Here is a 72089-nt window from a genome sequence, read left to right as displayed (position 1 = left end):
AATATTAATAAATATGAAACAAACCAGCAAATTTATACATCATAAATATTTAACGTGCCAATGTTTACAATACATACAAAACAACAACACATAGAATGCACACAAAAAATCAATATAAACGAGGATGAATATTTGTCTCACATCGCTTATAATGTTCACATTCCTTTGATTGTAATATGAAAGGATGCTGTGTGAAAAATAAAAAAATATTTATTTAAAAAAGTACTAATTCTACATCATAAACATGTTGTTAAATCAGTCTCTGTATACAGACAGTAGTGTGTAAAAGTGCTAGAACAAGATAATATTTTGTCACTCTTTCCATTTTACAGATATAATTCTACCATGCGGAAACTGATTGTAAATTTCAACAATCAGTCTTTTCTTATTGGAGTTGCTGGAAGACATTTCAACCAAATTATACAATTGTGTTTTCAAGTAAAAGAAATCTCACTATTAAGAAGTTGGGTATTGTAAAACAATTATAATTTTTATGAGTAATATTATTACAGAAACATTTCTCTTTAACTAACGCAAGCATTAATTCACCCAAATTCCTAAAAGATCTTGAAACTGATTATGAAATACTTTAAATTTATCCAGAAGGAGACTCTTATAGATTTATTCAATCATAATTTTCTACTCTCATCTCATCAAAGTATTTACATACAAAAAGGAAAATACATTCAAATAAGGAGAAAGTTGAAATTCAATCTACTTTTTCTCCATGGCTGTACGGTAACACTTACCATGAGGGGATCTTCATTACAATAAGGAGGCTCCCCATGAATCATCTCAATAACTGTAATACCAAAAGACAATATGTCGACTTCACGTTCATATTTTTTCTTTTTAACCATTTCGGGAGCCATCCAGTACGGAGTGCCGGCCGTTGATGTTCGTTTACTTTGTTGTGATGTTATAACGGCACATAATCCAAAGTCAGCTACATGATGGAAAGAACCAAGAACAAAATTTTCATTTGAATGAAAACGAAGACAGAAATGGTTTAGAAAGAATTTCAAGTTAGTCTGACAAAATGAATTTAAAGTATATCTTACAGTATTGTAGTCAGTATGTTAGGATCAACTTAGGTAGTAAAATGTTAAAATTGTTAAAACTACTTTTTTCAGCCAGTTCTATAATATCCTTTTTTGAGAGCACGACAACATTCAGATGGAAAAATAGAAATAATTAATCATCCAAATGCACAAGTAAATTTTGTCAACGTACAAAATATTGCTACAAATTTGTTCTTTTTATACATGTTTGGCGCTTATTATCAGAACAAAAATTCTTAATGAAATGTGTTTCGAAGACGGTTGTATTAAAAAAATGTAATATCATAATAAATTATTTTATAATTTCCAAATATCTTAGATCAATAGTTATAAAGACAATATAAAAGTAAAATTATTTTCTTTTTTCAATTCTATTTACTTACACACCTTCAAGTAATATATGGCAATTTCTTTCAGTAAATCAGGCTATAAAATTGCTTGGTACGTGACTGTGTCATTGCTAGTAAGCATACGTAAAACCTAACTTATATGTCAAATTATATACAAATTTATTAAAAGAATAATACATAGCTATGATATGTAGTTGATATCGTACTGAATGTATTGTACATAGATATTGTACTGAACATGAGAACTGGAAACACTAATTCTTATTCGTAAATATTTTATATTTCTGAGTAAACATTATTTCCATGTAACGTATAAACATCTTCATAATATATGTGTTTCTGTTCACGTAGGAATGAAAGTAATGACTTCAATAACAAAAATCATTGCACAAGCACTGAATGCTAGCACAATATTGAAAACCAACTGGTTTCAAAATTCTAATAAAAGCAAGCTAAGTGCAGATGGTGTGCTTTTATTTTACATTATTCTCAGTTTGTCCATTGTGATTCAATACCAGTGGCGTGTCGAAAACATCATTTCAATTCTATCTTTTGTCTCCTACATGTCAGAGCCAAAAAAGATTTTATTCAATATGTTAGCTTATTAGTTTGGCTGGATGGTGAGAGACAAAAGTTTCTATGAAAATATCTATACAAATGGTATAAAACTTTATTTAATATTACAATCTAAATGCTGTAAATTACTAAAATATTGTACAAGCTCAAAATTATTGTAAAACAAGATAGCTGCAGGTGTATTTCCTTTTACATGTTTCTAATTTCTACATTTTGGCTACAAATTAGATGTGTATAAAAGATAATCCTGAAGGGTTTTAGACAACCCTGATTTTCAGTAACATTGGACAAATTATTAGGAATCTGGAAAAATAAAACATCTGCAGTTAACTTGTTTTTCCAATAACCAAACCTGACTTTATATGTCTTAAAATTTACCTAGTTTTATGCTCCAGTCCATCCCAACTAATATATTCTGACTTTTTATATCCCTGTGTATTACACTGTTAACGTGAAGATATTCTATTCTCTGAAGAACCTACATGAGATGTAAATTTATTTCAAAGATAAACATTTTTAAATATCACTATAATTTTAATTCAGTGTGCTTGTTGTTTTCAATGCTTTAAATATATATAATTTATAAATAGCAGAAGTACCAAGCTTAGATTGGGTTGATATATTAGTTGTTTTACCATCTGCTGCCAAGATGAAAAAAGTTATTACTGACACTGGAGCACCTAACATTAAACTGGCTACGAGAAAAGCATGGCCTTTTCAGGTTGAGACCAACCACCTTGAGTAATTGCCCCTGTGCAATTTTAAACTCAAATCATTTCCGAATTAAGGTATTTTCTGTTACATCACCGACAATAAAAACCTTCTTTAACCAGTGGAAATTCTAAATTGAAAAAAATCAACAAATAGTTTCCAGTTTTGTTATATAGATGTTTCATTTCATGTATTTTCAGTACACAGAATGACAGCGATATTAAAACATACTTCTGTAGCTAAGTGACATGACATGAAAGCCATTGTTACAAAGGACTGTTAGTAAATCCCATTGGCTTTACAATACATTCAGTGTCGTTTATAAATGAAAGTATCCAGCTGTACTCAGGTTATTATATTGTTATATTCCAAGTGACAGACGTTAACTAACCATGTGTCATGGTACATGGTCACTCCTCGTTAGAAACGCATTGGTCATGCATGACTCTCATTGCTTGTGGCATGGAATGGGAACGAACTCATAATGAAATGGCATGATCCTCAAAAAGGGCTCAGTCCATCCACCTCTACTGTACACTTATGTTATGGTGAAAATTAAGAAACTATTTTAGCATAAAAGTATAATTTTTGCCTTGACTTCTCTATATATTAAAATTTGTTATATAGGGAACAACTTCTTTTCGATGCAGATCTCTTGATAGTTTCCTTCTTGAAAAAGATCCACATATGCACCTGCTCACATGTGTTTGTCTGTGATTTGTATTTGTCATGCAACAAACTGCTCGTGTTTTATGTGGTTTTTGTTACTTTGTCTCTTTAAATAGATCCACATATACACCTGCTCACATGTGTTTGTCTGTCTGTGATTTGTATTTGTAATGCAACAAACTGCTCGTGTTCTATGTGGTTTTTTGTTACTTTGTCTCTTTTAATAGATGCACATATACGAGAACAAGTAATACTCTGGTGCATACCCTCAGGGGCATCTTGGTATAGGTGCAAAATATTTGGTTTTTGGGTTCTTTCTTCTTCAAACTATGACTTTAACATACACGCACAGACATATGCTTTTATTATTATTATATATAAGCAATGTTATTAATATAATAATGCTTGATAACAGACATGGGAAACTAACTGCAATAACTATTGAACAGAGTTTTAGATAAATTGTAATCATTAAACATCTGTTACTGTACAAAATTACCAAAACCTCTGTTCTTAACAGTCAATATAACACACTTCTTTACAAACTACTGATATATCATGTTCGGACAGACGGGTTTTAGTCAGAACATTATCCAAAGATCCGGCTGCCAAATATTCCATTATTACCTAAACAAACAAAATTTAAAATTTCACTTACATTTTATTCTTTAGTAAAATCTCTCATAAAAATGAGACAAAATATTTTTCCTGACTTAAGATTCTGTCAGTAATCATATTTCTAAAACAAATACCAATACCAAAATAATTTTTCACGAGGTAAAAATTAAAGTAACTCTTGAAGAGTTAGATTTTTTATCTAGAATATTGTCTCCCAATCATGTATTATTTAGAAACAATTTTTTTAAAAAGCAAACCTCTAAGAATAATATGTGAAACTATTCTCAAACCAATACTGTTGCTATAAATTGACTTACTATGTTTAATAAAGATTAGTACCTTAACGTGCACTCTATGGAATGTAAACTTGAAAATACAAGAGAATTCACTAATATGTAACACTAAGAATAGTTACCCAGAGTTCATCTCCTATGTGGTAGCTGTCCAAGTAGCTGATTACGTTTGGGTGTTTCATTTCGCGTAGGACTAACAGTTCTGTAATTAAATCTTCTTTATATGGTTGCTGCGATAAATAAATCTTCTTAACAGCAACTGTCAACCCTGTTTCTCTATCTGTGGCTTTGTATACAGCTGCTAAGCCACTGAAATAATAAAAGAAATATCAATAGAATATGTAATCTACTGGTATGTAAAGACATACCTAAATTCTAGTGATAAAATTATTGTGCTTTGAGAAAAACAAACACAATGGATAAACATATGTTTCTAATCTTTGTAAAATTGTAAAAATGAATGCTTATTTTATTATACAGAAATTAGAATATCATGCATAGTTAAATGTTTGTTATTATATGAAGAATACTATAAAGTATGGATAAAACATAAATAGTAGTTTATACTGACACGAGTAAGCACCACTCCGTCAAGTAACATTGATAACTTTTGAAAATGTGTTCTGCTGTAACAATCCAGATGTACTCGTAGTGTGATGAGTTTTGAATCTTTTCAACTAAGCCTACACACATGAATTAATCCATTAAAGTAAACTATTATTTTAATTAAAATAATATTAACGTCACTACTGATTATTTTGCCCTATAAATCTTGTAAATTTCTGTTTGTTTGTTTCTTTTTGGATTTCGCGAAAAGCTACACGATGGTTATCTGCACCTGCCGTCCATAATTTAGTAGTGTAAAACTAGAGTGAAAGCAGCTTGTCATTATAGGTCATCGCCAACTCTTGGGCTACTCTTTTACGAATAAATACTTCAATTGATTCACACATCATTACACCCCTACAGCTGAAAGGGCGAGCATGTTTGGTGCGACGGAATTTCGAACCCGCGACCTCTCAGAAGACGAGTCGAGCGCCTTAACTACCTGACTATGCTAAGCCTATTTGTAACTGAACAAACGTACTTTAAAAGTTCGCAGGGCAATGATGTATTTCTGTTATTGTATTCTTCATAATTTGCCAAATACTCCTTTTAAATCAAAATGCACACTTTAACACTTTCTGAACTATGCAAAGAGAAATACACCAATTGAATCAAAAGCTCAATTTCAGTTAGTGAGGGAGAAATATTACAAACAGAGAACGGTTTTCAAAGGATAAAGAGAGGGGAATGAACACTACATGTGAACGTCATCTAAGCAATTAAACATTGAGAATTAGCACATACAGGACATAGAAGGTGAGAAATGGAAAGAATCATAGTTACACTCCCTAGTCACTGTAGTTTCTGGGAGAAAAGAATGATTCAGATAAATGAGAAGATATGTAAGATGATAAAAAGTATGTGAAATAGTCCTGGCTAAAAAGTCAGCCCACCAATGTCCACAGGCTAAGATGAAAAGGAAATAAATCTATAAGAAATGGTCAAACAAAGTTCAGGTGAAAAGTGTAAAGCAGTAAGGCAATGAAGGACCCCATTAACATTTTCAGTCCAGAAGATCAACATGTCACAATGAAGGACCCCAATATTGATAAAAATGAAAAGTGTTGAACAAGACATCTCATAATTGCTAATCGAAGAAACAGAAAATGCTTAATCAATAGTCGAGTAAGAGACTGAACAACGCGAGGAACATTGAACCGCTAAGATGACCGTCCACTGATCAAGAGATGAATGGCAGAAAACTTTCCATTTATGGTGATAAACGTACATGGATGAAATAAACTAAATATCACAACAAGCCTGATTTGCTCCCAAACACCAGATAAAACCAAACATGAAGAATGAGGAAAAGAGTAGTGATATGATCAATATTACCAACAAAGGAAAGGAAACAGAGGTAGTTACATAATTAACATAAACACACATGAATAGGCCAGTAAGGAGCAATAAGAAGAACTTGACATTAAATGGTACGGACGGAAGAAAATCGTCCAATGAAAAAGTTGAATGGGAGAATCAACATACGGATATTTATTGACCAAGTCCTGACTAAAAGTGCTGATAGTCAGGGCAAGAAGATGAGGAACCAAAGACCAAAACAGAAGTAGTTTGTGGTCGAAGGATGTAGTAAAGCAATAGACATAAGGAGTAACCCACTGAAGACAAATCCACTGGAAGATAAGATGATTGAGAGATCTATTAATTGTGAAGTGCTCACATACGAGCCTGATTAAAGGAACTTGTAGCAGCGAATCTCAAAACATCTTGCTTCACATTTCAGTAGCAAGTATATAACAGTTACTTAGACCTTGTTTGAAAATTCAAACTTAGTTTCCCATTGTATAGAGGAATTTGAAAGAGAGAGTAAAAAAAAATTCATGTGAAATTTACAAAATTATCAGCTTAATATCACATCCTCAATCAGTTAGAACGTTTTTAGAAAAGCTAGTGAATGTACAATTAAAATTAAACAAAATACCAACATGCGTTGAGTGGTATTACTAAATAATTAGTGCTATTATCAAAACATAACTTTTTATCTCTATGATTTTACTATTAACTACAAATTTAACTTTAAATCCCTAAATCGTTCTTTTGCAACTTTTCACAAAATGTTAATTATTTATTTTTTTGGACTCAATTTTCCGAACAACTGACATAAAGAATTTGAAACCAAAACTCAAGTACTAATAAGAGTTCCTACCATATTCAAGCCACCACACTTTTCTATAAGTTTAAATGCAGAAAGAGCTCCTGGTGTACATATTACATTTAAACTTACCATTGTCCAATTTTTTTTATAATAGTATATTTATCGGTGGGATCGCTCACAGAAGTCATACCTTTTATTTCCTCCATAACTTCTTCTTCTGTCATTCTATTGTTCTTTGAGAAAATATAAAACAAGAATTACTACACCACACAAATACGCGTTTGCCAACAAATATTATTTATAATATAATGATTGTTGTGTAGAACATTCGACTTTACACGATTTAAGTTGTGAAGGAAGTTAAATCTCTTATTTAAACCAAGAATCAATCCCACATGTTCTTATTATAAATAACACCTCTTGGATTGTTTTTGCTGTTGGTGAAACGTTTGTTTGTTTGTTTGTTTTAATTTCGCACTGTGATGGCCGTCCCTAATTTAGCACTGCAAGACTAGAGGGAAGGTAAATTGTCATCACCACTCACCGCCAACTCTTGGGCTACTCTTATACCAAATAATAGAGGGATTGACCGTCACATTATAACGTACCCACGGCTGATAGGGCGAGTATGTTTGGCGCGACGAGGATGCGAACCCGCGCTCCTCAGAATACGAGTCGTACGCCTTAACACGCTTGGCCATGCAGGGCACAAACACATTATGTTTGGAAAAAGTTTGTGACAGCCGACCTTTACACTTCAGATAAATATAAAGGAGCACTTTTTTAAATCAATGTTTTGCTTTGCGGATTCATTAGAAGTAATATAGACATTTATTTGTTGTTAGAAAGTTCGTTGAATTATAAAATTGTTCGTAATGTGCTATTTCTCGAGTCTGTCGTAACGAGTATCTGAGAATGTATAAAATATTGTTATTATTACTGTTGAAATATTAAAATTGATTTAAAAAGGAGTAGGAAGTTACGTGTGGAAGTTGTTGATGGAGATACGAGAAATTGTTGAAGGTAAAACCACGAAGAAGCTGATTAACAATATATATGCTATTGTCGCCACAACGTGTCTTCACGTACCTCAAACTGAATAGCAAATCATTAACGAAAACATTCTAAGTCCAACGTCTCGTGAAAATGTAAGGAATTAACGCGTATAATAATGTTTACAAACAACAATATTTTGTTTCTTAATTTCGCGCAAAGCTACACGAGGGCTATCTCCTCTAGCCATCATGACTCACCGCCAACTCTTGGGCTACTCTTTTACCAATGAATAGTGGTATTGACCGTCACATTATAACGCCCTCACGCCTGAAAGGGTAAGCATGTTTGGCGCGGCAGTCGATTTGAACCCACGACGGGAGTTCGAATCCCCGTCGCACCAAACATGCTCCCCTTTCAGCCGTAGAGGTACTATAATGTTATGGTTAATCCCACTATTCATTTGTAAAAGAGTAGCCCAGAATAGAGACGGCTAATGCAGATAACTTTGCGCGAAATTAAAAGAAAACCAAGAAAACACGTAACTCACAAAGAAAATTTCGAGCCTGTATTTCAAGGTTAATATATATGTATTTATTATAAGTTAGGATGCCTGTATTTCAAGGTTAATATATATGTATTTATTATAAGTTAGGATGTCAAATTAAAAGCGTTGTTTATGAGAAAGTTAGGTAAACACATTCACATAATAAATTTATTTTTTTTCGTATCTGTCTACGTACTCGCCATGAATAACTTCAAAGATACGTTTAGATTCCTTTGACAAAAGGAATATTTTTCTTATGTTAATTAGAAAATATGTTGCCATCTAGTGCTAATTTATAGAACGAATAATTTGTAAATTTCACTGCACAACAAAGTTTTTGCTTCTTGAACACTGTTGGGTGTTCCTTATGGATTTTTGGCTGTTGATCACGAAAATAACATCCAAATTTGCCCATCATGTACCGTTTCATCGAAATATTCAGTTTTGTCAGGACATTGCTACAATGGAAAGACGATATCAGGGCAACTGGAACCGTCAATGCTTGCTGACCACTGTTGGACACTGCAACGAGATGCACCGGACATTGAATACAAACGAAAATCAGGAGTAAAACACTTTTAATTATGTTGAACTTAATGGCGTATTAGAAACAAAAACACAATTAAATACGTTATTGCCGGTAAACAGTTAACTGTCTATTTCTCAGAGTGCCTACGTGATGAAGCAAAACCAAAACTATATTTGTGAATACGCACCAGATACCTGTCATAATCAGTAAAATCTTTTCAAGAAGCAAAACTTTAAAAAAAATTGTTGTGTAGTGTTTCCGATGTGGAACAAATTTTTGTTCTTTTAAACAGAAAATATATAATTCTTAACACTAGTACAAGTTATTTAGCATACATATTAAATTACAAATGTTACTTAATCCTATAATATTTTATAATCACTGTATTTGGTTACTATAACTACATTGTTTTTATCTACTCTAATGGCTCAGCGGTTAGTCTGAAAGCTTATAATCTAAAAAACCGGTTTGCGAGTAAGAACAATATAAGCAGTTTATCATGGAGGAGCCCGGCATGACCAAGCGTATTAAGGCATTCGACTCGTAATCCGAGGGTCGTGGATTCGAATTCCAGTTGCACCAAACATACTCGCCCTTTCAGCCGTGGGTGTGTTGTAATGTGACGGTCAATCCAACTATTCGTTGGTAAATGTGTAGCCCAAGAGTTGGCGATGGATGATGATGACTAGCTGCCTTTCCTCTCGTCTTATACTGCACAATTATAAGAGGCTAGCGTAGATAGCCCTCCTTTAAGTTTGAGCGAAATTCAAACCAAACAAAAATTAGCATGAATAATGATGCTCCATACGGGTGTACGGAGTGCTTGGGGATGGTGACAAAGAAATTGTCATCTAAATTCCATAGTGTTCCCATAAAGAAATATATTAACACTATTTTAGCGCGGAAAACTACCACCTTAAAGTTTGTAAAATTCTGGTTAGTTCTGTAAAGTAAAGGTCTGTTCTGAATAATATGGTTGCGATTCTAATGTTACTGTTAGTTATTATTAAGTGTCGCTTTCTTATTTGCCGTGGTTTGTTGGTGTTTATTGACAAAATGTTCAAAAATTCTAATAAAAAGCATTTTAGGTGTAAAAAATGTGTGGCCGAAAATAAAATTATTGAGTGTGCGACTTAAAGGAATGAAATCAAAACTGGCGGCTAAACCTTAAACTACATTGATAAGAACTTTACAACAATATTCACTCATTAGATAGCTAGGCCTCGTTTTGTGTTCGTCGTTTTGCATAATGGCGGTAAACTAAAACAGCCACGATTTTTTTAATATCCCGAACAAGGTTAGTCTTATTCTTTGTAAGATACTCCGTAGAAGTCAACAATTATAAAATACAGTATATGAAAGTTGGTTCTAGAAGTTCAGTAAATGTTCCGTGGAATTAGACACTATACAAACTTAGGTAAAGCACACTGAACTTTTGAAACATCTATATCAGCATAAGGCCAGTTGGGAGATAGGAAAACTTACCGAACAAATTGGTTATATTTCACTGCTGTCGTTTTAGAATAAATTTCAATGGGTTAAAGTCCGTTTAATTTGATTTAATCACGTGCTTGTTTTAAAGTGTAATTACTGTTATTATTACTAGCTGAGAGTACTCGTTAAAGAAGCAAACTTATATAAAAGACAACGTTAGATAATGTTCCCCTTCTTTTTTTTTTTTATTAGTAAATCCCAAATAGCACCATTAGATACTAAATGATTACCCCGTTTTGTGGAACATAATAACTGGACCATTTAACTGAGTAAGTACTTGTGTCTTTATATTAAAAGCTAGAAATCTATAATTGAAAATATGTCTTATTTCGGACAAAACTTTTACAACAAAATAATTCGTGTGCCGGTGGACGATTTCCAGTTACCATACAAAAAATTATAGTAATAAAACCGGCCAATACTGGTTAATGAATCATAACACATACACATTTAATAGACAATCTTTATAGTTAAAAATATTTTGTTTAACTACAGTCTCATAGATAATACTAAAGCAAACCGTAGGCGTATCCAGACAAGTAAATCAACAATATGGTACACATTTAACCTATTACTTTTACTTAAGCACTACTACACTAATAATGTAATTTTAATTCCTTAACACGATTAACTAACGCTTCTTAAATAATTACATACAGAATGCATCCAATAACCGGGTTGAAAGTGTTTAGATTATTTAAAGGGGTCAACTTAACAGTAAGCGTTCCTTGTTTGCATCTCACCAATAGGCTTACCTGACTAGTAACAATAGGAACCTCATCATTAACTGTTGCTTTCTCTGACCTATTTACCAGGAATCGCAAATATGGAAAATTCAAAATCTCAGTGAAATTTTCGTTCACCTTTGTAGATTGATTTACGAAATGTTTGGTTTTATTTCATTCCTGGGAAAGTGATTGTGTAATAACTTCTACATTGATCTTAATAGACTAGTTACTTAACATTTAAAAGGAATTTTTGAAATGTTTTTTTTTAATTCATTTTACTAAACCTAGGATGAAAAGCAGATTATTCAGATGGAACTATACAGTAAAAATATAAAAACTCAGTAGCATTATTGTTATATTTGACAACACACGATAAATGAGATATTTAAATCCGATATCCATTTTATTATAAATATGTTAAGCCTAATTACTAATGACAGTACTTTGTTTTTTTGTTGTTAAGCGCCTAATGTACAATGGATTATTTCTGCTGTGTCTGCTGCTAGTATTTAACCAAGACCTTTAGCGACAACAGACCTCAAGTTTAGCACCGAAGAGCTAAAGTATTGTGAAGACTTTTTTCCAGAGAAATAAAATAAAACACCATTTACATAGTCCATATTGTGTACTAAATAACACTTTGTCAAAGCTTAAAATACTATACATATATATTATACAAATATTTTCTGTCTTACTGCTATATATATATAAATATTTTTGTCGTTATTACATATGTATACAAATGTTTTTTGTCGTTACTGTATATATATACAAATATTTGTTGCCGTTACTAAATATACAAATATTTTTTGTCGTTACTGTATATATATATAAATATTTGTTGTCGTTACTAAATATACAAATATTTTTTGTCGTTACTGTATATATATACAAATATTTGTTGCCGTTACTATATATACAAATATTTTTTTCGTTAAAGAACCACTACACATTGGGCTGTAGTGCATGCCCACTACAAGTATCAAAACTTCGTTTTTATCGTTATAAGTTCGTATATTTATCGCAGAGTCACTGAGAGAAAGGAGATATTTAAAGATGCCTCATAACTGATCAAATCGGCATATAAACAAATTTATTTTAGTTCATTCTAACCCACTTTTTTAGGTTTAAAAGAAACATATTTTTAATGTGTTAAATACATGGTAGGTAAAATATTCTAGAAACGAATGTTTCTATAAGTAATTAGTATATAAACCTAACTCATCAGTTGTGACAGTTATGTGCAACAGTAAATGTTGGCTTAAGAAAATATTTTTAATCTGAAGTAAAAGCATTAAAGAGGTAACGTTTCATGGCCGGCACGGCCAGATGGTTAGGGCACTAGACTCCTAATCAGAGGGTCGCAGGTCGAATCTCCCTCATACAAACATCGTTGTCTTTTTTTTTTTTTTACCTTGGGGCGTCATAATGTGACGGTTAATCCCATTATTGGTTGGTGTCTCAAGAGGTGGCAGTGGATGTTGATGTGTAGCTAGCTACCGAGTGCAAAGCTACATTACGAGCGAGCTGTGATAGGCCTCTTCTGTCAGTCGGTACTGGAAGTTCGGTACAACTTGTCTGTATAATATGAACGTTTTCGTATGCTCAGTACAGCCTTGCGCTTCATTCTTCAAACGCATGTTGACTGTTTCCTAAATTAAAAGTACTTACACTTTTAAAGATTTCTACCAAATTCTTAGTTCAAATTATACAGCATTTACATAACGATAACATCTTATGGAATATTTAACTAATTAAATTTCACCTAGAAAATCATGAGTTTTTAAGTCATGAAGCTCTTTACTTTCACTGAAACACTGATAAAGATAATTGCCCTCAAGTGGCATAGTGGTATGTCTGCGGACTTACACACTAAAAACTGGGTTTCGATAAGCGTGGTGTGTAGAGCACAGATAGCCCATTGTGTAGCTATAGATAATTAATTATCAATGATAAACTCACGAAGTTAATACAATTATTAGCAATGAATTTTTACAGTAATATTTGTTTATTAAGCATGATATGATTTATTAACATATACTATCTAGTCTGTTAATGTAGTATCTCTACACAAACAAGGTTAATGCAAAGATTACATCTACTGGCTCTTGACTTACATTTATCAGTAATAAATCGCATTTAATGGCTGTCTACTTAACTAATGTTAATACAAAAATAGAAATGTTTCATATGAAACAAAACAACAGAACTTACTGATACATCACTTATCTGTTTTTCTTCGTACAACTGTATTTTATTACAGAGAAGTGCATTAACGGTCACTTTTTCACAAAGAGAATGCTAGAATATTTTTACAGCACAGATCACAACTCAGTACATTTACACACACAACTGAGAATGGTCAACGTTTAAGTGTGTATTTTACTTATTTCACAAACATGTTTTCGAAACCTAAGAGTTAATATTTTATATTTTTCATGTAAAGGTTAGATTCTGAAATTGCACTATGATCTCTGTCCGAAAACGTAATATGATATATTGTTACACTTGTTTAAGTACTATCACGCTCAGTTTAAACAGTGGATGCACTTCTGGAATTGTTTATGTTTTTTTGTGGATGATATGACTGAATCTTTGGGTAAACCAAACCATTGAAAACATTTAGGACACAGCACACCTGAAAATTCTTTCACCAACCAACTGACCCACATTTGGCCTCATCTCTGCCCCTCAGGTGACCAAACGAAGGCCAGCTATCCTTTGTCCTGCTACCTGTAGACAAGCCAATGTCACTTAATTACCTTAAGGATATTTCAGAAGGAGGGTATTGTCTTGAATATATATATCGAAGAAAATAGGCTGTCCATATTTTTCGACATTCAGATTGACCTACATTACTTGGTATAAATTAAAGGGATGAGAAACGAGACAAATGCTTAATAACACAGAAGAAGGCCTCGGATCCACTGCTTGAAGTAGGGTCTCAGTAGACATTTTGTCGATTGCTACACCTGCGTCACAAAAAGAAGACGTTCAGTCATCAAAAAACCTGAAAGAGTCTGATCAATCATGAAGACGGTAAATATTACTTTATTTACACTTGAATTGTATAATCATTTTATAATCTTGCTAGAACTGGAAAGAAATATTCAAAAGTACTACACGTGCAATACTTAGAAATTCCTTTCATTCGCTGTGTATAGAGCATCACTTCATGATAGACAACCTGTGATTTAGAGTACTTGTATTAATGTTGTCATCACACACTTCATGATAGACAACCTGTGATTTAGAGTACTTGTATTAATGTTGTCATCACACACTTCATGATAGACAACCTGTGATTTGTGGTACTTGTATTAATGTTGTCATCACACACTTCATGATAGACAACCTGTGATTTGGGGTACTTGTATTAATGTTGTCATCACACACTTCATGATAGACAACCTGTGATTTGGGGTACTTGAATTAATGTTGTCATCACACACTTCATGATAGACAACCTGTGATTTAGAGTACTTGAATTAATGTTGTCATCACACACTTCATGATAGACTACCTGTGATTTAGTGTATTTGTTGTCATCACAAAATTATAGATAGTATATTTTGTAGTTTTGTTTTTCCTTGCATTGAAACAATTTGGGATAATGGGATTAGAAAAGAACCAGAACATTATGCAGTTGGTTTCTTATACATTAATTTATTGGTCTAACATTCCTTTACAGTACATTACATCCTAAACATAAGACGACAGAACGAAAGACAAATGGCATTAAAACTTTCAACTTTACATCTATTACTCTTATAATCTAACTCAGCTTTAGAGTGCCTTATGAAACCAGACGAAATAGTAAGAGACACGTGATATCAAACACGGTTTTGCTTTCATTAGTCACCTTCAGAGAACATTGCTTCTCAAAAAAATAAGACGATAAAAGACCGAAACGTTAATTATATTGGCTCATACAACTCATATTTTTGAAGAAATGAAAAACTTTAAAATGACTATTCAATTTAAGTTTTGAGAATTAGGACTAGGCTTTGTATAAAGAGAAAAATAATAATAAAATTGAGAGAATACAAGTATTTCTAAAACAGCATTAAACGTTATGTGATATCAAGAGACAGACAACACAATCACTTTTGTGTTAAATTTTTCCGCTTTATTCACAAACACTTGATCTCTATGAAGGTAGAAATGGACTCGAAGTCTTACATAAATGAAATTTCATAAAATTTGAAGCGAAATAAATTATGGGGGATTTGAATGCTAGCACATGCAATAAACAGTAAGTTACAGAACTAAAGAAAAATATTTTTTAAATATGTTGTACAAGGAAAACAGTTGATTTATTTAATGCTAGAAAAGAACTGTAAAGACGGTAAATAGCTTTGATAGTGCATTAACTGAGATATATCGGAATAATGTCATACATTTGTACAGGAACGTCACTAGGAAACAGTAGAGTTATATTAACGTTTAAAAATAAAAATGGAAAACGTATAGTACATTACGTTATCGGTACATAACGCATAATAATACAATTATAAATTTTGATGTTTTAGACAACAACATAACACACATTTTTCCTTGAAATTGTAATTCAATATTTGTATATGGTAAAAGTAGGATGACTTTCAAACTGTTTCAAAATTAAAACAAATCCACACGTTTCTATCTACATTTGTATTATAATTGTAAAATAAAGTGAACTTTGCGAAATCCTTTGAAATCGATAAAAATTAAGTGTAATTATATGAAAATATTATAACGTTGTAAATAATCTTAATAAGTAAACAAGTGAAATTATTATACTAACAAAAGTGAATTTCAAAATAGTCTTAGTATATTTCCAATGCACTACAAACAACAATAACGGAAATACGTCATATAGCATGTCATGAGAAAAAATAACAGAAACACGTCATAACTGCCTATTAATAACATTTTTTTTCAAGTTAGAAAGCTACACATTTAGAGATTGACCAAAATAAGGAAGAATAAAACACTGGAGGTTACAGTAAGCAGTGAAAAAGCCAGTGTATATAATGTGGAAATTCTTTTAAATATCTTATTGACAATAGAAAAAGAAACTCGTATTGTTCTTATTCTTAATAAACTATTCCAATTAAATAATGATACCATAAGCCAGGAGTTATATACAATTTTCTAATTTAAATTTGAATAGATGGGAATGTCATGAATAATGAGGTATTGTGTTTGTTGTTAAGCACAGAGCTACCACCGATATTGAAACCTGACTTTTAGCATCATACACACCGCTAAAATGTCGCCGGTGAGACAGTGGTAAGTTTGTGGACTTAAAACGCTAAAATAAGGGGTTCGATTTCCCGCGGTAGATATAACAGACAGCCTAATGAAGGACATAATCATAGACAATTCTCTAAATAATGAAATTACTTAAAAGTTATTTAACATTGAACTTTCTAATTAGTTACTAATTATGTGTTTATGTTACTGTACTCTACACCTGTTAATTCTGCTATCGTTTTGATAAGGTGCTTTTGTTCCTGTATTATGTTATTCTCATTTGGAAAATATTTAATCAATATGTCATAATTTGTATTTTATTTTTAACTAATATTTTATCATAATCTCTCTCAACAGGGAGTGCTAGTTGTTTACCTTTTTATGCTGAGCACGAGTTTAACACCAGTATGGAGTAGCGGGTATTACTTCAAGGAACCTCTTTACCCATGGCAGCATTCAAGTTTTTATCCAACAGATAGCTCCTTTTCCTTGCACACTGATGATTTACTAAGTTCTGATTACGAGTCCTTCGATTCGGCTTTTGGTGATTTCAGCTCTTATTCCTTCGGGCAGCCAGAAACACTTGACGATATCCATTCCAGTACTTTAAATTTTAAATCTGGTTCTTTCTTTCCAAGTTCCGAAGGACAAGATACCTTTTCTATTCCAAAATCCTACAGTCCTGGAATTTCACTGGCAGATTTTAATCCTCCAAGCCTTTCACTAGACTATACAGGTGCTAGTGGAATAGCCGACAGCTTAGATTCTGATATTAATTCAAGTTATCAAAAGTTTCAAGCAGCTGCAGCAGACCTGAATAAAATAGCAGAGAACATTAAGGAATTAGATACTTTTGTCACAGATCAGGCCCAGTACAGTTCGGCTGGTGAACATACAAGTTATAGTCACGATATAACATCTTTAGGTCAGTTTCCTGAACTTAATGACCAAGAACATGATAGTTATGATGCAGATCTGGCTATAGTAGATACGCATAATACAGACTATGAGTCTGGGCTATCTAGTTTGAGTGCAAATCTGCCAGCTCTAGACAAATTTAAAGATGACCATGATTTAGAACTAACGGGTTTGGATGAGGCATTGACATCTTCAGTACAAACTGATAATGAGCGAAGTACTTTTGGTCAAAATTTGGAACCACTAGCCATAAATCAGCCAACAGGTAGTCAGAAGAAAATTAGTTTAGAACAAAATTTAGCAACTCAACCTATAAATAATGACCAGGACCAAAATCAGGCATATATAGCCCAACTTCAGGCAGGTTATGACAAGAAAATAACTCGTGATTTTGAAAATTTTACACCCTTGACTCAATTTCAAGCGAATAACAAACAACAGCAAACAACTTATGTTCAAAATCCGGCAACTTTAGCTCAGTTTCAAAACATTAATGGTAAAGAACACATTTTGGAAACTTTAACCGATGTTCAGACGAGTAACGGTCACGAAGAAGCTAGTTATGGTCAAAATGTGGGAGCTTTAGCCCAACTTCAAGCAGTCAATAGTCAGGAACTACTTCATGGCAGTCAGAACCTAGCTCACCTGTCCCAGCTTCAAGCAGAAAATGGTCAGGAACAAATTAGTTTCGATCAAAATCGAGCTTCTTTATCTCATCTTCAACTGGAAGATGATCAGGAAGAAGATAGTATTGCTGACGATCTGCCGTCTGTAGAACCAGATCAGACAGGTGGTGGTGTGGCAAGTTTTGAGAACACTCAAGTAGAATATAATCCAGGTGTGGAAACTTATGCTCAAAAACCGATTACTTCAGCCCAAACTCAGACAGAATATGTTCAGAGTCAGTTACAGTCACAAAATACGGAATATGACTTTATTCAGTCTCAGACAAACATAGAATCTAATAAGTATGATTCATCAATAATTCCCCCTTCTAGAATTCAATTTAATAACCAGGAAAATCTCGATAAAGTCACCAGTCACGAATACTCAGCCACTAATATCGTTCCCACTGACATTGAATCTCCAAATAACCAGCAGTTCTCTTTTGCACCTAAACCAGTTGAGCAGATACCGGTTTCACTTCCAAACATAGCCTATTCTCAATCAGTCTTGAATACCGACGAGATCAGTTCTTCTACACAAAATGAATATAAGCCCTTTCCTAAATCAGCTCAAAAAGGTGAAGTTTATTTTACTGGGATAGGTAATAATGCCAATCTTCAACAGCTTTCTAGAGCCACATCTGTTCCCTTAGCAAAGGGTAAAGCTGAAGAAATCTTTCAGCTAGGATATGAAAATAGTAATTCTGCACCAGTACAACAAATCGAAAATGACCTCTCCATACAACCCCCTCCTGCCCCACAGGAAGATACTCCAATCATTGTACCAATAGAAGGCAAGAACACAATAGATTTAGATCAGACAGGTTATTCTCGCAATGAACCAAATACATTTCAGCAAAAAGCCATCAAACCAATTTCTCAACAATCACTTATATACGTTTCTAAATAGAAGAGGAAAGGCGCGAGTTTCTCATACTTTTCGTAACTTTTTGGGTTTATTTTGTATTGTAAAAAATCTCAAACGTCCTAAAATGCATTTAGCTTCCTGACATGTGTACAAAAATTAGTGTTAAAGCGAAAATGTTGGGGTTTTTTTTCTCAGATTTAGTTCATGTGAAGCGATATTTGTTCAAGTTTAATTTTCTATTGTTTCGGACACGATTCACAATTTTTTAAATTTTGTTTTGTATTCACGTTAAAAATTTTCATGAAAGTCATATTTCAAATGTTTTTACGAAAAAGAAATTTGCAGAAGTCTGGGCGTGTCTATTTTAAATGTCTTAATGTAATTGTATATTTCAATGTAAGTAAATGTGTTACCATGATTGTCAAGTTTTGGAATATTTCATTTGCTCCAGATATGAATATAGCAATGCAGTATTTAAACTTTACCTGGTAAACTAACAAGTCTTTTGGAGGAACAATATCACATACTGGAAGTTCAAATAAATTAGGAATTTTGTTTATTCGAACACATTTTTGTGCTGAGAAACTTGAACACATGATGAGCTCTATCAGTTATAAACACATCTATCAAAATACTGATTAAAGTTTCGAACAGCATATACTATTTTCTTTGTGTATTTATATTTACATGGAAGTTTCCAGGTAACAACTGTAAGTTTTTACTATGATACATGCTTACAGAATGATAAAAATTACGGTTTGAAGCCTTTATCAAAGTCTGAGGAAGTAAGGCAATCTACATTTATTTATCTCAAAGTGTCTTCGTTTACAATCACAAAGTTTAATACTAACTTACATATTAATGTTTATTAAGGCTGGCGTACAGTCTAGTTAAACTGGTTTAGATATAACCATTCGGTGAGGCAGGGTGAAACTGCACAATGAATTTTGAAGGTCACAGAAAATTAAATGAAGCCTTACAAAAACTGACCTATATGTGATATTGATTTCCAAAAAAAAAAAAAAAAGACCTTTAAGCAAATTAATGTGGTGTTCACATAAACATAAGCATAATCGACTTCAAGTTTAAAATTATGATAACACTGTATGTCAAAGACCTAAAATAGGATTTAGCACGGAGATTGCATTAAAACAGTCTTTCGTGATAAATAATTTACCAAGTGGTTAACCACTGCACAATTTTTATGGTGTATTTTGTTTGTTTGTTTTAATTACGTGCAAACTACACGAGGGCTAGCTGCGCTAGCCGTCTCTAATTTAGCTCTGTAAGACAAGAGTGAAAGCAGCTAGTTATCACTACCCACTTCCAACTCTTGGGCTACTTTTTTGACAACGAATAGTTGGATTGACCGTTATATTATGATAACACCACTACAGTTTAAAGGGCGAACATCTTTGGTGTGATGAGGATTCGAACTCGCGATCTTCAAGTTACGAGTCGAGTGCCCTAACCACCTGGCTAGATGTATTTTGAGGTGAGATTAATCTAATCCTTGCGCTTTTAAAGGAACTGTTTGATTAGGATACATTATAATGTTGTTAGTTATTTTCTGTCACCAGCGGTTTGTGGCCCAATATTTGTGCTGTCATTCGTAGATTCTTTAAATGCCCCGTGTTGCCAACTTACAATAGATGTCTGTGATATACCTCTCAAAGAAACGGACTTATAAAAAGGCTCACATAGTAAATAAGAAGCTTTTACTGCTTTTTTCGTTTAAAATTCATGAACATTTTTGTTCTCATACATTGTCTTGAAATATAATTATGAAACAACTGCATCTCCTTGGTGATAGGACTCGAGCAGTCACTGGCATATGGCATGATCAATATGTTGCACGCAGGTAAATAATAGAATGCTTTTAAAGTTTTAAAGAGTTTCTTAATAAATTGGTCAATCAATGTAACATAGTTAATTACGTACATGCATAAACAGTTATAAGTTGGTTTACTTCCTTCTGTAGGAATTAAGTTTAAAAGTCAAACATCTTAATATTTTATGACTATAAAATAATTTATTGCAGTAATCTGAAAAATTGTGAACCGCAGATCCGAAACTCTTTAAAACAACTGAGCATCTCTAAGTGTTTGTTTTATCTCAAAGCCACACTGGTCCAGCACTGTGAACGAATCCTTCATTTTAACGTATTAAGTCCTCGAACTTATCGCTCACGTCAATAGTGTAATAAACCAGAACTGACGAATCACTTCCCAATAAATGCTTTTCCGATTCTCTACTGGTTTAATACAATTTCACGCAACACACAGAGCCAACAAGAGTCTCAAAGTCAAATCCATCCCACGCGTGAATGGACCATAGGAACCTGTGCTGATCTCGGTTTAAGTGGATGAAAATGATGATATATTCCTTCTGAACAAGATGGCAGTCCATCTTAGGCTAAACCTCAGCTACCCGCTACCATCCATTATACATCTGGGTAAGCTGAAACAATGACAACAAGACACAAATTTGTGAAGTATGTAACAGGCTATTTTTACTGAATAACTTAGTGTTTATTACACTATTTTAATAAGCTATGGATGTGAGTTTAACTTATCACCACACCTTCATACAATAAATAAAAATTCTGATAATAATTAGCGTCTTTCAAGCTTTGTCAGTATAAAAGTAGAAATAGGTCTACTAACCTCGGTGTGAAACTACGGAACTTAAACACTGAATTTAGAGTTATAGTCCCGCGACAAACACATCGTAGATAGTCCACACTACAATTCAAATAAAGAACCCAGTCTGTGTTGTTGATCTATCTTAATTTACAGACATTATTTCCATTAGGTTAAAATTTTAAACTGACATCATACATTTTGATCCAGTACATCGTACTGTTTTCCTAGAATTTACTCATCAGATTATTATTTTCAAACATCATAAAAGTTTTATTTGAAACAATCAAAAGAGGCATAGGGAAGTTGTATTAGTGAAACACAAATGTTTGATTGACAGTTCAGGTGTGTTATCTACCGCCACTAAACTCATAACAAACTATCAAGCTCTCGTATTTGTTAAGCCTAAAGAAAAGTTTATTTGTTTGGAAACTGGAGCTGAGCACAAAGCTACACAATGGACCATCTGTGCTCTGCCAACCATGAGTATCGAAACTGCTACTAAAGGGGAAATGTACATAGATATATAACTTTCCCAACAGGTTGTGACAGGAGAATAAAGTTAAATAAATATTATATATTTAAATGTAAGTTGTTTTTTCTCAGAAGATCGTGAAAGATGAACACAAATTGTTCCTGAACTTCACAAGTGATGACTATTTTGTTTAACGTCATCATAAGTTCTCCAATTGTCATAATTATGGTAGGGCAAAATGGGTTTCGCATTAATCAATTCAGGAAAAGAAAACAAACTTTGTGTGCGTGTGTGTGGGGATAGAGGGACTTGTATCAAAATGTAGAACACTTCGATAACTTTGGGGCCAGGTGGTTAAGGCGCTCGACTCGTAACCTGAGGATCGCAAGTTCGAGTCTCTGTTACTCCAAACATGATCGCTCTTTCAACCGTGTTGGCATTATTATATAGCTATTAATCCCATTATTCGTTGGTAAAAGAGTAGCCCCAGAGTTGGCTGTGGGTTGTAATGACTAGCTGCCTTCTCTCTAGTCTTACACTGCTAAATTAGGGACAGCTAGCGCAGATAATTTTTGTGTAGCTTTGCGCAATATTCAAAAACAAATAAACGTACAAATTATTCCTTTTATTAAATATAATAGTTATAAATGTATTTATTTTGATGTTATATGTTTTTCATTAAAAGAAATAAAAACGCTTTGTGAAATGTACACAAATAACACACATAAATATCCCGGATGAGAACCGTATTCATCCGTTTCACGGTTACACACGACAAGAGTCAGTTAGAGAAACAAAAATATGTGTGCTAGCAGGCCTCCCGACACCACTTGTTATAATCGACGATCTACCTTTTGACTTCTGTCCCAAGGACATTGCCTACTTTATCCACACTTACAAAACACCAGGTTAAAGTCATCTCTGACTTACCAGGAGAAGGTATACTCCTTCAACCAATATCCCCGGACGACTTCGAATATCTGTTCAACTTTGGAACTCTAAACCCCTGTTACCTATCACCCATCCAAAAGCAGTCCTGGTCTACACACATTCTTCTCAAGGAACGTTCATCAATCTTTTTCTACTGACGAAATTCTACAAGTCCTTGAAGCAATCACCCATTCTAAAATTCGTGTTACCCACTAAATAACTGCCAAAACATCAGGACTGTCAACTCATTTCACCAAAATCGTAACAACTCCCAAACAGATTATACACTGCATCATAACATAACGGCTGGTTTTAGACTACTTTCGTTTTAAAGCAGAAAAACTTCATCGCAAGCCTCGCCCAGTCCCAGTCGTACTTTGATTCCCTCCCCCAACCAACATTCAAGGAACCAATAGAACCTGACAGCGCCGACCACATTTCGTGACAAGTCAACAGCAATATCCACATCAAGAAGAAAGAAAACAACTCAAACCCTGTTGCCACCAGATAATCAAATCTAGCCAATGACTACGATCAATAAATCTCAAGACAGCAATCACTTGCTATGAACTACAATCTGCCCCATCCTACAAGCCAGGCCCATCAACCGCACCTTCTTCGTTACACTTACCTAACGTCTTATACATACAGACACCTCCACTGTTACTTTCACTTCGCTATATGACCAAATAGACGATCCTCACTCACAATTCTTCCTCATTTATTGCGTATCTAAAAATGACCCCTATCAGGCCATTTTCCAACATAAAGAACTATTTAAATAACATCTATAGATTAAGATAATACACTAAGTAATCTACTGTCTCGCCTATCACTCTGTCTACTTGTATCTTGTTTCTCTTCGTTAATCGGCCACTGGTAAAGGAGTCACTCTTTACTAGTAAAAATAGCACCTTTTAGGTCTAGTCAAGGGAGTTTAATTTGTTTAGGATGTAACTAAAAAACTATGTATTGACGTCACTATATATCTTAGTATCACGGCAGTAACACTAACAATATCATTCAACATACGACGTGATGTGGACTAGATTGTTTATTATAGTATTAATAATAGTATAGAATCAGAAGGTTGGGTAGTTCAATATAATCGCTTAAAATAAGAGGGAACTAAAGTATAACATAAACTTCGAATAGTTTAATTCTTATTCTTAACCATGTTCCATTTATAATTTTATTTACACAGAACAGTCTTACACGGTTTGAACACCAATACTGGCTAACAACTATTGTAGAAGCTAATTTTCCATTTAGATTATACTAATTACAAGGGTCTGCAAAGTTAAATCAATTTCGTTGGTAAAGAGTAGCCCAAGAAAAATCTTTTTTGTTTCTAGCACAAAAAGCTTTGTGTGAAATTCAAAACAAACAAACAAACCATATTTCAGCTATGCAGTCTTTTTATTTCTTCTGTCATGAAAGGTGTTTTGTCTTTTGTTTTGTTTTTTGCAAATCGAAAAGAAGAAAATGTACAACACATTTACCAGAATATGGTGGGTCATTTACACAGCTCCATGTTGTTATAGCGACAATAGATAACATTAAAAAAGAATAACAATGTTAAAGTACACCCACAAACACATACTATCCAGAAATTACACGTCACGCGGCCTATTAACCGTTTATATACTAGCGGTGTATTTCTCGTGGAATCTACAATGATCGATAAGTTTCTCATGTTGCGATTGGTTTAGAGAAATACATAGCCAGTAGGTGTCAACATTTTAAGCATAACACAATTCGACTCGATTTCAGTGAAAATAATTCACTTTTGTAAAATGCATATGATGTTTTGTGAAAAATCTGTGGATGATGGAGAAAAATGAACATCATTTTTCGGATTCAGTGTACAGGAATTACTATAGAACATTCAAAACAATAAAACCACCGCAGGCCTATGTTATCAATGTTTTTATTACTGTTAGTGTTATTTATACTGTATGTTATATAAAGGCACACACACCTTTTAGTGCTTTATTATTACTGTTTTAATCATTATTATTGCTATTTTCAATGTTGGTAATTACATTAACTCTAAATAGCTATAAAATAATTTTTAAAATAAAAGCTTTGTGGTATTTTAATGTTAGCAACAGTTGTTCACATATGAAAAAGTTAATTATTAGCACACAAACTTATTTAGAGTTTTGATAAAGAATGCGAAGAGCTCGTTGCCATAGTATAATGATACTAGGTAGAATAAAGGTTTAAGTTGTGCATAAAAATGATACAATTTCAGAATCTTGGAAAACTGTGGTAAGGGCTTCGCTGATTTGTTTCATGTTAATCATTATGAAAAGATTTACAATAAAAAACTGACTAATAAGATGTCACTTAAAATATTATATACATTACTGCGCAGATCAAAATTATTTAAGAGCATGAATTAGTCAATTTTATTAACTCTTTATTTATAGAAAATATGTTTGCTGTATCGCTTTTCATTGTTCTATAAAATCTGTATTTATCTGAAATATGTTTGCCATATATATCTTATCAAATGCAATTCATTTAGAGACATTTTAATGTATATTCACTTATTTGCACTTATATTATAATTACAGTATTTTTAATTCTTTTTAAAAAGTGAAATCAGTATCAGAAAGGACATGATGAAAACAACGTTGACTATGGATTCACATTCAACTTTTCTTTTATTATTACAGAGTATTTGACTATTTATTCATAAATATTTCACTTATAAATTAGCTGAGTACTTTGTAATAGTTTAAAAAATATTTAACCTAGTGCCTTTGGGATTTTTAAGTTTTCTTCATATCTTATCTCCTCATACAAAATCCCAGAATACCTTTGAATTTATAAAGTAATTTAGATATTTATTTTGGATTTCTTATTTACATGAACTACTGCAACTCATACTTTTGAATTATGTATAGAGATGTCCTGCAAATAATATCATGTTTATTTTCTGCTTCTAAAGTCATTTCCTGAGCAAAGCAAAAGCTATGAAAATAGCTAATCACTGTTGTCTGGATATTTTGAGTTTAGTAATTTGTATTCTTCATAATAAACTACGTTTCGACAGTACAATGGTGCGGATCCCACAGCGGTACATGGGGTTTGTCTGCGGATTCACACCACTATAAACCTAGTTTCGATACCAGTGTTGGGCAGAGCACAGATAGTCCATTCTGAAACTTTGTGCTTAATTCTAAACAAACAAAGGAAACCTTGATATGTTGATACACATCTCTTGCGCGATCCTTTAAATTGCATTACTTTTATAATATATAAAATTAAATTTTATTTGTTCAGATGCGATCATCTGCTATGCTGAAAGCATGGTTGCACCAATTCCTTGGGAAGACCTAACTGGAGTCCTAATTCGAAAAAAGTTAGCGCATTTTTTTACAATGGTAAACGTGTGACCAGGTGCATAAAGTATTGTTTTTTAAGTAATATCTCATTTATCCTGTCAGTACCAAGTAGATATGGTGTTTTATTTCATAAAAAGTAAACATTTCTAGTTTGTGGAACTAATAATATTTTGTTACCTGTTTATGAATTTTTGTGACTATAATATAACATTTATTTTTAACAAATCTAACTGTTCTTTAATGTGCTAGTTTAGTTTTTAATGCTCTACAATATTTATACTCGTTTTATTCCTTTTAGGACACCGAATTAACAGTGAGTCCCGTATTTTGTCTGCAAGGCCTCAAACCATATGACCGTAAAACACCGCACTGTGTTTCAACAAAGTAGCAGCGTTGCACTTTCAAGATGTCCTGTAAATAATATCATGTTTATTTTCTGCTTCTAAAGTCATTTCCTGAGCAAAACGAAAACTATGGAAATAGCTAATCACTCTTCTCTGGATATTTTGAGTTTCTTAACTTACACTGATGTTTGTTCATAAGTGTTCAAATAAAGGTGTTATTTATTTAACCCATTCAGTTTTTTTCATATATTATGTGTATTGTTTTATAAAAAAACAACTTACCATACACTGTCCTCTTGTTTTACGTATAAACAAAGATAAAAACATTTTTCATTTAAAGTTTTTATTAGAAAGAGAAAATGATTATGATTACACTGCACAACAAAGTTTTTGCTTCTTGAACACTGTTGGGTGTTCCTTATAGATTTTTGGCTGTTGATCACGAATATCACATCCACATTTGCCCATCCGTACCGTTTCATCGAAATATTCAGTTTTACAAGGACATTACTACAATGAAAAAACGATATCAGGGCAACTGGAAGCCGTCAATGCTTGCTGACTGCTGTTGGACACTTCAACGTAATGCACCGGACATTGAATACAAACGAAAATCAGTAGCAAAACACTTTTAATTATGTTGAACTTAATAACGTATTATAAACATGAACGCAATTAAATACTATTGCCGGTAAACAGTTAACTGTCTATTTCCCAGAGTTCCTACGTAATGAAGCAAAACCAAAACTATATTAGTGCATACCCACAGGTACCCACCACGCACCTGTCACAATCAGCAAAAACTTTTCAAAAAAATTGTTGTGCAGTGTTATGTTTTATGTAAATATATTTCAATGCTACAGGCTGTACCCCCCACTAGTACAGGGTTCCATTCCCCTCGGTGGACTAATCAGATAGCCCGATGTGGCTTTGTTATAAGAAAACACACACAACCTTTATGATTATTTTTCATGTAAATATATTTCGTTCAATGTGTGCGCAATCATATATTATGACATGAACTCCTTCTACAGTTGTGAAAGTGGTCCTTTTAAGAAGGATACATATACTTCATAAAAGGGGTGTACCAGTAGACAAGTAATATACTCCCTTTTTAAGAATACTATTAGTCCGGCTCACTCACAGCAACCTTTAGAGTTCAATAGTTCCTAAACCGAATTCTGCTAATTCAATCATTGGCACGTCATTCCAAGCCTTGTCAAAACTCAAGCTATAGCCTTGCACAGGAAATTCGATAAGCATTTCAAAACATTATGCAAAATCACCCTACGTCTATATGACATTCCCAACCTCCTTAAAATCACTTTGCGTCTATACATCATTCCCATCCTCCTTATATCACCCTACGTCTATAGAACATTCCCATCGTCCTTATATCACCCTACGTCTATAGAACATTCCCATTCTCCTTATATCATCCTACGTCTATAGAACATTCCCATCCTCTTTTCTAACTCGGTTAAAGTCTCAGCAAGAACTTCGACACAAACCTACTCTTGTCCCACCACTTCAAAAACATTCTTAAAGACTCCGGCAAGAGAATGTTATATCTCCGTCACATGGAGGGGTGAACAAAGGCTGTAGCAGCTAATCAGTTCTCACGATTTACAAAGCTCGAAGATAGCTGCGCTATAACTTGCAAAAGGTCAGACTATCTTTATACTAAATTAAGTAACGAGAAAAATCCTGTCATTAAAACTACCTTTCGCCTACCTAAACACACAAGTTCTTCAATAACCCTCTTCAGTTAAGCAACGTTTCTTCAAACTAGTACATAGAAACTATAATAAATCCAAGTGACGTAACAAACAAACTCAAACGTTCCACCACCTCATCCTCTATTGAGCTACCAGTTTCTACCATCCGTTTATTTGAAGATTAAATACCAACACCCTTACTTTCAATCATCAGTCAAACTATATGTACTAATGTATACCTTTCAGTTGATCATGTCGGGCTCTGATCAAGTATGATATTCCGCACCTGACCGTGAAAGTAAATTTTCTCTGTGGGCTCTGGTACTTCAGGTTTCTCTACCTAATTACATCTGGGCACATAGTCTCTGATACTCACCCCAACCCCCTGAAAATGGCCTCTTAAATTCAGATAACGTATTTCGATTAGCCATTTTAGCCCATAAATCTAAATGTAGACTTAAATTTACCAGACCTCCACCATCCCTTTCGACCTGATGAGAATGGTATGAGAACATGTTTTTAAAGTATTTATGCTGGTGTGGCACTGTCTAATTGGTTGTAGAACAGCCATTCATAGTACAAACTATCAACACGTAACTATACTCAGGAAAAGTTCATTTCCATACTATTAAGTGGAAGTAATTCTTAAAACATTTTTGCTCATTTTTCACTACAACTATTTGCAATACTTTGTACATTAGTTGCAAAAATAGAATTTAAGATTTGCAATTCTTTCGAATTTACTTTAATGTTAATTCATTTTTGTATGATGAATCTTGAATATATTTTCTTAATCTTTAAATCAGAGGTCTAAAATTATTATTTAACATTATACGATTAGCAGAAGGCCTGTATCCAAAATACACATGTTAAATACGTTTTATTAAAATGATTTTGATGTCTCATTACGTCACTAAAGTATATGTCTCCATGCCTGATCATGTTCTATCTAACAACCGTGCATCCTTATAATAAATCTTCAGATTAACTTTCATTTTAAGAGATCCCGTCATAAGACGGTCATGTTCGAATCGCACTACTCTTCCCTGCCCTTTTCAATAATCCATCTAGTGTGCAAAAACGACGGTTTCCAAGCGTCCTTTCCAACAGTTTGATCATAGAGAAATCTATAGACGTTGGATAAGATGCTTTAAACAATATGTATTTCTACGGAAAAGCAATAATATATCTTTCTCCCTCCAGCTGCTTGAGGCACGCAACAATTGTGTGAATATGATATAGAAGTAGACTGTGAATAAGTGACTCGTGTTGCTTTCCAGACGAAGATAATTTTAGTTACTTTTGCTTACTATTGCTTGTGGCGCATGGGCAGTTGTTCAGCTGACTTTGTGATCGTAGATTCCCAAAAGACTCTGAACTTTACTTATTGTATCTGAAGTAGTTTCTTTGTTTTCAGTTACCATTAAGTATAAGAAATATCTTAAATCTCTGATCTGAGTACATTTCTATGACCTGAGTGTATTAATATCTTGTACTGAAAAGGAGCGTTACAAACCCTTCCCAACTTACTAAATTTTCGGTGGCTTTACGCTGCCTATGTAACACCAAACAATATCAAAGTTCGGTTGTGATATAATCTGTTCTACCGCGAGTTTATATCGGCCGTAATTGTCAGATGACTTGTTGATTTGCATGATCAGTATTACTTTAATGTAGCGTACCGAACTCTCTATATAATAAGTTTACTTCTTTTGAGTATTGGAATAAAATGACAACATTCAGTACGAAAGAAAACCTGGTACATATATAGCCTGCTATATTTGTTAGGGGTTTTTCTTCTCCCTGAGCAAAATAACATGATACTGTGTAGCTAAACAATCTCAATACGTGGGCGATCCGACAGCTGTACTTATGACTCTTAGCCTTTAGTCCTAATAATAACAATACTACACCTGTTTTCTGACGTTAACTATGTATCCTATACGTCATATCTAAGTTTTAGCAAAACATTTCGTCGGCTTATTCACAACAAAGACCACAGAATTTTGCTACCGTCAGTTTCTGTGAAGGACCAGAAAGTAAGGTAAGAAAACGTCAGTGTCATCTATTTCAATTATGTAAAATCTGTTCCTTTCTCACACTGTGTACGAAATTTCATGGTACAGCCTTTTCGTTATATTCATGTAAATGTGTAGTAAGTTATAGTTTTAGAAATCAGCCATTTTTATCCTATTTAACAGCCTTGGATATATGACAGGCATATCAACTGAAACGAATAATATATAAAGACATAAGTACATAAAATTCCCATTTTAAAACTTAATAACATTCACAATTACTTGAAAAAATAAACCAGAAAACAAAGTTTTGCAAACATATGAAAAACTTGGTGAGTAATATTTCATATCAAACTGTTGGGAAGGGACAATTGCTTTTTAAGTTCTAATATAAATCTCTCATCTTTTTGTTTTCTGTTTTGTTATCTAAATAGAAATACAAACAAATGTTACAAATAGTGAAAAGAAGATCCATAATTAATCAGTAAGTACCTATGGAAAACATGACTTTTAATACCGTTCAGCAACTCTCACTAAAGTTGTTCCATGGTGGAACAATGATAAGTTTACGGAGGACATCCCCTAAGATCCGATGTTCTATTCCGCGCTATGGACACACTAGTCACTCGATTTGCTCTAAAACAAATAAACTTTCTCAAGTTTTGCTTTGAAGTTTTATATCAAAACAAACAAAAAAGGAACCACAATACTGAGAGTAAAATGTTAACTTGTAGTTTGATTTTGTCCTGTTACACAGATTCGTTTCGAGAAATAGAACTGCTTACTGTTTTAGTAACAGGTAGAAACATCAACTCGACTTAGTAATGTTTGCTCGTTATTAAGTACAAAACTTATTGTTCCTCGGTAGTGTAAGTGCAATTCATATGTTGAAATAACTTGGTTACATCGCTGCTTCTGCTTGTGAACAAAGTAAAAAATGACACTCTGTTACAATGTTGGGAAGATCATTCAATTAAGCTAACCAAATTAAAGATTCGTTAACAGAACAATCTAATACAGTAATACTTAGTTATTGTATTTATTGAGTCTTAGAATATGGTTTAAACTCTAGCATGCCTAATAAGTTAGCATTTGAAGATTATTGTCTACATTTCCAGCACATTTTATAGCAACATTATAAACAACCCATTCAGTCACAATAGGGGGCATCTTTCATTCAACGAAATGGATAAACTTTAATTTCCTTCGATAACTATAATTTAGAACATGAGCCATCAAATACACATTATTGAAAATAATTATGGAAACATACAAGCGAAACGCATGCACTAACAACATACAACAAACGATATGAAGAACTTAGTAATGCACAAAACAACTTAACTTTTAACAGTTTGATATAAGGTCAAAAACATTGTTAAAAAATACAAAATACTCATGCTTTGTACAGCTTATTCTTAAGACTGTAATAAGCTTATGTGGGCTTTGTGTAGGAAAAACTATAGGTTTGAGAATTCATTTGACATCTATTTAAATTCAATATATTTCTTTATCACATTTTTCTGTGTGTTTGGAGTAGCTTTCTTACTGAATGAGTATGTTCATAAGATAATATTATAATGGATACGAATCTAACTGTACTTATCAGCAGTCATGATGCATCAATTTAGTGTAGATAACTCCACCATTGACTAAGATGTGGCCCAAACTTCCACTGATCCCTAACATACTTCACTCCACACGTCTCTCACGGACTTTGATTCTTTTTCTTTTCTGTTAAACAAACTGTTGCCAATTCCAATTTCTAATCACTTGTAAGGAATACGAGTTTCAAATTTTATCCCAAACTGTTTGTATCCAAAGCCCATTATAACCTAACTTGGTTAAAATTTTCCCGCAATGGATTTGGAACAGCTATGAGTCCTTTGATACCATTTCTCACCAGTGTACATGTTACTGTTCTCTAGGAAACATTCACACCTATACTTACAATAACGTCATTGACAAGATTTGTACTCGTCAAATACCCTGAGGTTCTTAATACTGCCTTTGAAAAGTACCTTTTTTTTGTACATATGTGTTATTAACAACACCAGCTTCGCTTCATATTTTCAGTCTTCATACAGTTTCTGATAAAACATAATCTTGTAGTTTTTGTTATTTTTTTGCATAAAATATTCTTACCTTTTCGTTTATTGTTTCATTCGTATCAGTCATGGTTAGAAACGCACTACTACTAATGGGTACAGTATGACTAGCTTTTGTATGTTCTATAAAAACTGAAACTTTCCGATTGGTTAGATGACGACTAATCACAGGGTGAACTACCAACAACTTATGTCTGTAAAAAACAGTTGGTATGGGTAGAGAAAGCACTATGTAGAAGAGCGAACAACGTTTCGACCTTCTTCGATCATCGCCTGTTTCACAAAAGGATGAAATTGTTTTCTAGAGTAAACAGTTTGTAATTTTTGTTATTGCTTTATATTGGATATCGTTTTCTAACACCTAGCGTGCCACAACATGTCTGCAACTGTCCTTCATCTCCTTTTGCACTGTCAAATCATTGGATAACGTTTTATCAACATTTTGGTTAACTCAGGTAAAACTGTGAATCATAGATAAAGACGAGAAATACTTGAGAAAAGAATTGACAACAGTATCTATCAAAACTGAATAAAAATTTCAAAGCTCAGACTATCAGGAAGCCTTTTGATTCTTGTCCTTGTTGTACATAATGTCATATTGATTCTATCACGAGATGCCTGTAGACCCACATGAAATACCATGCAGGATAAAAAATTACCTAGTACACCGAGCGCGTTGGAGTATTCAAATTACCTTAAGATCCTAACTATACAACATTACAAACAGCATAGTGCTTATTAATGTAACAACAGAGGACGCCATTTAACCTAGCCAGTTAAGCACACAAACTATTATTTAAATTATATGATACGCGTCACTTATATGATAATGAATATGGCTCTTCACTACATCCTAACTTTGGATAAACTTTAACAATCCCGCTTATCAATGAGAAAATGAATTAAAATGAATTTACGTCAGTTTATATAAAATCATAATTTCAAGTTTGCGGTACGTCAACTTAATAAATGTACTTCACTTATGTCTTTGCCAGTTTATATAAAATCATAATTTCAAGTTTACTTGTTGCCTCAACTATGTTTGGCGTATTTAATAAATGTACTTCACGTCAGTTTATATAAAATCATAATTTCAAGTTTGCTTGTTGCGTCAACTATGTTTGGCGTATTTAATAAATATACTTCACTTATGTCTTTGCCAGTTTATACTTCACATTAAGTTTACTTGCACAAATATAAATGTACTTCACATTATGTGTTTGCACAAATATACCGAAAAGCAAGATGTAGGTTTATTGGGTACTTTTAACCACCTGTGCATTTATATCCAGACTTATTGCCCCCCTAGTGGCGCAGCGGTACATCTGAGGACTTACAATGCTATAAACCGGGTTTCTATACCCTTGGTTAGCAGAACAGAGATAGCCCATTATGTTGTTTTATGCTTTATTTCAAACAAAGCAAACTTATTTTATGCAAAACATTTCTAGCAGATGATTTTATATTTGGACATAAAATAGAAGTAAACAAGATATAGATAATTTTTTATTTAAAAAATTTAGTATTTTTTAGCTTATTTTACTTTATTTTGTAATTATGTTATTGCTTTTCAACTGTTTGACATAAGCTCATAAGTAGACAGCTGGTTTATTTTCGGGGATATACAATTTCTTACCTTTTCACTTGTCCTCTTTATGTGGGGTGTTACATAAAGATTTAATAAAACTACTCCATTCCATCAAACCTATATATTCTCACATTATTTGTCTTAGATTCCCCGTGATGGAAGTAGTAGATACCCAGTAGTTAGAGCGTATCTTCAGACACTACGCGCTGATTGGCTGTCTCGAGGAAGAAAAGAGGGTGAACATGATGATGTCATAGTTTCACAATGTGAAACCAGAGGACACCTCACTTGGGGCACGTTGCTTTTTCCACAAAAGTTGTTTGCTGCAAAAGAGTGTGTGTCTAGATGTTACGTGACATCACAGTTCGAGTGTTACAGAACAAAAGAGTCTGTCGTTATGGGTCATATTTCCACGAAGGGATGCTAGAGGACGTATTGTTATGATGATGAGCAAGCATATAGTTCATGCTGAACCTTCAGAGGAAAATATAGATAAAGAATACATCAACTTTATAGTAACAATCACAGTCTTAAAATTAATAATTTAGTCTAATCTATCAAGCGTTGTTCTGACAGCTATCACAATTACAGTTTTGCTTTACAAGTAAAATTATAAATTGCTATTTTAACCTTATTAACTTTATAAACTTTGCTTATATATTGTATCTGTTTTACCAAGGCAAACGGTCTTACTATACTTCCACAAAATTACATACAAGTTTTAATTTGTTCCAGCTTATGTTTATAGTTTGTATTAAATGTATTTTACAAAACAGGTGATGTTACTATGCAGATTGTGTTACTAAAGTTTTTTGGTGGATAGCTTTATTAATAATAGTACTGATATGGCAGATGATGTTTCCACAAATGGATTGATTAACAGGATGATGAAATTATTGTATGGTTTCTAAACATGCTTCAATATGTGGTTATATCATCACTGTTTATATTTAATTATATGTCCTAAGAAGTTACACGTAAAACTTATATTTTAATGAAACAATTAATATGTATATCAATTTTTACTGCACATATTATCCATTATTTGAATGACACAAACATTACAGTCAGTAATTTGAATTATATATTACACAACTACCCATCAATTTCTGTATAAAAACAGTTCACCAGTTCCAAAGTTTTCGTTTCTATACTTAACTTGCATAATACACTTCTTTACATTTTATAATCTCATATGCGTAAAAATTATCACTTAATAATTTGTTGTGCAGTTTCATTTCTATAACTAGTATATAACATTTATTCATCCTTGAAATTTCGTGGATAACCTTATAACTTGATTTGTTCCACTAGAGTTGAAAGTCTCTATGTTTCACTATTATTATTCTTAACTTTGTGTAGAAAATTTTCCAGAAATCTTTTTTATAGAATTTTCTTTATAAATAAATAAAAACGTCTGTGACGACTATTTTGCATAGATTTCTAACTCTCACTTATACTCACTAATAGGCCCAACTCAAATGGTATTAATAAACTTTGATTACTATGAAAAACAAAAAAGCAGTAGAAGTAATCATGTGGCCAAACAAACAGTGTCTTCTTTAAACTTACCTAGAATTAGTAAGTTTTGTAACACACGTGTGTGTATACAGATACACCAGCAGATTTAGTCATCCAGCACTAAGACATCAGCTGATGTAGACTCACACACACACACACACAAATAACAAAATATATTACTATCTTGTAATAGCATTCACAAGACTAAATATCTGTTGAATCATTGGAAATTCCATTTTCATAATTCTTAAAACTTCAAAACCAACTTGTGCACACTATACTTATTAAAGTTATTATTTCACTAATATACATTTCCACACAATAATGGATTTAACTTATAAACAGTACTGTGCAATTCTTGAATTTTAACAGTACTTTAAACAAAAACAACTTATAAGCACTCTTAGTTATAACAATTCGTTTATTTTATGAACTTTATGTACATCATTACTTACACAGTAATGATATAATTCTTATATTTCACTGAGTCCATCATACTTCACAACAAAGACATTTGACGCTTACTACACAGTCACATTAAACTGCCTGACATACATTAATCAGTCAAAAGGTCAGAGAGGGTCAGTCATAAAATATAACTTATATTTATCTTACATTACATTCACTAGCAACTTAATTGTGTTCTGTTCAGACTATAGATCAAATACCATATCAGGGGTAGAAATATTCTAAATTTTGAGCAGGACACATGCTTTGCTGGACAGTGAAACTTGCCGGACATTTGAAATTTTAGCAGGACACCTCAAAATTGTCACCGAACATTATCGAAAACAAGAAATCAAGTAGAGACAATTATTATATAAAACAGAATCATTTTATTTAAGGCACTGAAACATTATTTCAAAGAAAGCGGCAACAAGCCTTGTATCCATTAAAAATGATACATCAATCAAACTGGTAGATTTAGTCATCCAGCACTAAGACATCAGCTGATGTAGACTCAGTATCTTTATTGTCCCTACGTGTGTGAGTTCCATGTGGACTCACAAATCGTATGGTTTTTTTACTGTCCTTCCACCAGGATTCTACAGAATTGCACAGTAATTCTGTGCTTGCAAGATCACAGGTCTTATTCTTAGCTAATTTTATTGTCATTAAGTCATTAAGAGTATCACTTATTAGTTTGGACCGCCAGTTATCCTTAATAACTGCCATCTAGGAAAATCCACGCTCTGGTTCAGCAGATGACATGGAAATCACCTGTATGAGGCATACCAAGGCCAACACTGTTGATCCAGGGAAAGGTTTAGCATTCTCAACAGTAATTTGACTTAACATGTGGGACCACAATCCACTTGCACTACTAGCCAGGGACTCATCTGATTTGGCAAATCTTGTGGCTTTGAGCAGTGTCTCGTGTAAGTCAACTTAACAAATATCAGTTGCAATGTTGAAACCCTTAGCTTCTAACAGAGCACCAAAGTAGTCCAATAGTGTCTGGAGTTCATTATGGCCATAAGATGACAATGCTTCCTTGCTTTTAGGCCAGTTGCTTGGTTCAAATATTTGAAAGGCACCAATAAAATCCTTATCAAATTTTTCAAATCTCTCATTCAGATATGTGACAATTTTACCTATGAAGATGGCAGTTTCTTCAGCCACGGTAGCAATCACCTTTCCTCTAAGTAACCACTTGCCAGTTTGTTCACATGTTGTGAGCTCTTTAACAATTTTCTGGGATCTCTCAACACGATTCAGATTGCCTAGCTTCTCTTTGCAAACAGCGAGTTTGTCAGAAACAATGTTCACAGTAGCAGAATTGTCTTGCATTTTGAGACTAAGAGATGTCAAAACAGGTAGAACTGCCAAAAGTATGTCCATGTACAGGATGGATTTAAGGCTTGTCAAAGTACTGTATAATCCTGCAGCTTTCTGTTCGCGTTCCCCTTTGTCATGCAGCTTTACCTGATACAAATGTTCCGCTAAAGCTGGCCAGTTATGAGAAACTGACTCCAGAACGCGCCTTTGTAGGCCACCCACCGGGTTCCTGTCCCTTTTTGTTGGCTTTCTAACAACAATGTTGTTGGCTTTACCAGCTTCTTTGAGGCCAGCCCAGTTCTGTGGCAAATTGTCATAAAACTCCCATAGGTTTTCTAAAAAGGTTTGGATACTATCAAGGTAAGGGGTGTCCTTGATGGTCTTCTTAATTGCAAGTTCCAATCTGTGACTAACACGGTGGATCTCTATCAGATAAAGTTTTCGCGCCTTCAATCTGTTGACAAGTCTTTTATTTGTGCCAAAATTGACAGCTGCCCCATCATCTGTGAGGCATACAGTTGATTCAAACCAGTCGGGAAACTTGCCATATATGGACAATGCTGCAAGTACAAAAATTACCATCCAACATTAGTTACTTTCTGTAAAAAAAAAAAAATAAATAAATAAAAAAAATATATGTAAATTTGTACTTTGGAAAATTCAATTGCTCTATTATCTATTACGTTAGTTGTGCTAGGTTAAGCTCCAGTTCTGTCAGTGGTAAATACATGGTTCTTCTTGGTTTAAATCAATTGAAAAATGCTTGAGTTTTCACTATGTATATTAATAATGGAATGACTATGTAAACCTGAATTAAAACACAAATGTACATGAAATATTGTTCATTTTAATTTTTCTTAATTAGGAATTCAGGATAAATCGAGAAAATTCTTATCCCAGGAAATTAAGAAATCTTTACCTGAACTAAGAGCCTGTAGCAAGTGTTCAGAATCAGCCTTCTTAACTGACTGCAGACACAGGAAGTGGATTACTGGGTAACAGTCACTGTCTAAGTAGTTTGCATAGACTATCTCCTGGTCAATGTTGGCAGTGTCTGTTGAGCCGTCAGTCATAATGCCAAAGAATAATAAGGTGTTCAGACGAGATCTGACATTAATTCTAATTGTTTCTGCAATATACTTCGTAAAGATAACTGCTTGTTTGTCATTGGCATAATGTTCTGTTAAGTTCATACCAAAGTTGTGCTCCTGTAACAACAGAAGTTCTTGAAAATCGCTGAATGGTTTGACATTCAAAGCCATATAAAGGACAGTCCTGAACAGCACAAGCAAACGATCTTTCTCAGTCTGGTTAAGTTTGCTCAATTCTTTCATCATGGGAGTTAAATCAGGTGTTTCTTTTGCTGTCTAACTTGACAACTTAAACTGTGGGTGCGACTGTTTTCATGCTCCTTAACAGCACTTGCTCTCAGGTTGGAAGATCCTGTTATAAAGGTGTTATTCTGCCTTCCACTACTTTGGTCATATTCCTGACAAATTGAGCAAAACATCAGTCCGGTAGCGTTGTTATACTTCAGCCATGGTCGGCCTGGAAACGACCAGTAGGCTTAGCGCCAGTACTAGCAGCAACAGTTTTTGCTTTAACACTTGGGCTTGGGTCAACAAGCTTGGGTTTTTTCACTCGAGATTCCATAGTATTATCTTCTGATTCATTAGTCTTGCTCGTGAATCCAAACTGAAATAGATCGTGAGACTTTCCCGTTTTTTTACTATCAGACGCCATGTTCAGATCGTCGTGAATGTTTGGCAGTCACGTGACTATCCGGGACGGAACGGAGAAGGCGACCTAAAAAGCGCATTTGTGAGCGTTCACGACCGTTTTTTAAAATTTGCTTTCTTGTTTGTCTTAAATTAAATCTTAAATTTTGCAAATTATTTTCCACTCATTATAGAATATACTTTTAAGCAAATTCTTTGGGCTGTGCATATACAGCTTTTGCCTCACTTATTTTTGAGGGGACGATGTATTTGAGTCAGATATGTTAGGAATATGACCACCGGTCACGATGTCCGGTGATAGTGCCGGGAAAGTGCCGGTCAAACTTGATTTTTTAACGAACATGTCCGGCTTTAAATTGAAAATTTCGAACCCTGCATATAGATGTGTGTCTAGCTTAGACTTTCATGAAATTAACACACCACTAATACCAATTTTCTAACATGTATGTTTGAATGACTGATACAAGTCCCTATTTATATTCCTTATATGAAAGACATGTTTCATCATAACCCATTATAGTGCCACTAATATATGAAAGTAAACTCCCACACTCAACTGAAATGATAAAACATTTATTAAGATCTCAAAATATACAAATATACTATTTATGAAATTATATTTATAAAATCCTGATCAAAACATGTTTAGCTTTGTCTTTTATGTTAAATTACACCCAATAAATATCAATTTCTAACCCGTATGTTTGAGCAATTAATAAAAGTCTCAATTTACATTTCTTGTGTTAAACCCATGTTCTATCACATCCCAATATACTATCATTCAGTCTTCTATTCACTCTTCTTTTTGGGTACCCTAGAATAAATGTGTTAATGATATCCCTGAGATAAGAGGTGTCACAAGACTTCTCTGGACCTTAACATGCTAGTCTAATAAAAACACTATCATCTCCGATAAAATATTTTATCCTTTCTTGAAACAACATTTTCTGCAGTCCGATGACATTCAGAATTCTGGATACAGTACACTATGGGTACTCTATTGTTCTGGGAATGTTCATTTGCTTCCCACCATTTCTGGACAGTAAAACAGTTTAATGCCCTATAACTTCTAACACATGACGAGACATGGCTACACCAAGTACAGAACCACTGTTTGAAGGTTGATCTGTTTCAAAAAAGATTATGCCAAAATCACATTTTTTTATTGAAAACAGAGATGTATATGTGCTTTAACGACCAAATGCTTAAAACAACTTATACAGGCCACAATAACACCTAATGCATATTTGTCTAATCATACGCTACTTTTTTCTGTTACTGCTCGGGCATTTGTCAATAACTACTCCATGCGTGAATGTAATAACATCAACACAGTACAATAAGCAAACATCTTGACGAAGACTGTAATTAAATGTAAACATTAATTGTTTGATCACATAATGAGACACCTTGAGAAACCATAAAATGAGCTCATCATCCTATTAATCTATCTGTTTATAAAAATATCATCCGTCCTAACAACATTATCTTTAGCAAAACCATCTGCTTATGTAACCTTAGTAACAAAGTCTGCATAATAACACCATCTGCCTTTAGAAACAAGATGTAGTACAGTTAAATATATGAATGAAAACTATAAACATAACTTTAGACAAATTAAAATATACATGCAATCCTACAGATGTATAATAGCACTGTTCAACTACAAAAACACCATCTGCATTTGTAAAACATAAAAAACAAATAAACAATTGGTAACTGGAAGCACAAGTATATGTCAAATAGATTACATTATTAATTTTAAGACTTTGATAGTTACTATAAAGTTGATACCATGTTTATCTACTTTATCTTCTGTTCTATCATCTTCATAGCAATACGCTCTCTAGTGCCACTTCGTGAAACTATGACTCCTAACAACATGCTCTCTGTTGAACAATACTCGAATTATAATGCCACGTAACATCTCCTAGCAATATGCTCTCTGGCTGCAAACAACTCCCGTCGTCATGTGTCATGGCGGCTCAGCAACACGCCTTCTAGTTGCACTTCGTGGAACTATAAATTATTCGTATCTAACACTCCCCTCCCTCTGATGCAGCCAATCAGTGGGTGGTGCCTGAACACACCCTAACTACTAAGCCCAATTTGGCTTTTCTCTCAAAAACAAACACGTCAAATTATCTATCACTCTCAAAGACATTGTCATACTCATTCATTTTCACAAATTTTATCTTTATTTTTCAGAAGTCATGCAGAAAACCAGTACAGCAGTTATTCTTTTCATTTTAATGTTGTGTAATCTCGGTAAGTTTTCCATAATTCCTCCGTATTTTAAGTCTGCCACATTGTATATAGATATATGCGAGTGTGTACCGAACAAAATAGATTAGGGTTCAACGAGCAATTCGCGTATACTTTGCATTATCGAAATTATAATATACAAATATTAATCAAAGAAATACTTTTTATTTTCTTTAAGATAAAATCGTAAGACATCAAACTCTTAGCATGGAACTGTTTACACGATCATCAGACAAATAAAATTTCCTAGCTTGTGTATGTCTGTAGTAACGCCACAAACCAAGAAATTAAAGGACCAAAGCAGCTTCTACACACTAAAACTATTCTACAAAGTAACGAATAAAGTTCAGGAGAACATTCCAAAATCTTATTATCAAAACGTTTACAAGTCCAATGATTTATCTGATGGATGAGGTTAATTAGAGAAGTGTTCCTGAATCTGAGCTGAGATGTATGGTGTAGTGTTTTATTTATTCTATGTCAAAGCTGTCTTTACCTTTGGAACTCTAAAGACGTAATAGCTAGCTTCGGCGTAATATCTCTCTTCACCAAAGTTCCAACCCCCGAAGCTTATAGTGTAGGTTTATAACATTACATCAAAAAAATCCAGCTCACTCATACACATATCCAGCAACTGATTAAAAACTCTTTTAGAACGTACCATATTTCTCGGCTTCGAAGACGCTATTTTTCCCCAAAATAAGTCTCAAAAATTTACAATGTGTCTTCCAAGCCAAATGTTACGTTGCTCATAGGCCTAAACCTAAGCCTAAAGAAAGCGTTTAGATACTTGAAAGTTATCTAAGCCCCTCTATATAACCTAGAATGAAATATACAAGTTACTTAGTATTAAATAACAAATAAATAAACAAGATAATCATAAATGATAACAAAATTCAGTAGACTAAAGTCAACCAGTTGATGGCATAATTTGTCTGTTTTCAATCAGATAATGACATTTTCACTCACTGCAAACGATCTTGATATTAAGGTAACGTTATAAGAATGTATGAAAAGTAAAACTGCAGAAACGCTACCCGGTAACGACAGCCATTTGCAAAATATCTTATATTAGTTTTGGTTCTTTTCAGACCATTTTGTTCAGTTGTTGTGTAATGATTTCAAATGCAAACCTGTTCTCGTTAGGAGTTCTCTAACCAATTTTTTTTAACACAGCCCATCTTATGGCTTCTACAAAAAAAAAAAAAAAAAAGGTAATCCTAGAATAGGCTTACAATGACGTTATTACTGGGCATAAAACAAATATTCCACTGGTGATATAAGGTATACATTTTTAAAGGTAGATATGATAAGCATATAGCTCAGGAACAAAATAACTAACACTCAGAAAAACTTAAAACCAAACACGACTTTTTATTAAATATTAAATTCCGGTGATAACCTAAGGAGATCAAAACGGTATCACTTATTTTGTACTTCAAAAATAATTTTATAGTCATATCTCAGCGGTCTCTACTAGGTATACGAATTTACTTTATGGGTTCTTCATCGTGGGCTATCTTATTTCATACTTTATATAAAGTTGAGCCCCGTGAAATTACTGACCATTCAATTCTCACAAAACTATTTTGTTCAAGGTAAACGTTAAAGATTTATGCAAGACTGAAATGAACATTATTTTTGATGAATGGGCTGGTTAGTATTTTTACCTGACCTCAGTTCATACAATAAGTCTTGAATGAGCTTTAAGATTAATCCTTTTGTTTACTTCCTCTGCAAGTCAAATTTGTGAGGAAATGAGCATACATTCCTACATACATTTAGGTGGAAGCTCATACAAGATATCCAGGAATTACATAGTGCTGTTTCGACCATTCGAAATGAGCATGTTCAATATCATTAAGGGCCCTAAAGTTCTAAATACACTATATCGTGATATGTTTCAGCTGTGGTGTTTATATAGACACTAAAATTAGAAAGTGTTAAATCTTAGTATGTCCTTTTAAGACCTTTCTATATTCACATATTCCTTCGTTATAACTTACACCAAACATGGTTGGCTTAAGGAAACAAAAAATATCTAATTGCTTAATAGTTTACAAACTAAGGCCTGACTTCAACCAAAATACATTCCATCGTCAATCACTAATTTCTTTTATCAAGTATTATATTTCCAATAACTGATTTGGTAACATAATACAATTATATAATTTATAAATAGGCAAATATAATTTAACATAATAACTTCTAAGCTTTTCCAAACGTAATCTGAATAATCTTTTCAATGTTTAACCTATGAAATAATAAAGCTTAAAATCTTAGTAATAGCTCCTGAACACTTAGCTGACGTTTATCCATTTCTACCTGTAAAGACGGAGAAAATTTTGAACCTCATTATAGTCTTCATGTTAACTTATAAGGGAATAATAACTTTCATCAAATTTACTTCAATTCTCAACATCTGATTTGGAAATGACTAGCTGACATGTAGTCTGAAAAAATAAAGATATTGTTGACTTTGATAGTTTGTAGCCCTTAAAAAGACAAATGGCGTTATATCTTATTAGTCATCCTAATTAACATCAAATAAACATCACAACTGTAACTAGTCTTGCAACTTCCTAACCAATGACAGCTCACGTATGGAATAAATCAACAGAACATTGAATACCTTACCAACAAAAGGACTGTTATCACTGTCTGGGAAAATGCGTGATTCTTATCAGACGATGTGAGAAGAGTTGTAACTTATCAAACCATTGAACACCTTTCCATCTGCATGTTTTTTTTTCTATCTCACATTCTAGAAGGAATTGTAACTTTCATAATCAACAAAACTTTAGCATTAACAGATTGTTATAATAACCCTTGGTTATATTTTCTTATAAGTGTATTCGCAATTCAAATTTATTAATATTTTGAATTCATATTTTAGATTTGTAATTACAAGAAACAAAGACTTCTACGTATTAAATATTTCATTATAGAAGGTTTTAAACATGATTTTAAAAAAATGAAAATGCTAGCCATTTTCATTCCATCATACTTTTTAATCTGTTTCACAGGTATTGTGTTGACACAAATGATGAGAAACTGCAGTAACAGCGACTTTTGTACGAGTTATTGCATTTACATCTACCAAAATGCCATGAGAGGAATATGCGACTATACAAATACTTGTCATTGTTTTCCGTTATGCTGAAAAGATTTTTCAACAGTGTCGGTTTCTTTCTTTTTAATCTCTGTCTTTGTATCGTTTCTCTAAGTCAAATGTTTTTTTTTTATTCTATCAAAACATAGTATCACAATATCAATATTCTGATTTAGGTATGGGTTTCACTTTGAATACAGCAAAAAAATCCTGTATTGCAGTCACACAAAAGTATTTATTCTAAGCCTAATCAACTATTCTTATTATTACTTCTGTATTTCTAAAATATTTCTCCTGATTTTTTCTGAAAGTAATAAAGTTGAAAGAAAGATATTCTCGTCAAATATATATTTATATCTACAAGACAGAAAAATTGTATCGTGTAATATACAAAAAGAAATATATAACCTAAAAACATAATTTTCCGTGACTTAACGTGTTAAACTCAATGATTACTATCATTTTTACATCAGAAATTTACTAATGTTTGCCGCATTTTTTTATTCAAAGGTTAAAATAGAGAGGTTTCTTAATTTTACAAAACTTACTTACATTTCGTACTATTGAATCAAAATAAGAGAAATTTAAACAATAATCAAATTAAGTTCGTTAATGATGAAAAGTTTCATCAATAAAAATAACTTTATTACCATTAAAAGAAACTACAATGATAAATTTTAAATAATAAATTCGCCGACCAATCACATAAACTAATTGCTATGTTCTGTTTTATGTATAAAATTCTTAGTTTTTACAGTTATGTGTACATATACACTTATATTTACATATATTTATATGAGAAAATTCCTATAGTGGAGTTCATTGTTTAACTTGTTTTAAATTTTAACAACAGTGAATGTAATTGTGTACAAAAAGTTCTTAATATTTCGTTATTAAATAGAAGTAGCGTTGATTGAAACCAAATTTCATTCTCAAACCCTGAAAGAGTAGTGGCACAAAATCCATTTCTTACAAACTCCATACTTCATTATAAAGCACAAATCGCGACAAAAAAATTAAAATCTGATGCCTTTACTGACCATGGCAATCTTGAAACGTCTTCTTGGTTGTACAATCCGTACATTGTGGTTAGTGGCATTATCATTCCGAAGCACAAAGTTATTGCCATGTGGCAGAAATATTATATTTATCTGATACTTGTAGGCGATACCATTGACTTTTCCCTAGAGAATATGAAGTGTAGTTTATCCACCATGAGAAATCGCTGTTTAAATATGTAGTGCACAACCCGTTTCTACCATTGGGAGACAGTCATCTGTTCTCCAGGCAATGGGCAAATACAAATCCTGCCATAAGCTTGAACCATATATATAAACAGGACTCATCTGAAGAGATGGTGTGTCACCAGAATCTTAATCTTACCCTCGCAATACGGTACTAGCGGTGAATTCTGGTTAATATCGGAGAATGACCCAAATCTACACACAAAAAACAAAAAATGAATTATTTTTTGTGTAAGTAATTTATATTTTGTAGCAAATGATAGTTGGTTGTGGTTACACATTCGAATATGAAATTAGTGATTTAGTTTTTCAGCATAAAGTTAAGAAAAAGTGGTCGTTTCTTTATGCATCAAAAAACTCACGTACAAATGCAATGAAATATGATTAGATAAGTATTTATGAGCTCAGAACTATACTGGTTTCCTACACATAGTTGTAACAATCGCAGTTATAAGAGGTGTAACAAAAAATGTTTTACAGAATATACCTGAATTTTTCCTTGACTTTATAAAAGGAAAAGACGGAAAAGTAGTGTTTAATAGTAACTTACAACATTATTTGCTCGCAAAAAAAATTAAAAAAGCTATACCGACTAGAGATCGGTGTTCACTCACTAGAAGTATGAACAGAAATTAAAGATTGTTACATTATTTTATCCTTTCACTGATGAAAAAGATCTATATAACCTGAGAGAAATCGACCAGTGTATATTTGTTTGGTTAGGACCACTTCTCCCAGCATGCAATTTTCACACACGTCATCTGGTCACTTCCATCAATAAAAAAATTGGAAAGATGGTCTTTGATACCTTTAAGACCCCAATATGTTTATTATAAAGCTACATACTTAGCATAAATGCTACATCTTCTAGGTTTATAATACTATATATCGGGTTTCAATAGGTAAGTTGGGCACGGTACAGATGATCCATTGTGCATTTTTGTGCTTAACACCAACTGAATAAAACATCTACACATTCATGTGGCTAAAAAACTATTGCTTCAAGCTTAACGGAAATCTTTAGCAACACCAACTATGGAAAAATCTATAAATACTACCTATAGCATTCTGTAGCTGGTTCAAGAATAATATCAGTGTAATTCACACTTATGCATTGACACATGAGTGAACTCGTGTAGTTGTAAAAAAATAAATAAATTTCGTGTTTACCTTTCTAAACTAAGAGAAAAATAAACATCTGATGTGTTTCAACCAGTCCCAGCTATCCTTAACTTTAAACGGAATGAGCATGATTTATGACATAACAAGCAGGTAAATAGAAAAGAATAAAAACTTGAGACACACACACACACCATGAACAATGAAAATATAACAAACATTAGAAAATAAATATTCCTTTTAATAATTAAATATGAAAACGGAACACTTCAACAGTAAGAACTAATAACCTTGAAAAAAAACATGTATATATTAATAGTAAATGTGTGCTTTGGCAAGACAAACAAAATAAAAATATATACCAGTTACAAAAATAAAAGGTATAATTTTGTTTCAAATATCTGAGTGAATTCACTTATACCCAGGTTTGACATAAACTTATTACAACCTCAAAAATGTTCATATCGAAATTTTGTTCAGAATAAATTGTTTTCGAGAGTACAGTTGATCTATTTAAAATCAAGATGTTGGTTCGCCACATTTTTTTCTGTGCTTAAAATCATTTTGTACTGGAAGATGAACCCCATCCTAATAAACTCATGATCCTAAGGAAATAGCAAAATGGATACATATCATCTGACTGTACTTATCAACAGTCAGCATATAATCTGTTTTGTGTAGATCACTGATACTAATAACTGAAGCATAGTCCCAAACTTGTACTAAAAAAAACCACCATAATTCTTTGTAGATGTTTCACACTGATAATGGTTCTCGTCTCCGCCACTAAATAAACTTTTGTAATCGTTGTCAAACAATTCCAACTTCAAATCATCCTTGAAAAACACTTGTCATTAACTTTTCTTATTTCACCACTTGTAGTCCAAAGCCAATCTCAAGTTTTTGGTTTGGTTACTTTTTTAATAACAGTTTCCTAGCAGCTACACCAAGATTGAGAAATATTGTATGTGCTGCTGATGGATAAAGTTCACTAGTCAGAACTGTTTTATTACCAAATGAGACAGCAGACACCAACTAGTGAAGACAGTGATCCACTGGACAGTCAAGACTCTACAAGCTGGAATGTTTCCTTACAGAGCAACCAATGAGTCACAGAAAAACCTGGAACTGTGCAAAGTCGGAGCAACTAACTGCTTTGCTTTCTTGGTAAGAACCAATCATAATATAAATGTTGGATCTATGAATATGTCTTCCACTCCAAATCTACAACATCTTTGGCACTTCAGTCAAGTGTTAGCCAAGAGCTCGTAGGGAAGAAGCCTTGGCTGTAGCCACAGATCCATAGAAGTGAGACACAGTTGATTCAATCCCAACAGCCAATGATGCATTAAAGGGAGATCATTGGAAACATTTCAGGCAGGTAAATGCTTGGAATGACTGTTATACCAATCAGGAAGTACAATGCTTGATCAGAAGCTTGGGTGGTCTAAACCTTTATTCTGTCAAGAGCTTTAGCGAGATACAACTTCATCAGTGGAATTACTAAGTTGTAACAGTTCAACTAAGTGGAAGATCGAGCAATTTACCGGGCCAAGTTTAAAGCTTAGAAAAAATGCTATAACCAAGAGCTTGGTTTCTTATCTGTATCATCTGCCCCACATACACAATAAATCTTATTCTGTGATACTTTAGAAGATTGCGAAGATATTCTCATTGGCAAGTTCATTGAGAGGTTACCCAATGGGATAATGAAACATCACTTGAGTGTCAATACACATCCTCAACCTTACAGAGACATTTTCCGTGGTTACAAAGTATCAGTTGCATCTTTGAACCTGTTACAACAGAAGAATATGCTGCAGTGGTAGTTACTGAGGTAACATTTGAAATAGTTCATCTTACCTGTGCACCATCATCACACTTAATTTGAACATACCAAAGATTAATTAACCACCCACACATGCCAATGCCACAAGACAAATGCACTGCTTTCCAGCAAATGGGCAGAGCTATTCGAGTTCTCCAGTGTTGTTCATGGCACAACCATTGATGCTAATTCTCCCCTACAGATTTCATTTTGAATTAAAGGAACACTGGGTAAGGTATGTAAAGTCACTACAAAATCAACAGCCTATACAAAGCCTTATAACAGAGTAGCTAGGCGTACTGATTTTAAACAGCGGTTTACTATAAGAAAATAAATGAAGGATAAATCCTTTTGCTTAAATAAAAAAAAACTAATAGAATCCAAGTTACGTCTGGCCACCAACATGTAGCACTTGTTTCGGTGTTCAACTAATAAAACCTAAGCTGAGTCTGGCCACCACTTGTAGCACTTGATATGGTGTTCCTCTCAGATATTTCAGGGCTGGTTGGAGCTTGGTACATGTTTCTCAGAGTAAAATCATCACAGAAAGAGTTCTTGGTTTATACAACAGAAGCCAAAACGAGCGTATACAATGGTATATCAGGCCCTTCAAGAAAATCCACCACTCTAGCCATGTGACCTAATGACAACATAAACTTATCGAAACGCTGTACATTTGTAATAAAATTTCCTCTGCTACTACTCGAGCCGTCTCCAAAGTTTATTTTCTAAAACGTTGGTACCTCCTCCTCAAATCAAAACTTCAGAAAGAAGTTTGAAAAATCATTATACTTGTCTGTTGGAAGTGACTATCAAAAAGTGATTAACCACAATCATGCACTTCTAATACTTTTTGGTTCAGTATAGCCAGATTATTAGGGTGCTTGACATGCAATTTGGAGGTCGTGGGTTCAACTCCTCGTCCCACCAAACATGGTCACCCTTTCAGTCATGAGGGCCTTATAAAGTTACGATCAATCCCACAATTCGTTGGTAAAAGAGTAGTCCAAGAGTTCACGGTGGGTGGTGATGACTAGCTGCTTTCCTTCTAGTCTTTCACTGCTGGATAATGGACTGCTGACGCATATATCCCTTCTTTAGTTTTGCGCGGAATTCAAACCAAACCCAAACCCTATTATAAGGTTTATTTACAGAAATAACATTCTAGCTGCAAACATATGACATTGGCCAACAGTGCTTCATTATAAAGCAAGATCCTATAATGATGCACATCTTAAGGAAACAACATTCCGAAGAAGGAGATTTCCATGAAACACATGATCTCGCATGACTGCAAAGGAATCTGAAACTATGTCAAGCGTAATGCACTGACGAGTCACGTTAACTTCTTGTTCCAGTGCAGGTCAAGATCACCTTGATCCCTGGTGACGTGTGATCCTTGTCATTGAAATGGAAGCCCATTCTCAAACGTTTCACTTGCTGTTTGTGTTCGATTGCTTATGTTTCTTAATACAGGTCTCGCTACATCTTTCAAGAGAAAGAGCGTTAGTCTCATTGCAAGAAACATATCGAATCACATTTATCTAAAGTTCAAATTAATGCTATAAACGTATCACAAATAACAACGTATAAAGACCACATCAGATATCGTAATGATATATATTGATATATAACCAAAGTGTGCTGCTTTTGAACGTTGCATAAATAAGAGGATAATGGGTACTGTGTTCTAGAAAGGTATGCTTGCGAACCATAAAAGCTGGTAATTTTATTTTAAACAAATTAGTTTTTGTATCCTTATATTTTTATCAAAAATGTTGTAAACGTTAAGTAAATATGTAATCAACTCAGCAGTGAATTGTATGGAAAAAAAAGACAGGGTAGAAGACCAAAGGCTTGAAGCTTACCATTTGTATTTCTTTACATAGCACCCCAACGGCACAGCAGTATATCTGCGGACTCACATGCCTAGAAACAGGATTTCGATACCCGTGATGGACAAAGCTCAGAGAGCCCATTGTGTAGCTTTGTGTTTAATTTTAATCAATCAGAATACTCAATTTATTTCACAAATAAAAATAATTTATAATATTCGCAATAATATATTAAAATGAAGTGTATAATAAAATTGATTAAAGCTTCACATTGAACATTTGTAACAAAACTAAAACAGCTGTAATTTATCCTTACCAGATGGCGTTGCAAAATATACTTTATTCTTGAGGACGAGAAACCCACTTGAAATAAAATGTATCTCAGAACAGCTGGTATGGGTATTAACACTTTATCAATAAGGAGAGAACAACGGTTTGACCTTCCTAGGTCATCTTCAGGTTAAGAAAGAGAAAATTTGAATATGGCCATTAACGGATACATGTCTTAGGAATGAGATGTGTGTTCTGTAGATGTTGATTCACATCTACAGAATACATACTTAGTTTTTCACTCAGTTAACTCGACACACCCAAACATTAATTTCGCCTGTGAGCAGGAAAACACTAACCAAATAGCATTTCTTGACCTCAAGATCACTAGAACTGATTCATAATTCAGAACAGAAATCCACAGAAAAAATTCCCCATACTGGATTATACATTCCCTGGGACTTAGCACATGAAACAAAGCAAAAACTCAACATACTAAGAAACCAAATAAACACAGTTACAAAACTATGCTCACCAGATAAAATTAACAACGAATTAGACAAAATAAAACAAGAGTTCATCAACATCAACAAATTTCCTCAAAACATCATAGAAAAAATTATAAACCTTAACAGAATCCCGGAGGATGACATCGGGTTCGGCAATCGAATCTGTCATCCCTTTGTTAACCCCAGAAATCCTTATGTCTTTAACCAGCATATTACAGAAAAATATTGCTTCAAAAAGAGTTGTTGCATATCCCTCCAAAACGCAGTAACTCTTAACTGGAACCATATTTCTAATCAACAATGTCAAGATGTCGTTCTGATGCCATCTGTTCCACCACAACTTTATACTGACTGTAATTGTCACGCGACTTGCTGATTAACAAAGTCGTTTCAATGTAATGCCATCATTTCTATGTATAGCTACGACGTGACTTCTTGTTAAGCGTTAATACAAAATGATAATATTCAATATGGAATAAGACCTGATATGTACATAGTCTGCAAGCACTTGTTTATAATACTTCGTTTCGTTGAGCAAAATAACAAGATTCTGTGCAGCTACATGTTTCCAACCTGTGAGGGACTCTCCAGCTGTGTTCGTGACTCTGTGCCTTCTGTTTTACTGAAAAACCAATAACAATACTGCACCTGTGTCCTGACGATAAAATATTCTATACTTCATGTATATATTTTATCATAACGTTTAATTTCCAGACGAAAGCTCTTACACTTCAGTGTACGTGAAGAACAAGAAAGGAAGGTAGGAGGTAGATTTTTTTCTCATATTTATGTGCGATAGTATAGTCCATGTTTTGATTATATATATATGTATATATAAATACGTGGTCAATCATAGTTGTAGGAATAAGCCAGTGCATGGTTTCTGGCGTGTATATCTAATAAGAATATAAAAACACGTCTTGTTTCTACTTTCTCTATGGCCTAGCATGGCCAAGCGCGTAAGGCGTGCGACTCGTAATCCGCGGGTTCGAATCCCCGTCAAACTACAACATGCTCATCCTATCAGCAGTTGGGGCGTTATAATCATACAGCAAATCCCACTATTCGTTGGTGGAAAGAGTAAATCAAGAGTTGGCGGTGGGTGGTGATGACTATCTTCCCTCTAGTCTTACACTGCTAAATTAGGGACGGCTAGCACAGATAGCCCTTGCGTAGCTTTGTGCGAAATTCCAAAAAAACAAAACAAACTTTCTCTATACCTTCGTTAACTGGGGAAGGTGATAGACAAATATGTGAAATTACCCGAAAGTTTTAATTTTAAAACTTAAAAAGGCAAAATAGTTCTAAGATAAATAAAAAACGAAAAAAGACAGTTTTCCACACGCGTAAACGAACTGATAAGTAATCTTGCATACCAAACTGTTAGAAATTGAGTAATTATTTTATAAGTTCAAACCGGATAACTCACGTCCCTTTGTTTCTTCTTTTGTTTGCTAAGTAAAAGCTCAAATAAACGTCACAAATTTCCTAACCAAATAACTTGTGTGTCAAAACAAACCTGATGACCCATTTACTGGTTCGGTTATAAGCGGTTTTTATTAAAACCTCAACTCGGCAATGAACGTTTGATTCAAATTTATTAATTTTTCGTCCTATAACGTTTAGTAGGTATTAGTTTGTTAATATAGCTTCACATTGGGCTATCTATGCTGTGTTCACCACGAGTATTGAAACCCATTTTATAACGTGATAAGTCCTTAGACTTGCCATTGAGCTACCGAGAGACGTTTAGTACATGCAAGTGTTTGATTGTTAATAATTCCAATACTACACATCTTGATTAAAAGTTTGAGAGATGAGGCGAAGCCACTTATAAAATCGAAATTCTACAGACTGTTAACTTGAATAAAAGATTATATTATTAACAATAAGTAAATATAGGATGATGCTGTAAATCTAGTTTTAATGGCCAATATGAAAAATATATTTCCATTTTCTTTTATTTCACTCAAATAAAATTTTAATCTGCTTCACTAAGAAATATAAGGTGGTTCACATAATGTAAGAAAACCTAAACCATGATGTAATGAACTACACCTTTTCGAACTCCCAACAGACTTGGAACAAAGAAGGTATAAACTCAGCCATATACTTTTGGAAAATGTATCATTGATTAACCCAGTGACTGGATATCCTTTCAGTTACAAAAACGTGGATTTTGTAGACAACATACAAATTAGTTCAAACATAAATCAATAAGTACTTCGACTGCATTACAAAAACATGCTAACAACTAAAAACATTTGTTGTTGTTCTGGATATTTTAACAGCTATAGATCACTTTGGCCTGGCTCAACTGATATAAAATTTCAGACGCTATTTAGAATAATTCGGTGTTATATTTTGTCATTATACATGTTTTGGTAAGATTTCGTTGTGATAGGTAAAATGCTGAATTACACATCTATCTACAAGTGTCTGATAAAATTGTTTGTTATTTTAATAAATCGTTCACGATGTCCATAGAAGATGTCTCATTATACATGTTACATATATGGATATTTAATATAGCGTACATTTCTCAGTTTGACAACACTTAAGTATATATTTATTCCACCTTAACAATAATAATTTTATATGTTATAAAATATATAAACATGTTGACCACGACCGTACCTGTGCTATGTTAGCCACAGGATTCAAAACCAGTTTTTTAGAATTATAAGCCCTCAGACTTATAGCTTAACCATGGAGAGGTTACTATATTTGACGATGGCCTTGCAACGCTTATGTTCGTTTTGTTTTCCACATATGTTCTAACATCTGCGTTAATCTGGATACATGTAGATTGTATTCTTCTCTTACCACCTGTACGTTTATGTAAAAACTTACAACTTACCTTGTACGTGTTCTTAACACCCTTTTCAGCACCCTTTTGCAAGATAAAAAACTGTGTTTTCATAAAAATGAATTTTTAACATACAGTTAGTTTCTTTGTTTTGAATATGACTGTTACATTATAACGCCCCCACGGCTGAAAGGACGAGCATGTTTGGTGTATATATATAAACATAAATATATTGGCTAAAAATCATAAATACATATATCAGCTCATTATCAATATTATAATAAGGTTCCCATTTTACTTATGTTTGTCTACAGGTGCTTGCTTAAATAGCTTATAAGCACCCAGAAAATACGATGCTGACAAATACGATTATTATAAATTCCAAATGTTTAAAATTTTAATGCAAAAATAGATCGACATTTATGAATTTTCCAACCCATGAAGAACAGAGCATATATAATCCATTGTGTGGCTTTGTGCTAAACACGAAATAAGCAAACAAAAACCAAACACAATAAATTTCATCTCAAGGGCATATTAGTATGAATGCCAGCAACGTAAAACATGTAACATGTCCTCCGTTCCTTTCAAGAACACCAGACGAGATGGAATATAATAGACACCAGTACGTGTAATTTATTCAGTGAAGCATTAATAGATCCATAATATTTCTTTACAGTTTAAGCAGCAGTTTAAATGCTGAAGTAAACTTCATTAAGTTGCTGCTTCATTGTTTGTTTCTGTTTTATTTCGCGAAAAGCTACTCAAGGGCTGCTTGCACTAGCCGTCCCTAATTTAGCAGTGTAAGACAAGAGGGAAGGTAGATAGTCATCACTATCCACCGCCAACTCTTGATTTACTCTTTCACCAACGAATAGTGGGATTTGCTGTCACATTATAACGCCCCAACTGCTGATAGGATGAGCATGTTGTAGTTTGACGGGGATTCGAACCCGTAACCCTCAGATTACGAGTCAAGCACCTTTTCCACCTGGCTATGCGTAAGTTTATTCATTGATTTAATTAATTAATGTCAATGAATGTTGAAAGTGTACTGAAGTTTAAGCTATCGGTCAAAGCACTAACATTCCTAATAAATTACAATTTAAAGACTATTTTCTAAATTTTCAGTTGCCCTTGCGGAAACTTTCTAAAAATAAAACACATTTGATAAGAATTGGTAAAATCTTTCATTGAACTTCAACTTCTCAGGATGGTTATAGTTTAGAATATAAACCTTTAACTATACAACATTGAAAATACTTATGGAAACATACAAATGAACGGAATACATTAGTCACAAATACCAAATAATATGGAGAATTTACTAAAGTAGAAAACAACTCTCCTTTTTACCGCTTTATATAAGTAATTAGCCCCATATTATCGTATCCAAACGATGTCACCTCACGCTTATTGACTGCCTCAGGGAAGAGTAGAAGGAGTGATGTAACAAAAGATGGCAAAATTATAGTTCCACGTCCTGCCATCAGATGGCAGGTCGATATGGTCTTGTTTATAGTCCGCCATGGCAGTTGTCCATCATGAATGAAAACATAATAACTTATACAATACTTGTCTCAATAAAAATATAACTGATCAATAATTCAATAATTCGATAGTTACTTAATTAAATCGTCCTCTAAAAGAATGCCTACCAATGATTAATTAAAACGTTTATAATCAAATCGTAATAAAAAGGATGCTTAACATTAAATCATTTATAATAATTCGTCCTAAAAATGACACTTAACACTAATTAATTAAATAATTTAAAATCAGTTAATTAAATAATTTAAAATCAGTTAATTAAATCATTTATAATTAATCGTCCTAAAGAGGATGCTTAACACTAGTTAAGGCCCGGCATGGCCAAGCGTGTTAAGGCGTGCGACCACGTAATCTGAGGGTCGCGAGTTCGCATCCCGGTCGCACCAAACATGCTCGCCCTTTCAGCCGTGGGTGCGTTATAATGTGATGGTCAATCCCACTATTCGTTGGCAAAAGAGTAGCCTAAGAGTTGGCGGTGGGTGGTGATGACTATCTGCTTTCCTCTAGTCTTACACTGCTAAATTAGGGACGGCTAGCACAGATAGCCCTCGAGTAGCTTTGTGCGAAATTCCAAAACAAATTCCAAACACTAGTTAATTAAGTCGTTTATAATCAAACTGCCTTAGAAAGGGCACATAAGTCTAATTAATTCATCCTAAATTCATTCATATATTGTCACAGTGTATTTCTTAAAATCCTAGGGTAATAATAGTGGTTAACTATATATGAATGCCCGCCTTTGTAAAATATGTGTAAGTTATTTTGTTTTAAATCAGTAAAAGTACTATTGCATAATAACCATTTTATTGACAACGTGAATTGTTGTCAAAAGTAAACGTTTTAATTATTGCATGATATTACCTTTTTCAGGGTGATTTAAACGTATAATCGTGCATTAAAAAGATATAATCCTTAAGGAGCAAGAAATGCAATAATTTAGCACTGAAAATCTTTAATCACTTGAATGAGCAAGTTTTAATTATCGTAATGTCCTTTTAGGCCTAATTAATCATAAGGAAACATAATGGTCTCTTTTAGAACTCTGCATTTGTTAATCATGAGATAAAGTGACGAGTGTAAATTATTTTGTTGCATAATGTAAAATTAATAAAAGTTTTATTGCCTGATAAGCGTTTTATTGACGATATAAATTATTGTATAAAGTCAAATGAGCAAAACTATAAGTTTTAATTATTGCATAACATCAACTTCAATCAATAATCACGTATTGTGCGCCTGTTACAATAAATAATATTTAACATAATTGAAAATATTTAGTTCTAATTATTGTATCATTGTTTTAAGACAAATTAATCAACTAATAATTTAGTATTGAAAATATTTAAACAAATTTTAATTATCATCTCGTTCTCTTTAGAATGAATTAATTAGCCTTAAGTGCCCGTTTTTTATGGCAATTTCATTATAAATGGTTTAGTTAGTTTTAAGTTTTATTTGTTTGGAATTAAGCACAAAGCTACACAATGGGCCACCTGTGCTCTACCCATCACGGGTATCGACACCCAGTTCCTTGCGATGTGGGTCTGCAGACATATTGGTGTACCACCAGCGGGGCTACTTTTAAATATCCATTTTACGAATAATTAATTAACTGATCGATTAGTATTAAGCATTCTTATTAGAACGAATTAATTATAAATGATTTAATGAATTAATTATAAATGGATTAATGAACTAATATTAAGAGTCCTATTTTATGACAATTTATTCACAAATGTTTCATTAATTAGTTTTAAATGTCCTTCTTAGTGATGATTTAATTAATTAACTATCAAATTAATTATTAATTTTATTCTTGTTGAGTCATGTATTGTATGAGTCATGGCCGCCTGTCTTGGTGACTTAAAAACACGTTCTCCACGTTATGGTGCTATACGTAATCATTCATCATGGCTTCCTGTCGTGGAAGCCTAGTAACGAGTTCCTGAAAACTTGGAACAATAACCTGATCACCTTTGAGGACATCGCTTCCTCCTCTGCGGCAGCCAATCAGCGTAAAGCGACATCCTTTGGATGCACTGTGCTGGGCTGACTACTGATATAAAACATTGTCAATAAAAATACGAAATCAATGCAAATAATTATGCAATACACCAATATCTAGTATGTTAGCCTTTTATTGTAAACAGAGCATTTCATCCCTTTTTCATGCTGTCATACAGTCTTTCTGACTTCGATTGAAGAATGTTCCAAATATTACTCGTTACAATTCAACCAAATTGTGAGGTCTACTATTGGCAATCTCAGTTTTTACACTTATTACAGCCTCAGAAATGTTTATATTGTACCACAAGTGATGGTTTCGAGAGTTCAGTTGACTTCTTTAAATTCAAGATATTGTTTCACCACTTTTTGTGCATTTGGGCTAATTTTTCTTACTGGAAGGTGAATCTTTACCTAAATGAGTATGCACATAAGATAATATTATAATGGATACGAATCTAACTGTACTTATCAGCAGTCATGATGTCATCAAATTAGTATAGATAACTCCACCATTGACTAAGATATGGCCCAAACTTCCACTGATCCCTAACATACTTCACTCCACACGTCTCTCACGGACTTTGATTCTTTTTCTTTTCTGTTAAACAAACTGTTGCCAATTCCAATTTCCAATCACTTGTGAGGAATACGAGTTTAAAATTTTATCCCAAACTGTTTGTATCCAAAGCCCATGATAATCTAATTTTGTTCAAATTTTCCCGCAATGAATTTGGAACAGCTATAAGTCCTTTGATACCATTTCTTACCAGTGTATATGTTACTGTTCTCTAGGAAACATACACACCTATACTTACAATAACGTCATTGACAAGATTTGTACTCGTCTAATAGCCTGAGGTTCTTAATACTGCCTTTGAAAAGTACCGATTTTTTTTTTACATATGTGTTCTTAACAACACCAGCTTTGCTTCATATTTTCAGTCTTCATACAGTTTCTGATAAAACATAATCTTGTAGTTTTTTGTTATTTTTTGCATAAAATATTCTTACCAGCAAAAATTTTGATTTCAACACCTTTTCATTTATTGTTTCATTCGTATCAGTCATGGTTAGAAACGCACTACTATTAATTGGTACAGTATGACAAGCTTTTGTAGGTTTTATAAAAACACACTTTCCGATTGGTTGGATGACGACTAATGATAGTGTGAACTACCAACAACGTTCTAATATGATGAAAATGTGGTAATTCCGTAGTATTTGTATTTTATTCCTTTGTTTTCACAGTTTCCATAATTATTTCGAATGTTGTAAGTGAAGAAGAAATACCAGCATTAAATATCTTGAAAGTAATTATAACATTTTATAACAAAACTTATTAAAGGGAATAGTATTATCATTCTAGAAAAATTAGATTATCTCAGTAAAGTATACAATATTCTGAATGACTCGACTACATTTCTGAAACATAATAGAGACTATAAATTTGTTAAAATTTTGAAAAAAAACAAAACATTCAGAGGTAAGAATATCAAGTAGATATCCTGGAATCATTCTTGTCCTTGTTGTACAACAATGCCATGTTGGTTCTATCACGAGACCCACGTGAAATACCATGCAGGATAGAAAGTTACCTAGTAGATCGAGCGCGTTGGAATATTCAAATTATTAATCATATCTATACAATATTACAAATAGAATAGTGCCTATTAATTTAACAACAGAGGACGCCGCTTAACCTAACCAGTTAAGCACATAAACTGTTATTTAAATTATATATTAAATGACGCGTATTATATGATAATTAAAACAGCTTTTCACTGCATTCTTAACTTTGGATAGACCTAACACTCCCGTTTATCAATGAGAAAATGAATGACTTTTTTACGTGAAACTCAACTTCGTAACTACAATTATTAAGTCAACTGATATGAAATCATAATTTCAAGTTTACTTGTTGCGTCACCTATAATTGGTGTATTTCATAAATGTATTTCATTTATGTATTTGTACACGTATACCTACTGGCAGGATATAGGTTTATTTTATTAGTTCTTTCACCTCCTGTACGATTATTTACAAGCTAATTTTATGCAAAACCTTTGTGTAAGATGCTTTTATATCAAGACGTAAAATAGAGCTAAATTATGCGAATAATTATTGTACATATCTCAATATATTTCGCTCACTGTACTTTGGTTTCATATCAGTTAATTCTTTTCAGCTCTTTAATGCGGGTTTCTTAATAAAAGAAAAATCAAATTATTTGATGGGACATAGTGAGGTGGCACATAAGCCCTGGATCAAATAACTCCATTACACAAAAATTTACATGTTACAAATCTATTCAGCCTTCCCCCGCTAGTACAGAGGTAAGTCTGCGGATTTACTACCCTAAAATCAGCGGTTTGATTACCCTCGGTAGACACCCCAGGTCGCTCGATGTGGCTTTACTGTAAGAAAACATACATACACACATTTCCCAAGGCCAGAGTCATTCTGAGGATCAAGCCTTCTGATGATGATTCGTTTTAAACAATGACGTGTTTTGTCTTGTTTTTTCAGAAATCATGCAGAAAACCGGTAGAGCAGTTCTTATTTTCATTTTAATGTTGTATAATCTAGGTAAGTTTTCAATAATTCCTTCTTATTTTAAGTCAGCCACATTGTATACTGGACAAAATATATTAGGGTTCAACAAGTAATTAGCATATACTTTGTATTATATAAATTATAATTTACAAATATTAATCAGAGAGAAACTTTATTTCTCTTTAAGATAATATCATAAGACACCAAACTATGAACATTGAACTGTTTTACGATTCTCAGATAAGTAACACTCTCTAGCTTTGGTTTGTCTGCAGTAATACCACAGCTCGAGAATGTAAAAGAATTTTAGCAAATTCTACACTCTAACACTGTTCTACAACGTAATTGGGTAAAGTGTTATGCAATATTCCCCCATTTCCTTTACTAAACGTTTCCAAGTTCAAATAAAATGTCCGGGGGGTTGGGGGTGCATTTGAGATATATTCCTGAATCTGGTTCATATGTATTCTGTAGTACTTGGTTTATTATATAGTTTTGTGGATTATGTAGCGTTGAACCAGGTGAAATTGTTGAGCAGACCATTCTCCTATTTGCATTTTTTAAAGACAGACATAAATGCTTTATGCACAACGTGAACAAATATTATTGTGCACAAATACGAAATTAAGATATTCTGTACAATATGAAATTAGATCCAAAAGTGTTTGTCAAGCCCTAATAATTGTTGTTACTATTTTGTCTTAATTTCTCACAGCATGTGAAGTACCATTTCTAGTGTCTTATAGATCATTGGTTCAATGGATGCAACAGAAAGCTACTTTTTAACTGAGGCCAATAAATCAAATTTAATTTTGTTGGATGCTGATGCACATAACCATTCAGGACACGTGATCACAGCTTATACAAGTCTGGGATCACCTTTAGGAAGGGGCTTCATGTTTACCTCACCCACTAGTCTCATTCATGAGAAAATGGTATTACACTCCCTTACAAATACATCTGGCTGCTCATACAAAACATGTATATATGATTCAGTGCTATGTTAGCTGTTGAGAATGAGTATATTCGCTATAAGTAAGGATCTTAAGGTTCTAAAGAAACTATTTTGTGACATGTCTCAACCATGGGGTTTCTATCAATACCAAAACTAGAAAGTGTTACAAATTAGTATGTCTATTTAAAACCTTTCTATACTCACATCTTAGTTCATAATAATTTAAATCACCAGTGGTTACGAAATGAACTTAAAGAGAGAGTAAATGTTTCTTTACTTAATAGTTTACAAACGGAAATTTGACTTCTGCCAAAATACATTCCATTGTTGATCAATATCACTATGTAACAAAATTTTACTTTTTCTTGTTCCTGAGCAGAAAGTGTTATTTCCAAATTGCTTATGCCTAAAGTAAATGGAAAATACCTATTTTTCTCTTCAAACTTTACTTTTGTGACCTGGGAGCATATAACGAAAACATGATGGGAGACTATTTGCGGGCTGATACGTGAAAGTGATTTACATTACAGTCGCAAACCTCGAAAAACTACTCACTTCTAAACATTTTTGTATAACTTGAGTATAAATACACGTAAATCTTGATTCATATGTTGTTTCATTCAGACTTTATGTAAATGAAAATGTGCAAATTTGCCCTTTTTACAAAGAAAATAGGTTAATTTCTAAATTTTATTATCCAGGTCACAAAAGCTAAGCTTGAAGGGAATAATGGTCATTTTATGTACTTTTACAACATAAGCAATTAAGAAATAACACTTACTATTCAATAACAAAATTTGTGTTATATAGTGTAATTTCTTTTATCAAATATTATATTTGCAATACCCGATTAGGTTGCATGATACAATTATATTATTTATAAACTGTTAATACACTTTAACACCAGAGTTTTTAGGTTTTTCAAAAGTGGTCTGACAAGAACTTTTAAATGTTTAGCCAATGAAGGAGTGAAACTTTAAACCCAGCTAACAGCTTTTGAACACTTAGGAGACATTTTCCCAATGTTTCCACATTTAAAAATGGAAAAAAAACTTAAACCTTATTATAGTCTGCATATTAAATAATAGTATCATAAGAACTTTAATTACATCCCATTTACTTCAGTTTTCAATACGTGATTTGGAAATGATTAATTAACACTTAGTCTGAAAAAAATTAAGATATTTTTTTATTTGTTTATAGGCCTAAAGAAACCCTCGACGTTGCATCTTATGAGTCATCCTAATTAACATCAGATAAACATCTTAACCGTAACTAGTCTTTCAACCTCTTAATTCATGACAACTCACAAATGAAATAAACCAACAGAATATTGAACACCTTACTAAAAACAAGATTCATATATCACAATCTGGGGAAAAGTGTGGTTCTTATCGTACGATTTGAGAACATGCATGGTTCTTATCACACGAAATGGGAATAGTTGCAACTACAAGAACACTGAACACCTTGCTCACTGAATGGATCTTAATACACGATCTAGGGGGGATTGTAATTTTCATAGTTAACACCAATTTTAGTGTTAACAATTTGTTATCATAACTTTTGAAAGTATCTTTCTATAAGTTTAATCGCAATTAAATTTCTAATATCTTGAATCCATATTTTGGATACATAAATAGAATAAATAGACTTTTACGCATTAGATATTTTATTACAAAAAAGTTTCAGTAAGGATTATAACAAAACATAAAATAAAATGCTAATCAGTTTCATTCTGCCATGCTTTTGATTTGTTTTACAGGTATTATAATGGCACAAACGCTAGAAAACTGTACTGACAACCAATTCTGTACAGGAAACTGTATCTACATCTACAAAAATACCATGCGAGGAATATGCGACTATACAAATACTTGTCACTGTTTCCCAATCTGCTGAAAGGATTCGTATAAATGGAGTCAACTTCTTCTTTTTTTTTAAGTCTTTAATTATTTATCGTTGTTCTAAATCATAAAGACTTTGGTGTGATTCCACCAAGACGAAAAATTATATTATCGATTGCAAAAGAAAAAAAAATAATTATATAAAAATCTAAGTTTAGAATTCAGCTGTATTTTCAATACAATGAACGTATCTTGTAGTGCAATCACGCAAAATAATTTTTGTTAAGCCTAGTTTACTTTTGTTATTACGTTTGTAGTTTTAAAATATTTCGCCTTGTTTCCTTCTTAATCTGAAATCAATAAATTCAAAATGCAAAGCATTGTTGTATTACATATGTATATATATTTATACTAACGTTGCCCAATTCATGGAGATTTGTAAAAAAATCACAAAAAAAACATGAGCCTCTTCCGGTCCTTCGGCAAGTTTTATTCACCATCAAAGAAAAACAATCACATTTTCTGAAAACAAAAACAGTTTTGAAGTACACTCTAAACAAAATAAAAAAGAATTGTGAAACTTACATAAAAAATAACTCATATGTATCAGACTTATATGAATTAGATTATATTTTAAAGAGTGAATAAACAGCAGTATGGTATCAACGCTCATAACTTTTACATTTTAAACTGTTATTTTTCTTTTTACTTATCAGTTTATTCTCCATGTTATGACCATGTCAAGTATGTTAAAGTTATTTCTAATGTTATAAAACGTTCTGCTTAAAATGTTGACATATATTTTTTAATGTTATATTCAAATCTGCTTCTCAATAAAGCTTTATAGATTTGAAATGGAAAAACTATATCTGGAATAAATATTTCTACACGGTCAAATATTTCACTCTGCCGTTTATCAACAGTGATGCCCATGGCAGGAGTAAGGGTTTTATTGGCCCTCGGCTTTTCAACTTGTACAGACTCCTTCGAGACAGAACCTCTATGTGCAATACATTTATAATCAGAGATTAAGGCCGTGGACTTCAGCTCGGTAAACCCATGCCTTAATCCGGGGTTGAGCTGATGCCAAAAGCAAAGAAATTGAAGGACAAGAGCAAATCCACGAAGGCATATCTTCTCATTTAAAAATGCTTAAGCTTTTTAAAATCTCTTTCGAAAGTGAAAAATAGCAATAATAACAGACCCTTTAAGGGACCTTAAAAGTAATATATTGCATCGCTACCTGTTGGATTAAAATATATTTATGCTCTGTTTGACACCGACAAACACTACTCCATTGAAACCTTGGTAACACTGCACAACAAATTTTTTTGCTTCTTGAATACTGTTGGGTGTTCCTTATAAATTTTAGCTGCTGATCACAAAAATCACATCCAAAATCTTGTACAAAATAACAAACATGGTGCCCCACCTTTCCTCAGGGAGTTTGTTGGTGTGTAACTTAAAAACTGTGTTCATACATATCCACATGCAACTAAGTATTATCTGATTTAACTTCATTTGTAGCATAATTTAATCATTAGGCCTACTATATAAACGTAACCCAAGGCTTACCGAAGACACTGTATTTGGATACAAATATAGTAAACACCAGCCAGAAGGTTTAAAACAAAATTTAAGAAAGAAAAGAAAACGCTTGATACGATGGCGGTAAAATTAAAAAAACAACAACAAAAAAAACTTATTTGAACATAAATCCTTCTTCTGGCGATGTTTGTTAAAATCAAATATACAGAACATATTCGAATATCACTAAAAAGTAATAACAATTGAATGTACGAAACATAGTTTAAAGTATGACGTAGCAATACTGGCGAATCAATTGTTGTTAAGTAAAATATTAATAATTTCATTTTAAATTTGCTTACTGATTGAGCATATTTTATTACAAGTTACCGTTTTTATAGCAATAAATTGTTGAAACTTGTGTATTTCAGAATGATCACAAAAAGTGATCAAAACGTTGTATTTGTTCTGTAATCAATTTTACCACGTACGCTGAAATAAAATACACTTCGAAAACAAAACTATCAATGTTTCACTTTACAGCAAATGTGTGCTTGAGTATGAATGCACCAGTGATCGAAACGTTGTACCTATTAAAAAACAATCTTACTCACTGTAAAGCTGTAACTTGTAATACAATAAGTATATTATTTTTATTATAAATTACAGCTCTTACAGTGAGGAAGATTACTTTATAAAAGATACAACGTTTTGATCACTGGTCCGGTTATTCTTCAGAGCATAAGTTTTAACGCTAGCGTTTTAGTTTGTTTGTTTTTGAAATTCGCACAAAGCTACTCGAGGACTATCTGTGCTAGCCGTCCCTAATTTAGCAGTGTAAGACTAGAGAGAAGGCAGCTAGTCATCACCACCCACCGCCAACTCTTGGGCTACTCTTGTGCCAACGAATAGTGGGATTGACCGTCACATTATAATGCCCCCACAGCTGAAAGGGCGAGCATGTTTGGCGCGACGGGGATGCGAACCCGCGACCCTCAGATTACGTGGTCGCACGCTTTAACACGCTTGGCTATGCCGGGCCAGAGTTTTAGTAGTTAAATCAAAATTCAACAATAATACCTAATCAGTAAGTAAACTAAAACTAAACCATTAAATAAAATATGAATTTGTAGAATAGGAATAGAAATTAACCAACAACTGATTCCACAGTATTGTTGCATCATTATTCAAAGTATGTTTCATATTCTCTCTTATTATTACTTTTCCCTTTTGTGATATTCAAATATGCACTGTGTGTTCGGCTACAAGAAATATCACCTGAAAATTGGTTTAGACCGGAGACGTTGTGCGAATTTAACGTTTTCCTAGTTTGTTTTATTATTATTATTATCGTACATGGCGTTGTTCTTAGTTTCTTTGTTTCTTTAATCTTTACTTGAAACATTACTTAATTGAAACTCTTGGTTTGGTTTGGTTTTTGGAAATTCGCACAAGCTACTCAAGGGCTATCTGTGCTAGCCGTCCCTAATTTAGCAGTGTAAGACTAGAGGGAAGGCAGCTAATCAACCACCGCCAACTCTTGGGCTACTCTTTACCAACGAATAGTGGGATTGACCGTCACATTATAAACGGCTGGGAGGGCGAGCATGTTTGGCGCGACTCGGGCGCGAACCCGCGATCCTCAGATTACGAAGCGCACGCCTTAACGCGCTAGGCCATGCCAGGGCCGAAATTCTTGGTTACTTCGCTTTTGTCTACAACTCAAAGCCAAAAAACAGAGTCTCAAAACAGAGTCTTGTTCATCGAACAAGTACAAAGATATAAAAATAAAATATACTCATTAACCATTTTTTTTGCATATATTTCATAAAATACGTAAGGACATTTAAGGTCTAAAAATGCACAAAACTTATTGTAAAGATAAACGTAAAATATACAGTTAAAAATTATTCATGTCTTGTTGGAAATAGTTCCACCATCTACAGGAAACCTAAAAAACATAAGAAATTTCATTTCTAATTTTTAGTGTGGTAAGTGTACGCAAATTATATCGGACAAAAAGCAGAAATTTAAAGGTTCGAGTTAATGAATGAAAAAACGCCGTCGAAAGATGAATAATTAATGCTTCGGCTTTGGCGGAGCATGTGGCAAACTCTTCGCATAACTTTGAATGGGATAAGGTCCAAATACCGAAAGAAGCTATGCTAAAAATAATTAAACCATAAATGAAGCTCTTGTAATTATTAAACATAAAATTATTTTAAATAGATATCCAGGCCCTGATGCTACGGAAATGAATTTTTGGAATTTTGTTCTTTACTTGGGACTGTATAATATGTAAATTATACACGTATACATGCTGGTATGTCTCACAGTGGCACAGTGGCATGTCTTTGGACTTACAACTCTACAAATCAGGTTTCGATACCTGTAGCTGTCAGAGCACAGATAGGCTATTTATGTAGCTTGTACTCAACTTCACCAAACAAGCAAATCTTGCTGGTAATAATATAAAATGCAATTATCTGTGTTTCTCCTGGTCTGCTGAAGATTTCCATCAGCCCAGCATGGCCAGGTGCTGAAGGCACTCGACTCGTAATACGAGGGTCGAAGGTTCGAATCCCCGTCACGCCATGCTCGCCCTTTCAGCCATGGGGAGTTATAATGTGACAATCAATTCCACTATTCGTTGGCAAAAGAGTAGCCCAAGAGTTGGCGGTGGGTGGTGATGACTAGCTGCCTTCCCTCTAATCTTACACTGCTAAATTAAGGACGGTTAGCGCAAATAGCACTCGTGTAGCTTTTAGCGAAATTTAAAAAAAAAACGTTTTCCACCAGGACGTGTAGAGTTTTTAATTGTATATTTTCCTTCTACTTTATACAATAAGTTGTTGTGCCTTTTTAAATGTTCGATGTTTTTTTTTTATTTCATGAAAAAATAAAATGTTATTACACTTTAACACGAAGCGGTAAGTAAGCTCAATTCTATTTATTTATCTACTTTTTTTTTTGTAATTACTCCTAAATACGTAATATATAACCACTTTTCCTAAGCTCAAGTGCATCAAATTTATCATGAAAGTAAATATTTTGATTCAATTTTAAACGGGCCCGGCATGGCCAGGTAAGTTAAGGCGTTCGACTCGTAATGTGAGGGTCGCGGGTTCGCATCCCCGTCGCGCTAAACATGCTCGCCCTTTCAGCCGTAGGGGTGTTATAATGTGACGGTCAATCCAACTATTCGTTGTTAAAAGAGTAGCCCAAGAGTTGGCGGTGGGTGGTGATGACTAGCTGTCTTCCTTCTAGTCTTAAACTGCTAAATTAGGGACGGCTAGCACAGATAGCCCTCGAGTAGCTTTGTGCGAAATTCAAAAACAAACAAACAATCAATTTTAAACCTGAACCATTTCAAAATTAAGTTATTTTGCTGCCATATTACCAAAATTGTTCATAAAAGACAAGAGGGAATGCTCAATAGCCGCAGCACTTAAAATTCCTTGATACAAGAATGGAGTAAATTAATCAATAATAAAATCTTTTTCTACTTTTTATTAGCTATATTCTTGTGCGCCAGCAATACCAAGCGTGGAGCTAGTGTATACTAGATTCGATTTTAATGTTCACAAACCTACCCTCAAATTGAAATTATTTTGAGCATGATTAAATTGTATTAACCTATAAGACTTTGAGTGTGGTTATGTACATCAATCAAAAGGACATGACCTCGTGAGAACAAAACTGCAATTACATTTCATATCGGTCAAGACGAACTAAAAGTTCGTGCTTGAAAAAAAACAACACCAAAAAGCTCAAAGCCATTCTGTGAGTCGATATTCAGAGGCTAAAAAACGTTTTATCAACACAGACGTTAAACTAAGAAATCGATAAATATTTTTCTAGTCATTGTCAATATACGTCATTTTACCTTTTCAGTACATAAATAAGTGAACACATTGGGTTATACTTTAGTTGCAAAGCGACATACATAAAACCCATTGTTATTTTGGTTTTTAATTTTGAGCAAAGCTACACGAGGGCTATCTGCACTAGCCGTTACTAATTTTGCAGTGTGAGACTAGAGGGAAGGCAGCTAGTGACCACCACCCACCGCCAACTCTTGGGCTACTCTTTTTACCAACGAATACTGAGATTTACGGTTACATTATAACGCCCTCACGGCTGAAAAGGGCGAACATGTTTGGTACGACGAGGACTTGAACCCGCGACCCTCGGTTTACGAGTCGAACTCCTTAACCCACCTGGCCATGCCGGGCTGCTAATGAAAAATATCTTATAACATGAAAAGTCACTTCCCTTACAGGTAATTCTAAAAACTAAAACGTCCATAAAATCTGAAAAACACCAAAAGTGAAACAGTATATTTGCAAATGTCTCTGTATGGATTTAACAAAATATTTTGTGGCGAAATTTAGAGAAGATCCGTCAACAGGATTATAAAGTTTGTAAGCATATACTTTATAGTCTGTGTGTGTGTATCTCAAGACGGCCGATATGAGTCTTAAAACTTTTATTAAAATAAGGTAGAGAACAACGTTTGACTTTCTTAGGTCAATTTCAGGTTAAGAAAGAGAGAGTTTGAATCTGACCATTGAGAGACACATGTCTTAGGAACGAAAGTATAAACGGATATGGGATTGTAGGGGACGTTGCAGGTGAATGTTAGGTTATTAATTAGTATAGGTATAATTTTGGTTTTAATTGCTGTATAAGTAGGGCTTCTTTGATTTTGCCGTTTGTTTATATTTGTTTTCCTACTTAGTATCTGGGTGTTTTTTATGGTTATGTTGTGTTTATTTGACTTGCAGTGTTCAAAAACATGTGAAGGTGTTTTTTGTGTTATTTAAAACTGGTTTCTATTTCTGTGCTTGTCCCTCCAATATACAAATGGTGGCAGTTTTTGCATTGTATTTTATAAATAATTTTGGTATTGTGTTTGTCAGTGTAGTTTTTTACATAGTATGGACTACAATTTTATACCTGGTTTTTGAATAACTTTGGTGTTTACTGGAATGTCGAGTTTTGTTATAAGTGTTCTTTAAATGTTGGTTATTTTTTCGCTGATATCGCAAATACATTGTATGCAGCAGCGTAAAGTTTTCTAGTTTGTTGTCTCTTGGGATTTATTATAAAACAACAAACAAACAATAAAAAATCCCAAGGAACAGCAAACTACAACCTGAAGGTGACCTTAGGAGGTCGAAACGTTATCCTCTACTTTATTTTAATAAAAGTTTTAGTACCCGTACCAGCCGTCTTGAGATACATTTTTACTTCAAGTGGTTTCTCGTCATCACGAGTCTTTGTGTGTCTTCCCCAGTTCAAACACCTTACAACTGACTGTTTAACTTAGTTCCTTTGTTTATTTGGAAGTCTTCAAGTGTTTTATTCCACTATTTAACTAAAACAGAGGTGGGAAACTTATTTTTCATAGTGACCACAACTGTGGCTAATGAAAATAGTGTTGGCCACACTATTAAAAAAAGAAAAATGTTAGTTTAATCAAAATAATTGTATTTCAACTGACCTTCAATGTGAAAATTGATGAGGGTTTTCATCAACAAGTTTCGTGAAATTTGGCTTAATATCTATGCTCAATGAGCATCTTAGCTCCGCCTCTAAATTTATGTCAGTAAGCCAAGATCTGTATCTAGACTTGAGAAAATCTAGCGTTGAAAACATTGACTCACACACCCATGTGGATACAAACATGGAAAGTAATTTTGAAATTGCTATCTATAAATTTGGAAGACTCCCATTTATCAGAATAGTGAGCAACATCTCTCTGGCAAAACATTTTTGTTTATCATTAAATTTGTTCTACACTTTGCAGGGTAAGTATCTCGTCTTTAAATCCACACTTATCCAAAGACAAAAAAAGTTGTAATTTTCTTACTGAAATTTCCTAAGTGAAATTGAAATGGATCATGCAAAAATTCAAACATCAATTTCAAATTTTTAAATTCCGAGAAACATGATTCAAATTTTTGAGATAGATGTTTGATTCAGATTTGGGTCAGAGAAATTATATCCCTTATCATTTTCTCGAAAACTATTCAACTTTGTAAAATGTGTCAAAATATTCTTTTGTAATTGTTACCCAAGGAGGTTTAGCTTTAATGGAAATTCATGAATAGACTGTGATTGCTCGCTTATTATTTTACCTCTTCCCTGAAGCTTAGTATTGAAATAATTCAGGTGAGCTATCATGTCGCACAGAAAGTACAAATCACTCTGCCATGACAAAATTTCAATTTCAGGAAAATTTTCAATTTTACTTTTTCAACAAGATACTCTTTTATTTGAGGAAATAAGGAAGTAAATCGTTCCAAGACTTTTCCTCTACTTAACCATCTTACATTTGAATAATCAGTAAGATCATCAAAAGTACAGTCACTGCTTTTCTTCAAAGACTCAACACACTGTCGATGAATGAGAGAGATTCCACTTCTAATATAATTCACAATTTTTACAACAATGTCCATCAAATTTTTTTCAATTCGTTACTTTCAGGCATCTGAGCACATAAATTTTAGTGATGCAAAATCCAATGGAAAGATGGAAGGTTGGACTTCACATTATTTTTTATTAAATGCTGCTTCAAAAGAAAAACAAATCCTAATTTTCCCCAGTCATGGCGGGAATACCGTGTTCTGACAGAAACCAGTTTTTTAAAATCCAGATTGAGTTTTTTTGACATTTCAAAAAAATTTTAAAAGATGTTTTTCAACATGTTCGATCTCGTAATCCACAAAGGCCAAGCATTTTTCCCTCATTTGAAGATCTGAAGTTACATATCGAACCCAAAATATCAACTGTACAGTGTCATTAACATCTGTTGACTCATCTAGTGCTAAAGAAAAATACAAACAGTCTTTTAATTGTTCAAGCAACTGATTTTCTATGTATTTCACTAACTCTAGCTTTCTTTGGACAATTGTTTTTCGACTTAATTGCAAATCATTTACCTTTTGAATAATATCATCTTTTATTTTTGAATTATAATTCTCCAACAGAATTTAAATGACCACAATTAATATTTATTTTACTAGTTTAGCATCAGAAGATGATTTCTCTTTTGAGCTAGAATCCAAGTTACTTTATAGCTAGTTAATGTAACTAGTTCTATTGATGATAAAAATCTTTTTTGGCCTCCCTATTTTCATGAAATTGTGCTTTCAGACGGCTAATTTCATTTATATGATTTTTGCTATCAGCTGGAAATCTTACATCAAATTCGTTGTGAAAACTGTTAAAGCGTTGCTTAAGATTGTATACTTTATTATTCCTAAAAACTTTGTCACAAAAAAGACACACTGACTTATTATTTGCTTCAATCACTGCAAATTTCAACTCCAAACTTTCATTAAATTCTCGTTTCACGATTTTCCAGTCACGTGCCATTCTCTTTTCAGCAGTAATACCAGAATCAATTAAATTGTCTTTATTTTCTGAGTGTTCACCATCATCTGAATTCTTTCGTT

At 33.3% G+C, this 72089-nt stretch overlaps 1 protein-coding gene and 3 long non-coding RNA genes across 5 annotated transcripts; 3 read left to right on the top strand and 1 right to left on the bottom strand.

Moving 5' to 3' along the window:
* The first annotated feature begins 10250 nt into the window (after nt 1-10250).
* On the top strand, nt 10251-19410 carry LOC143254390 (uncharacterized). 2 transcript variants are annotated; one of them, XM_076509494.1, is made up of 4 exons: nt 10251-10363; nt 10753-10829; nt 13915-14327; nt 16884-19410. In XM_076509494.1, exons 3-4 carry the CDS (start codon nt 14319-14321, stop codon nt 19017-19019), a joined length of 2145 nt encoding a protein of 714 aa, XP_076365609.1. In that variant the 5' UTR covers nt 10251-10363; nt 10753-10829; nt 13915-14318; the 3' UTR covers nt 19020-19410. The 2 variants fall into 2 exon arrangements, with proteins under 2 accessions (XP_076365609.1, XP_076365610.1); XM_076509495.1 differs by lacking the exon at nt 10753-10829 and having other exon boundaries at nt 10289-10363.
* A 10507-nt stretch (nt 19411-29917) lies between these two features.
* On the top strand, nt 29918-44903 carry LOC143254392 (uncharacterized). Its single transcript, XR_013030180.1, has 3 exons — nt 29918-30486; nt 41404-41463; nt 44487-44903. It is a non-coding gene; the product is annotated as an uncharacterized LOC143254392 (long non-coding RNA).
* LOC143254393 (uncharacterized) lies at nt 39753-41441 on the bottom strand. Its single transcript, XR_013030181.1, has 2 exons — nt 40990-41441; nt 39753-40321 (listed from the first exon to the last, which is right to left on the bottom strand). It is a non-coding gene; the product is annotated as an uncharacterized LOC143254393 (long non-coding RNA).
* Nucleotides 44904-51974: 7071 nt separating the features above from the next.
* On the top strand, nt 51975-65128 carry LOC143254389 (uncharacterized). The gene is made up of 3 exons (XR_013030179.1): nt 51975-52137; nt 60271-60330; nt 63018-65128. It is a non-coding gene; the product is annotated as an uncharacterized LOC143254389 (long non-coding RNA).
* Nucleotides 65129-72089: the final 6961 nt, after the last annotated feature.

This window comes from Tachypleus tridentatus, chromosome 6 (assembly GCF_004210375.1).
Source record: "Tachypleus tridentatus isolate NWPU-2018 chromosome 6, ASM421037v1, whole genome shotgun sequence".
In the NCBI taxonomy this organism is placed as follows: domain Eukaryota; kingdom Metazoa; phylum Arthropoda; class Merostomata; order Xiphosura; family Limulidae; genus Tachypleus; species Tachypleus tridentatus.
The sequence above is the reverse complement of the archived record's forward strand: the minus strand, read 5'-3'. Positions and strand labels throughout refer to the sequence as shown.